The sequence below is a fragment of the Urocitellus parryii genome, chromosome 11 (assembly GCF_045843805.1).
Source record: "Urocitellus parryii isolate mUroPar1 chromosome 11, mUroPar1.hap1, whole genome shotgun sequence".
NCBI lineage: Eukaryota > Metazoa > Chordata > Mammalia > Rodentia > Sciuridae > Urocitellus > Urocitellus parryii.
In genome coordinates, this window is record NC_135541.1 from 66,281,280 (window position 1) to 66,342,227 (window position 60,948).

The window sequence follows — 60,948 nt, forward strand, 5'->3', positions numbered from 1 at the left end:
TCAATAGCAAACATATCAAGCTATGTATTTTAATATGAACAAAAGTATTTACTAGAATATACAAGATATATTCATTTCCTGTGCTAAAAAACCACAGAATCAAAAAGCTTTAAAACAAATATTTATTAATTCAATATTTTTAGAGTAAATCCTTTCAAACACTGTAATGAATCCATTTATTAGTTCTCTATTGCTACCTAATTAACCATTCCAAAATTCAGCAGCTTAAAATAATAAGACATTTATTATCCCACAGAAAGAGTCAGGAATCTGGGATAGGACCCTGCTGGGTGTCTTGGCTAAGGGTCTCTCTTGAGGTTGCAGCCATGTGAAGGGACCATAGAATCAGCTTCCAAGCTCATTCATGCTGCTGTTGGCTAGAGGATCCAGTTTCTCACCACGTGGGTCTCTCCATGAGAGGATGTTCATATAACATGGCAGCTGGCTTCCCCAGAATAAACCATGGTGGGGGGAAGACCCAGTCAGAAACTGTAGACTTTTATAACCTAATCTTGGAAGTGGCATACCCTCATTTCTGTCATATTCCACTGGTCACATAAACTGACCCTCGTAGAGGACTAGAGAGAAACAACATAGGGTGTGAAGGAAGTGGGGGTCATTTTGGGCCATTTTGGAGACTGGTCATCACAATTTGGAATATAAAAGACCACTGTAGTAACTATTGTCAAATTAATTTTTTTTCTTCACTCAGTAATATGTGTGGCTAAAGGTAATAAAAACCCCAGGAGATGGTGGTTTAAAGAAGGAAGAGATTTATGTACTTCCTTCCATAAGCAGCCTCAGAGTGGGCAGTGCTCAGCTGGTCAAGGACCTTCATGGTCCCAAGCTTCTGCTGCTCACTCCAGGCGATGAGAGCATCACTTCCAGATCATGGTGGAAAAAGACCATGAGGCACCAGCTGACTTCTTTTTACATCTCATTCATGCAACTTTAGTTTGTAAAGCAAACTGGGGAGTTGAATTCTTAGATAATCCAGCTTCTATAACAGATAAAGGCAAGGAAAAACAAGAGAATCAGGTATTGATTGCACTCACAGAATCTGTTACATGTCCTAAGTTCAGATCTTGGATATTACATTTTCCTAGAACGGGATCATGATGCAATCATTTAATGGAGATATGTTACAAAATAAGAGAAGTCCAGGGTCTTGCACACAGCAGGTTCTTAGTCACTGTTTTCTGAATGAATATGTTATATAGCATTAGGTGATTAGTACCTCATAAGCATTATTCCTATACAAACATGTCCTAAAATGACTTTGAATTCTACATGTTTTTATTGAGAAAAATAGATTTTTTTCTCCATTACTAAGAAGTAAAAAGAAAAAGACAACATAATAATTCTATGTGGTTTGCTTTTCTCTTAATTTCTGGATTTGGATTCCAGGTTTTGATTTGTGCATCAAACACTGAGCCTACTTACTCTTCAACACTCTGCTTCCCCTATCAACCCCTGCACCCCCAAACCCTTTTCCTCTGCCCGACAGCCCTGCCTGACACACAATTTCTCTATTATTGTACTTCTTGGTTCAGATTTGCTTTGTAAAAATAATATAAAAATAAAAATATATTTCCTTTCGGGGGGGAAAAAAGGATGTTTTAAGAAGTGTAAAAGAGACAACCCCCAAAACAAACTGCATTCTGAAAATACCATGAAATGCCAACATAGCATTTTTGTACTTCGAAAAAAGTCTTCAACTTTTCTGCCAAAATTGACTTCAAAATTGAAGCTGTTAAAAATACACGCTTTATTTAGTAGCTTTTAATTCACAGGGCTTTTTCATGGGTGGGGCTGCTAAGTGGTGAGTCGATTTTTGCCACAGAGGAGTGTACTGCCTCTGTAAAAGTCAGACTTTTTTCTAAGAATAGCCTTGTGGGCTACAGGATAATTAAAAAGTGCTTGGCATAATTGAAGTTCTGGTGAGGAAATGATTAAAGTCATGGCCTTGGATGCTGGGTGTATACAAGCTACTTTAAAACTTGCATTTTGGAATGTATGGCCTTAAAAGGATTTCATGAAAATGCCACTGATAAACCATACTTTTCATTTTTAAATAGAACTAGAATTGCTAAAATTATATATTGATTTAATATGAATAGCAAAACTTGCTATACCCATTAGAAATAAAGAAAGTCTTTATTTTCATCTTTTAAAAAGTACAATTGATGGTTTTCCTCAAAAGAGACAATGGAAATAAATTACAGGAAAGTGTGTGCTTGGTCATTTTAGCATCAGACATTCTGTTTCTAGAGTTAATAGTTTCAAACATTTTCAGTATTATTCAGTATCTCATGATTTGTGAGTTACTAAAAATATAAAGGTACTAAACTGAGTTCCTTGTGAGAGAACTAGATTCTGCCTCTTCTCTTGACTAAATGTTTTAAAGTTAAGGAACTGGGCTTTCTCTTAAAGGTTGGCAACTGTGAACAGTGGTTAATTTGGGGAATAGAATCTGGGATGAGAAGAAGCTGAAGAAATAACTTTCCACGTTGAATTCTTTGGTATTGCTTGAATTTATTTTTAATTAAAATAGTATTACTTTCATAATTAAATTGTTAGTGACAAAATGAAGTTGAAAGCCTTGTGAGATCTAAAATCACTGAAAAAATAAAAACTAGTCACAAAAATACGAATTGCCTGTATTGAAACTTGAAAAGTAGTTTCACATATGCTATGAATAAACACATTTCAAAACAATAAAATTCAACCCTAGGATCTTATTAAGTGAAAACAGGAAAACTTTTAAAAATTGCATATTATTTTATGTTGTAGTTATTTTAAAAAAACCTTAAAATCAAGAACCCCAAAACTGCTTCTCATTAAATACCAGTTGACTTGGCAATAACAGGAAAAACATCTTTAACTCTCATAATAAATTCTCATTAATGTGCTTTCATTATCAGACTCAGAGTTCCAAGGATAGCATAGGCCCTTCTACAGTTTACAGGGAATGTGTTCAGTTTGTCAGAGCAATTTATGACAAAGAACATAAATTTCAAATTTGACTAATACCTTTTACAACTTCTTAGATGATTTACAGTATTTTGGAATTTTTTGTGTGATTAACTTAGAGCCTCACCTAATTTCAAGGCTTTGTCTATTCTTTAATTAGATATCAGCTGGTGCAGTTGTTTAGAACTGTAAAAGCTGCTAATCTTCTCAGTCTGTTTTAAATATATAACTCCTATAAAAAATATAATGACTATGATGAAAAAGATAAGATTAATATATATTAATGTAAATATAAAAAACATAAAAGTCATATTATTATTCTGTAAATAATGTTATAAATAATATAAATTTAATACATAAGCAATAATATAATAACAAAGAATAAATTGGAGAAGTTCTCTGATTTTTTAAATTCACCTCCTTCCCAACAAATCCACTGGAAAATAAAATAATTTACTTGACAAATCCCATCAGTAAATATAGACAAAACAAAAACAGTATCCCAAAAGAGTTCAAAATTAAATTGGTCTCTTTCTCTCAATCCCAATTCTTCCTCCTGTACTTTACTTGATGGCACTGACAAGTACCTTATCAGCAATCATCCTTCCCCTTGACAAAAGCCAGTGAGTCACCAAATCATTGAATTTTACATTATAGTATTTCAGAGCTTCATTCCCTTTCCCTGTTCCTACCCCCTGCTCTAGCATCTACCAGGCTATGACAGAGTTTTTTACCAGGTGTCCCTGTGCCCAACATCCCTTCTTCCTCCTCACCCTTTCTTACCTTTCCCCACATTGTGGTCACCAGAATGATCTATAAAAACATAAAAACTGGACCACATTATATACCTACTTGAACAGAATCCTGGACAAAATAGTGCCAGGAGTGCAGGCATGATATTTCTTCCTTCTAAAATTCCACTCTAACAAGGAAAAAACCACTTACAGTGAAACATTAGGATCTCCATTCAAAGGCGAGCACCATCTAGTCAGATGATTTAATGCCAGTGATCTGGAGATGACACGGGGTTAAAGGGGAACCCCCCCACCATGGGGTCAGGGGAATCCATCAAAGATGCTTAGGTTACCCACAAAGTAAGACATCTCCTCTATGAGCTAAATGTTAGAAGACAGAAAGCAGAATCTATAGAACTTGGGAGAAAATAGTTGTGACCCTGAGATTTTAACCTCCACTCAAGTTTCTGCTAAGGTTCCCATTTACGGATGATGTCTGGATATCAGAATGCTAAATACATACCAAATAGATATAATTACTGAATAAAATGCTTAAAGCATAGCCTAGAAAAATTAATGATTAACCAAAAATGACAATTGGGTATTAATAATAGAAGAACAGGCATTAAGCATAACATTAACTACCAATAAAAATATAAATTTAGTTATTTTACATATAGCCACAAAACTAACTTTTACAAAAACAAATGATAATTTACAATATCAGACTGGGAAGAGAGGATAAGAAAAGCAACAATTTTTTTTTATCTCTAGAAAAGACAATGCAACAAAAAATGAAACAGGCAGAATTTACTGGGAAAATGAGAAAAATGTGGAAATGGCAAAATTTATACTATCAAGTTACAATTCAAGGTAGAAAAGCATAAAATAAGGTAATAAAGGCTATTTTGAATAAGGTATTTTATTATTTGTAATAACGACATATATCGTTAAATTTGTGGTTACCCACTGTTAGGGTGTAGATGTGAGGTGTATCCCAAAAGCTCATGTGTGGGACAATGCAAGAGGGTTTAAAAGTGAAAGGACTGGGTTATGAGAGCCTTAACCAAATCAGCATGTTAATTCACTGATCCGGATTAACTTGGTGGTAACTGTATATGGGTAGGGTGTGACTAGAGGAGAGGGGACCCTGAGGTATGTTTTGTCCTTGCTGAACAGAGCTCTCTTTCTGTTTCCTGGTACCATGTTCCCAGCTGCTTTCCTCTGCTACACACTTCCACCATGATGTTCTCTCTCATCTCAGGTTCTGAGGAATGGAGTAATCTCATTTTCATGTGGAATGAGACCTCTGAAACTGCATGCCCCCAAATGAAATTTTTCTCCTTTTAATTGTTCTTGTCAGGTCTTTTTGGTCACAGCACACACACAAAAAAAAATCCACTAAAATACCCACAAAGGATTAAAAATTGAATGGCCCCAGACATCTCTTTGACAAGGGTAGATAATAACCAAATAAGAGTACCAAGTTATGTGAAATAAAAATATTAACTATAGACAGAAAAGTAGAAACACTTTCAGTAGAAGACACCAATGCACATCAGAATTAATTTTATAATAGGCAAAGTAGACAAAATAAGAAAGATGTAAACATAATAGATAATTAAATATTCCCTAAAACAAAAATTAAGACCATATTTTTAGTACAGTATAAAAAGAAAAGTCCTTAAATATATACATATAAAGTAAGAAAACTACAAACCAAAACCTCAAAAAAATATGCGAACCACACATACACATATAGCATTACACATATACTCACTTTAGAAGATAGCCAAAGCTGTATTTCAGACATAAATGAATTTAGAGATATGAATTTTCAGATATAAAATAAATTTTAAAATTGCCATATTGAGTTAAAATAGGTGAGTAGTGTGTGTATACACTTATATATTTCCATGTTCTATAAAAATTCACAACAAAATGAAAACAAAATTCATGTCACATTAGAGGTTGCTAGACAGTCATTCATTATTCTGAAAATTAAGTCAAGCATTTATCCTACCTTTCCTTTACAGTTTGTATGTCAAAATAACTAATTGATAAGAAACATTCTAATAGAAGAATCAAAATAAATAAATGTATAACAAGAGAATTGAAAAAAATCAACATTTTAAGGAACCTTAAGGAAATAATGAATCTTGGCAATGATCATCAATGGCTGCTTAAAAATATTAGGTAAGAAAGTTTATCTAATTTTTTAACGAATGAATCAGTCTGACATCACCTGAATCCACAGATCCTTTTTATCTGTAGTGCAAGTGTGACAACCAGACATTACATTGCTCCTTATATGATATGATTGAAAGTGTATAGTTCCACTGAAGTATTTTTTGCCAAGGGGAAAAAACATTAAACCTGAATTCATTCAAGAGTTTGGATCTAACTACTAGTTTACAAGAAACAGAGATAAAGAAACATGTTAAATAATACCATGAGGATACAATCAACAAAATTCAGAGTGCGGGAAATTCTATAGGGCAAATGATCTAACAGATGACTTGAAAGTAAACTAGGGGAACTATTATAGAATACAAGGAACATGTCCACCAAATGCCATGTGTGGATTTTATTTGGAACCTTTTATGAACAAATCATTTGTAAAGACATTTTATCCATGACTGATACTTAACTACAGTACAATATTAACAATATTGCCAGTTATAACATTAAATTATTTATTTAGAAAAGGCAAGTGAATCAAATTGAAAACTGACAAATATAAATTAGTAATGTACCTAAATTCAAGATAAAATAGCTTTCATATATAATAATAACTACTAGTTAGAAGATAAAAATTTGTGTACAGTGGCACATGCCTTACACAAAGCCCCAAAATAATTAGAAATAATTTTACAAAAAAATGTGTTAGCATTTGGAGGAAAATTGTAGAAAGTGTATTGATAGGTACAAATACTTAACACTATTTTCACATTCTCTCCCCAATTGCCCTAAAAATTATTCAACATCATGATTTTACTCATTTTACAATACAATACACCTAGTTCAATTACTTTCTTACCAATCTATTAATCAATAACATGTTATAGGCAACTTCATTATTTGTTTGGGTAAAAATCTCTCTTTTTTACTTAGGAAGCTCAAACATACTATATTAAAGTATGTGGTCATAGGATTACTGCATTATAAGAAGTTGGAGAATCACAACTGGGTTCTTTTGTCTCTAATGATTTGGAGATTTGCTAATTTATTTCTGCCTATTTAGGTTGAGGAAGTTGTTGGAGCCTCATAAAGTTTTATCACAGCCTCTACCATTTCCTGTGGGCTTGCCCCATTAAATGCCATTCTGCTCAGCGGAATTCTGCTACTAACATGCTTACAGTGGCCCCTCATCCAGAAGGCCCCTGCCACCAGTAGCAATCTGATGACTGTAAACCAGACTAGGTGATCTTATTATCTTGGCCATTCCAATTACCCCAACTTGGGTATTTACATGATTATATTGGCCAGTGATATTTTAATCCTAGAAAGAATAAATTCTATAACCATAATCATGCTTATTTATCTTACCATAAAAGGATGTCATGTCAAAGCAAGTTCTCATAAGTGAGCGTATACTGATAATCTTCCTTAGCTAGGAAACACAGTAATCCTCCCCACTTATTATTGGTTGAACATTTTACAAATTAAACAAAACATTTGTAAGTTAATAAAATTTACATTTTTATAATCCTAGATTTTTTTTCTGAGAACTGGACAGAGAATTTACATTCATCAACTGTAAAGAACTAAAATGTAGCCTGGTACAGTGGCACATGCCTCATAAACCTGGCTACTTGGGAGGTCTAGGCAGGAGGAATGAAAGCATGAGACAGGTGTGGTCAACTTAGCAAGATGCTGTGTCAAAACAAAATGAAATGGGTAATCTATCCCAGTGGTAGGGCACTTTCTAGTATGTGTGAAGCCCTGGGTTCAAACTCTAGTATCACAAAGGAAAAAAACGAGTAAAACCTAAAAAGTTACCCAGACATAGTTAAAAAATTTTAATAGTTTTAAATTAGCATAAATTTGACTATCACATAGGACTTTATGAAATGCTTACATAACATTTTGTTACAGTCATTTTCCCATTGTAAATAACTGTATCTTACCTATTTCAAAGCCAAACTATTTTGCACTCCACATAATGGAAATCATGTGTTCCTCTGGATAAAGAAAATATGTAATGTGTAGAGAAAGAATAGAGAGAGAAAGAACAGAAAAAGCCTAACATGACACTAATTTCTGCTTGTATGCACATGTTGTAGTCTAGAAGCACCATCGAATAGGAACTCTTAATGAAAAAGGATTTAGGGAATTTGGCTCATGTATATACCTGGTGTATTGCAAAACACCTGGACTGGTATCAGTTTTCCTCTAGGGACATGAAAAGACATTCACAGAGTCTTTTGCAAAAGAAAGCCTAGAGCATAAGAGGAAAGCAATGGGTTTCTTAATGCACAAATGGATTACAAATATGGGGAGATCCTGATCTCAACACACGCAGTGAAATGCCCTGGAGAATACCTATGTTGGCTACAGTCTAAGCCAGAAATTTCTGGGTATAAGCAACCACCCCGCCTTTTTTTTAAACCATAGTTTTACCTAAACATGTTATTTATTAAAATTTGTGTCATGGTTTTTGGAGGGCTAGGAAGCACGATTGTAGGAGATGAAAAAAGGTCTTTGTGTTCGGTATCAAGCACAGTATTTGGTACATAATGCATCCTTATAAATGCATTGAATGAGTTTTCTTAAGTCCTTATTCACATTCAAATTAATGGTACAAAAAAGAAAGAAGTCACAAGTTCTGTGGTCTATAGTCCACAACTATAATTTAAAAATGTGATTTAAATAGCAACTTTTCCACATTACCTGCATTTGCCCTGTTTTTAAACCCAATCTACCATGTTGATTTCGATAGAATATATGAATACAGGCACAAAATATTTTATTTTGATTCATTATTCATTCTCACTAGAATGACTAAGATCTGAAGATTTTAACTAAGATTTAAAACTAGGCACAAATTGATAAGAATTAAAAACTGTCATTCCTTCCTATTGCCTGAGACTATATGCAGTAGGAACAATTCACAGTTTTGGGAAGATATTTGTTTCATGCTAACTAAACACTCAATTCTGAATAGGAATAAGAAGCTTTGCAGTAGTCCAGCTTTGCTGCAGATTTTTAGGCTTACTAATCATTCCTAATACTCCCATCCCCAAGTTGTCTCTTTCAGCACTGGAAATCCCATATCCCAGGAAGAAAACCCCTCAGTAGCAGGCAAACTTGATGTCTGGTTACTCCAAGAGCACAAAAAGCCCCGATAAAATATATATATAAAAAAAACTCTTAAAAAAGCATCCGAAACTATGGAGCAACAAAGATGAAAGGCACTGAATTTCAGAGGTGAGCTGAGGATTTTTAGCTACACTTTCCCAGAAGAGGTTAGAGGCTAAGAATCTTGGCTTGGCCCAAGCATAGGGATGCAGCTGGGGCTCAGTATATGGACAGAGGCCTTGGAGATCTCTTGTGGCTGGAGTGACAAATTTGGAGGCAGAGGAGAATCAAATACATGATTGGTTTATCCCTCAACATATTTGACAAATTCTGATGCTAATGCAGAGTGGGAGACTAAAGAGCTAAGCTGGAAACCTCTGAAAGCAAAGAATAATTTCATGCAGATTTAAAAAGCAATGAAAGACAAAGACCTTCAGGGGAGAAGCCCTTAAGCAAACAAGAGGCAAGAGCTGAAAACTCCGGAGGGAGTGGTGATGACCTGCAGCCGCTGCTTTGCTTTTTCGGAGGGAAAAATTCTGGACACAACTAGAAGCTGAGAATTCAGGCTTGGCCCATGTCAAGACCCTGGGGGAGTCAAGAGAAGCTGGCAGAGGTTTTTGTGGTTGGTGGGAAGTAGAGAAAACATGAGAGTCTCAAACAGAGTATGTTTCCTCATCAAGTAATTTCCTGCACTCTGAACAATGTCTGGGACAATTAGCTAAAACCTTAACCTGAAGACCCGAGAATTACTTGTGGTTTGTCGATGATAAAGAGGAAAAGATCCATCCGGCTTTCATCTTAAGTCCAAAGTAATAAACCATTGGGATAGAGCTGACCAGAGGTAGGCTGAGCTTTATTAAGACAATAATAACATGGCTTCAAATCAGCTGATTGAATATATTAGTTTGCTAGAGTAGTTTTAACAAAATATCACAGACTGGATGATTTAAATAACAGAAATTTATTTTCTCACAGTTCTGGAGGTCGAAAGTCCAAAATCAACATTATAGCAAGTTTGGTTTCTCCTGAGATCTCCCTCCTTATTTAAAGTCAGCCATTTTACTGATGGCTGCTTTTTCTGTGACTTTACATGACTGTTTGTTTTCTTTGGTATTTCCCAGTATCTCTCCCTTTTCTTATTCAGACACTGTTCTCTTTCTTTTTCCCCTCTTTTTATTTTTTTAAAATTTATATATAACAGCGAATGCATTAAAATTCATATTACACATATCTCTGGTTGTATACAAAGTAAATTCACACCAATTCGTGTTTTCATACATGTACTTTGGATAATAACGTCCATCAGACACTGTTTTCTTTCTCTGTTTCCCCTTTCCTTCTATGGATACTAGATTAGATTAGGGTCCATACCCTGATAGCTCTAAGAGGCTCATTTAAACTTAACTACCTCTTTAAATGCCCTATTTCCAAATACAGTCATATTCTGAGATTCCAGGTTTCAGGGCTTCAGCATATACATTTTGGGGGTGACACAATTTAGTCCATAACATTGAATTTAGGTGATGAGCCCACCTTCACACAACTGCTTAAATAGTACAAGATATTCTCTTCTCCAAAGACACATAATATCATCAGAAGTGTCTACAGCCTTTTTAAAGAAAAAATGAAATAGAAAACATTTGACTGATTTGGAAGTGGAATCAAAAGAGAAGAAAAGGAGTATAAAAAGATGGGCCAAATGGGAAAAATAGTAAGATAATAGATAAAAACCCAACTATATTAAAAGTTACATGAGATATAAATAGACTAACTGTTCTAATTTAAAAGTAAGGATTGTCAAACAAAAAAAAATAAACAAAGAAAAAACAAAAAAGCCCAGACCAACCAAAAACAAACAAAATAAAACCAATTATATATGGCATATAAGAGATATGCCTAAAACATACAGCCAATGGAAGGCTAAAATTAAAAGGATGGAAAAAACTACACCATGCAGACACCAAACCAATAAAAGATGATGTAAGTATATTAATATCAGATAACAGATTTTTGCAGCAAGAAGCATTATTAGAGATTCTTAAACCTTTAATTAATAAGGAACCAACAGGAAAACATCACAATTCTAGATCTATATGCACAAAATAACAGATCAAAACAGATATAGAACAACTGACAATTAAAATAAGAAAGAAAATAATACAACCATATGGGGGTTTTATACTTTTTTATTATTCAGAAATTTGCTATCACTTGAGGGAGATGCTAGAAATTGCTCTCCTACCTTAAGATTCTGCCCCTCTGTACAGATATACACAGAGACATGGCTGAATATGGTTGCTACAGGTATGGAAGAAGGTAGACAGTGAGAAACCTCTAACTATATAAGACACAAGCCAAAGGACTGCTGAAAACAGGCTGGACCAGCAAAACTGAGATAGCCCTTTGCCCCATCAAAAATCTAGCACTACCAGCAAATAGCAGTATACTGCTTGGGGAAGAATAAGAGTGAAGGAAGAGCCAGGCATGGTGGTATATTTTCTTAAGCCTAGCTACGAGGGAGGCTGAGGTAGGAGCATCACAAATTCCAGGCAAACATGAGCAATTTAGCAAGACCCTGTTTCAAAATAAAATTTTTAAAAAGTGGCTGAGAATGTAGCTCTTTGGTAGCGTGCTTGCCTATGATGGAGGTTTTCAGAGACCACTGAAAGCTGAGAGTAGAGTAGGAGTATTGAGAAAAACTGGTTGACATCCCCAAACCTCACAATAAACCAAGGTAACTACTGGAGATATCTGAAATTTGTAGATTCTGAAGGTAACTGTAGTGATAATAAACCTCAAAGCAAGCTCAGCTCTTGTTTAGATTGACTCTGCCATGCCAGTGGCTTGAAAGAAAATATGTGTATCCAATTTGGGGCACAAATATTGTATTATGTGTATATCCACAGTGTCCATCAAATAACCAAAAGCCATAAGATGCACAACAAAGAAAGATCCTAAATGCACCATCTTAAGAGAAAGCAACAGAACCAGACTTACATATATCACTCAGATGTTACATTACCACATATGGACAAAAAAATCTATGATTAATATGTTAAAATAGTAAAAATGTACACAATGTGCAGAGACATATTGTGGGAATATAAAAGCAATCAAATGACAAGTACAAAAAAGTAATCTGAAAGTGCTAAAATTAAAAGGCATCATTTCAGAGATAAAATCATCAATGGGATTATCGATACAGATACAGATGAGGAAAGAATCACTGAGCTTGAACATAAGTCAACAGAAATCATCAAGACTGAGTGAGGGAGAGGAAGAAAGGGAGGGAGGACAGGGAAGGGAGAGAGGGAGAAAAGAGAGAAAACAGATCATCCCCCAAAATGCGGGGCATATGAAAAGGTCTTTCATACATCAAATTAGAGTCCCAGAAAGAGGGGAAAAAAGAGAACAGGACAGTAGAAATATCTGAAGAGATAATGGTTGACAATATTCTGAAATTAGTGAAAGACTTAAAAGATCTACAAATCTAAACTCAGAAAAGCGTACACATTTATCTAGGAAAGATAAAACCTAGACATATTCAAACTGCTGAAAACCAAAACTAAAGGGAAAATATTTAAAGTAGTGAAGAGGTGAATGTGGGGAAAAAGAAACTACACATACAGAGGACAAAGGATTCACATCTTACATCCTGACAGAAGCTGTGCAATCCTGAAGAAAGTACAGAAAGAGAAAAAAAAAATCTATCAATCTAGAATCCTATGCTTGATGAAAACATTCAAAAAAGAAATATCAAGTAGTTTTTCAGAAAAAGAAAAGATGAATTTGTTTCCAAAAGACTTGTACCATGAAAATATTACAGGACTTTTTTTTAAGGTAAAAGGAGTATGAGACAAAATGGAAATCTGGGTCTCCAATAAGAAATAGAGTGCTGAAAATGGTAAGAATGAGGTAAATTTGAATTTTTTCTTATTTGTAATCACTGAAAAATAAATTATTGAATAAATAATAATAATGTTTTTGGAGGCTTATGGCATATATAGAAGTTAAATGTTATGACAACCGTAGGAAAAAGGATAAGAAGGCAATAAAATTATAGCATTCTAAAGTTTTTACACTATGTAAAATGGTATGAATCTGTCTGCAGTGAATGGCTTCATGAACAAATATACTTTTCTGCATCTAATTATTACTTAGGATAAGCGCCTAGATGTAAAATATTAGGTCAAATACCACCAAAAATGTTGAGGCTCATGAAACACAAAGTATTCATGTTATTTGCTACAATAATTTCCAACTTAGGTATTTTATCCTAAAGGAATAATTAGATTCTGGTGGACCCACTTCCATCAGGCCACTCCATTTCTTAGCCAATGCCTGTCACCTAGTAAGAAGAATCCAAACTTTTCATTAAACAATCAAATGAATTTTGATTTGGTCAAGTCATATCTCTCACTTTGAATTTTAACTGAAAGTGGGAATGTGAACATACTTTGAATGCTATAGAGTTCTGACCATGAATCTTTCATACTTGTTCCAATCAATATTTTTTATGACTTTAGAAGCAAAAGGGTGGATTTTCTTTATTTCACATTTAATTGAGAACATTTCAAGTAACACCTGAAAATAATGTTAATTCCTCTATACATCTACTTATTTGATCTATTTGTTACATCTACATATACACACATAAGGAGATACATAAATATACATATGCACACAAATATATATATATATATTCTACTCCTGTGGTTGCTTTTTCACCTTCTTAATTATAATTTTCACTTATTAATTATCAGAACTTATAAATTTGCATATAATTCCTTCATAGATCGCATCTTCTGTATCTTCTTTATCTACTCCATGCCATTGAAAATCATCTCCTATGTTTTTTTCTAAAAGATTTAGTTTTACTTTTCATATTATGTTCTGCAATCCATTTGAATAATTTTGTGTCTGATTTGAACTAGGAGTTAAGATTTTTTCATGTGGATATCTGACTAATGTAGTCCCATTATTGAAAATACAATTCATCCTCAACCTACTAGTTTCATCTTTGCCATGACTGAGATAAATCAGATGTCATAAAGCAGAAGGGTAGGTTTTCTTTTGAACTCTCTATTCTGTTCCACTGTTCCATTTGTCTACCTTTGCACCAATACTACTGTCTTCATTGCAGCTTTACGACAAATCTTGATGTCTAACAGTTTTAAGTTCTTTGATTTTGTTCTTCAAGACTGCTTCAGCCAGTGGTAGCATGCACAGGCCCTGGGTTCTACAGCACAGCAGGTGGAAGGGAGAGTAGTTTTTATTGTCACTATAATAATAAAATTTTTACTTTTTTCTTAAGATCATTTATATGTCTTACTGGTTTGGATTTAGATGCCCTTTCTGTTTAGATCTTTTTTTAAAAAAATGTGCTTTTTAATTTTTAATTATAGAAAATTTAACTTCATTACAAAGAAGTTGCAAAGTGTAAATTTTAAGGCTATAGAAAGTGGTCACCAGTGTATAATTACAATGTTTCTAATGAAATACAGTCACATGCCACATGACAAATCCATCAACAAGAAACCACATATGTGATGGTGATCTCATAAATTGTCACCCAGTGATGTCATAGCTGCCTTAATTTGTGTTAAGAATGCTATAACGTCTACAGAAGAACAAACTTCCCAATGGTACAATTCTCAGGACAGATCCCTATCATTAAGCAATGCATAACTATACTCATAGGTTTTAGTGTTAACAGTAATCTAACTGCTGTCATTATTACCTTCATCTAATAACAACAACTAGAAATAGAGTACTTCTTATAGTCCTGCATAAGCTCAACCCACACCCAAGGAATGCCAAAGTAAGGAGAAAACCAGCAAAATGCTTAAGGTTATTTTTAAAAATAAGTCTAAACTTTATAATTTTAAGAAAATCCTAAGTTATATTTTAAGGAAAAGTGTTAATTTTTTACTATTTATTTTTCTTCTGTAGCAGTGTTACCTGAAGGTACCACATTAGTTATGATGTCAAATAAACCAAAAACAGTGAGTTATACTTGTGATTTAAGTATCTTTCCAAAGCCAGTCATATAAGAAAATAAGGGAATTTTTATTCTTAGACAAAGAGCAAGTGGGAGAGGAAGTGTGTTCTGTTAGCCTATCTGAAGCAAGCAGCTAGAAGGGATCTCTACCTTTGCCTGAAAGGAAATCCCACTCCTCTTGAAGAAAACTTACAGCTTTGGGAAGAAAAGCTAATCATTCACCCAGATTCCACATAGTTCCCCATCTTTCTTTAGCAAACTCTCTGTAACTGTGCTAGGCAGCCAGGCACTGTGTTAGATAAAGGCCAAGAACAGTAAATCCTCCTAGAGGTCAAAATCTAATGAGATAAACATGAAACAAATAACCACAAAATAAATCTCTTCCAAAAGAATGGAAAGTTTATGAGGGAATGAGCAGGATCTAGTAAAGCCATGAGTGGGGGAAGGGCAGGCCACGAGGAGACCAGAAGAACAGACCTGGTTTTTGAAGAAACTAAGCACAACTGGATGTAGTGTGTGGGAAGCATGTGATATGGGGACGGAGGTCAGGCCTTGATGACCATGCTGAAGACTTCAAATTTTACTCTGAATGCAATTAGAAACCTGGGAAGGATTTTAAAGATTTCTTCCATATCAGTCATCTACTCATCTGCTCACATTTAACCATGATACTTATTCTTCTGCTTCACCCTAGAAGACATGGTTCATGCTAGACGACTTCACCATCCAAAGCTTCTCAGCTAATCAACATCCTCAGTTGATGTTGATGGATGAATGGATGGATGTTGAAAGAGAAAGAGAGAGTATTCATACTTCTGTTTTAGATATGAAAAGTGTAAGCATAGAAGGTTTAACTACCATGGCTGCAGTATAAAATTTAAAACTTTTAAAGTTGGTATTTGAACTCAAAGTCTTCTTATCCCCAAACTGAGGTTCTGAATACAGTGTTCTCTCCCTGTTGTAGGAACAGCAGCAGCCCAGCAACAGCATTGCTGTTCTTTTTAAGCACTTGCTATGTTCTGAAGTTCTAAGTGTAATATACATATTAACTCATTTATTTTTCAGGAAACAAAGACACTTAAAAGTTAAGTAACTTGCCCTGGCCACACAGCTTGAATGTGGTAGGCATTCAATTCCACATCCAGAGTCTCTGCTCTTAACTCTAACCATACTACCTTTGCATCCATTTCATAAATAAAGGTAGTGGGGTTTTTTAACAGTAATGCATTTGACATATTTATGAATGCTCTTTTTATATTTTTAATATTCTTAAAAATAATTTGTGTCTGTATGTCAACATCTGGTAATCCACCTAATAGGCTTGTCTTCACTTTTTTTTTTTTGTTCAAAACTATTCTACCTCTGAAAATCAAATTCCAATATTGCATTCTTGGACCATTATGTCTTACCAATCACACACTCACACTTATCGCAGATGCCCTGACCTTAATTTTTTTTATTTATCTGTTGAGAAAAAAAATGACTACAAAAGTAATCAAATCTCACTACAATAAGTGAAACAAAATAAAAGCACATCCAGGAAGTTATTACTGTTTTCCCCACCCCTACCAAGGCAAGCAGGATTCTATGCCTTCCTCCATGCACTTAACAACATATGTGAGCGTATATACAGAGATGCTTTTTTTTAATTACAAAAATGAATGATACTCAACAATTTTATGACTTTTTTAACCTAAATATAAAAACCACGAAGAAATCACGAGCCAGCAGAGAGATTAGACTTATTCTTTAAAGTACTGTGCACTTTTTCCAACTGCAGACCATCATTTTTTTCACCCCCAAAGAAAGACTCGCTATTTGGTGCACCAGACCGGCTGACCTGAGAAAACCTTGCAGTGGTCTGATTCTCCAGTGAAGTGTTTCCCACCTTTGTAGTTAGTTGGGAAAGAACTGCTGCTTGTTACTGAAGAAGTTTGGGAACAAAACAATTCCTTAATGAAACTCAGTAGATGGAATAGGTCCAGAGGCCCATGAGAACAGAGGCCATCACGTCTTTCACCACTTGGTTTGCTACTGCCCAACAGATGTGCATGACAGGCTACTGGCAGGTGTTGAGGAAACCCAGGGCCATGACTAGACAAGGAAAACTGAAGCTCACTTATGGTGCTTGGAAGGAAAGATGGCAAGCAGAACATTAAAAAAAAAGGGGGGCCTACTGAAGTAGAACCAATGGAGGAGACAGGAAGTCTTTTAATGAAAATATACTGGAATTATAGAACTTAAAAAAAAAAAAAGAAAACTTTCAGGAACTAAAAACAAAAACCAACAGTTTTTAATTAAAAGTTTAACATTTCAATGGAAAAAGAATGCTTGTCCTTGAAAACCACATTAGTGGTCAGAAAAAATCAAGTGACAGAAACCCAGTGACAGATCCCAAGTTGAGAAAGGCCAAGTTAAATGGAGATCAGATCCAAGAAATCAAGTGAGGAGGAAGAATGGGTCACGGGAAGAAGTAATAACACAATGGAAGAAACTGTTACATAACAAAGTCCTGAGGCCCTGAATACCACAGGAAAACCATGCAAAACTGTTAGAACTATTGGGAAACAGGATTCCTGGGATGGTAAAAAGCTGGAAGCAGGGGCTGAGGTTGTGGCTCAAGTGGTAGCGCGCTCGCCTAGCATGTGTGAGGCACTGGGTTCGATTCTAAGCATCACATAAAAACAAAGATATTGTGTCCACCTAGAACTAAAAAATAAATATTAAAAAAAAAAAGCTGGAAGCAGAACACTCCTCATGGACACTAGGGCACTAACTGGGGCACTGCTGATGCTGAAGCCTAAGGCTTCACAGAAGAGCATTAAGCACAGAGATTGGCAAAGTTCTTCCAGGATCTAGCAAACTTCTTTTGTTGTACCGCGTCAACAGTAACTAAGTACCAACCTTAGGGACTCTACGATAATCTCTTCCTCCTCAGTCTACTTAAAACACTGCAGATACTGATATTTAAATACCACAGACACAAATTATTTTTAAGAATATTAAAAATATAAAAAAGAACATTCATAAATATGTCAAATGCATTACTGTTAAAAAACCCCACTACCTTTATTTATGAAATGGATGCAAAGGTAATATGGTTATAGTTAAGAGCAGAGACTCTAGATGTGAAATGAATGCCTACCACATATAAGCTGTGTGGCCAGGGCAAGTTACTTAACTTTTAAGTGTGTTTCCTGAAAAATAAATGAGTTAATATGTATATTACACTTAGAACTTCAGAACATAGCAAGTGCTTAAAAAGAACAGCAATGCTGTTGCTGGGCTGCTGCTGCTGCTGCTGTTACTGCTGTTCCACTAATGTGGTCAGAAAAAGAGAGAACACTGTATTCAGAACCTCAAGAAGAGTTCAAATACCAACTTTAAAAGTTTTAAGTTTTATACTGTGGCCATGGTAGTTAAACCTTCTATGCTTACATTTTTCATATCTAAAAGAGAAGTATGAATACTCTTTCAACATCCATCCATTCATCCATCAACATCAACTGAGGACCTAACATATATCCAAGTATTACATCGGGCCTGAGATACAAATATAAATAAGATGCAGTTCTCCCTTGAACTGCAGATCACAGTCTAGTGAGCAATACTTAAGAGCCTTCCTTTTCTTTCATGTGGGCATTTCTTAAGGCTCCGTCTGCCTTAAGGAGCCTTGAAGAATAAAGGGTCAAGTATGTATTTTAGTATCACAGGTTCTATGATTAAACGGGTCCAGGAGCAATATTTAATCTTGCTAGAAATTGTTAGGCAAAAAAATATGACCAGCTTCTGACATTCTATATTTTGCTATTTTGAGAAAAATACTATGAAGCAGTGGAATCACTAGGAAATTGCCCCTGTGTATGAAATGGCAGTCATAGGAGTGAGGTGAGGAGTGGAAAACACATCTCTGTTTCTGATCAGAGAAGAAATACCAGACCTTGGAGAGATGGCTCTGCTCATAGGCTAGTACTCCCTTTTTATCCCTCACACCCGTTTTTGGGTGATCTTCAAGCCATTGCTTTGAACAAATAGCTCTGAAGTCATTGTCCAAGAGGAGTTTCTATCATTGGATCCCTTTTGAGCCACATCCATCAACTTTTAGAAGATCCTGCCTTGGCACAAAGGGTGTGAAATTAACCGGGAGCAAGTTCTTGATTGCTGTACTTCATCCCAATAATAAAGAGCTTCTCATAAAGCTATTTGGTATTAAAAGTGCTTATTCTGATCATCCCATGTGGCTTGGCCACTACAAGGGTGGGACTAGTGGTTCCCCTTTAATCTGACACTTAAAACTCAACTTTAGGATGGCTATAATAATATCTGATAATCACTAGCACAAAATGAATGAAGAAATTATGTAATCACAGGACAGACTGAACACCTATTCTTTATAAAGAAACAATGCATGCCAATTTGCTTTCATCTGTCATCATCAACTGGCATTTAATAACTATGACTTAAAATTTTATATTTAAAATCTAACAAATTATAATGGCAACTCAGCATATACATAAAGCAATATTAAGTTTATTGAAAATTTGGTATTTTAGGAAGTATATAATTATATCATCATTTTGAATTCTTTTATATGCCCTAGAGATTAGTGCTCTACCTGATGTGTGAGAGGTAAAAATTTTCTCCCAGGATGTGGGCTCTCTGTTCACCTCACAGATTGTTTCTTTTGCTGAGAAGAAACTTTTTAGTTCCATTCCATCCCATTTATTGATTCTTGGTTTTAATTCTTGCGCTGTAGGAGTTTATTAAGGAAGTTGGGACCAAATCCCACATGATGAAGATTAGGGCCTACTTTTTCTTCTATTAGACACAGAGTCTCTGGTTTTATTCCTTGATCCATTTTGAATTAAATTTTGTGCATGGTGAGAGATAGGGTTTTAATTAAATTTTGTTGTATATGGATTTCCAGTTTTCCCAGCACCATTTGTTGAAGAAGCTATCCTTTCTCCAGTGCATGTTTTTGGCACCTTTGTCTAAGATAAGATAATTGTAATTTTGTGGGTTAGTCTCTGTGTCCTCTATTCTGTACCATTGGTCTACCAGTCTGTTTTGGTGCCAATACCATGCTGTTTTTGTTACTACTGCTCTGTAGTATAGTTTAAGGTCTGGTACAGCAATGCCACCTGCTTTACTCTTCCTGCTAAGGATTGCTTTAGCTATTCTGGGTCTCTTATGTTTCCAGATGAATTTCATGATTGTTTTTTCTATTTCTATGAGGAATGCCATTAGGATTTTGATCAGAATTGCATTAAATCTGTATAGTGCTTTTGGTAGTATGGTCATTTTGACAATACTAATTCTGCCTATCCAAGAGCAAGGTAGATCTTTCCATCTTCTAAGGTCTTCTTTGATTTCTCTCTTTAGGATTCTGTAGTTTTCATTGTCTAGATCTTTCATAACCCAATCAACAAATGGTCCAACAACCTGAACAGACACTTCTCAGATGAGGATATACAATCAATCAACAAATATATGAAAAAATGCTCATCATCTCTAGCAATCAGAGAAATGCAAATCAAAACTACTCTAAGATATCATCTCACTCCAGTCAGAATGGCAGCTATTAAGAATGCAAACAACAATAAGTGGTGGCGAGGATGTGGGGAAAAAGGTACACTCATACATTGCTGATGGGACTGCAAATTGGTGCAGTCAATATGGAAAGCAGTATTGAGATTCCTTGGAAATCCAGGAATTGAACCACCATTTGACCCAGCTGTCCTCTCCTCGGACTATACCCAAAGGACTTAAAAAAAGCATACTATAGGGACACAGCCACATCAATGTTTATAGCAGCACAATTCACAATAGCTAAACTGTGGAGCTAACCTAGATCCTTCAGTGGATGAATGGATAAAAAAATGTGGCATATATACACAATGGAATTGTGTATATATGCCCAGCAATAAAAGAGAATAAAATCATGGCATTTGAGGGTAAATGGATGGTGTTGAAGAAGATAAGGCTAAGTGAAGTTAGCCAATCCCCAAAAAACAAATGCCAAATTTTTTCTCTGATATAAGGAGGCTGATTCATAGTGGGGTAGGGAGGGGGAGCATGGGAGGAATAGATGAATTCTAGATAGGGAAGAGAGGTGAGAGGGGAAGGGAGGGGACAGGGGATTAGCAAGGATGGTGGAATGTGATGGACATCATTATCCAAAGTACATGTATGAAGACATGAACTGGGTATCAACATACTCTATATACAAACAGAGATATGAAAAATTGTGGTATATACGTGTAATACGAATTGTAATGCAAAAAAAGATTACATAAAAATAATTATATCATCCTAAAAAATTAAAATTCAGAATATTTTATTATATTTATATAACATTACAATATAGAGCAACTATATACATTATTTGAAATCATGTATTTGGCTCATAATTGGCCAAGATTTATTACAAACTATAGCTACAGACATCACAAAAAATTATTCTCGTATCTGTGTGTGTCAGGAAAATGTTCTAAAAACTAATATATTAGTTAAGTGAGAATTATCTAGAAAAAAGGAAAACTAGTAGCTATCATGTCTTCAAGTTTCAATTAGATAATAAATTATATTTCAAATATCTATTTACAAATCATAACCATTAATATTTTTTTTACCTAATCACATTTTAGATTCATAGTGAAAACCTAATGCTGAAAATAAATTCAATGATTTACCCAAACATTGTTACATAAGAAGTTTTAAGAAACTGTAAATAATTCTTAATACTCTCATTCTGATTCTCTGACTTCTCAAGACTATGTTGCATTTCTTTCAAAGATACTTCTTGATGTTGTGCTTTCTAAATAAAAACAAGAGAGAAATACAAGTCACAATAAAAATACCTATATACAATAACTGAATATATTATTTTTAATTTTTTAAAAAAATTCTCATACCTGATGTGTCCATTATTAAATTATCTTAAAAATTAATGATATGGGTTTGTTGTAATGTTCCCAGGATTTGACTAAAGTTACTAACAAGTAGGTTTACGATCTGATAATTTTTATACCAGTAAAAAAGTATAAAATTCTAAGCCCAGATTTAGAAATAGCTGAAAAACGAGTTTTTTCCTGTGATTTTCACGGACAGTTGAGTGATCAGTCAAGTATATATCTTACATACATACTTTAGCCCCAGCTGGACTATCAACACCTCTCTCATTGGTAACTGTCCCTAGAGTCTTCTGCAGTGCCCTGTTCACCCTATAGGCCTTTCTTATTTTCTACCCAAATACTCTGGTGGGGGTGGTGGTGAACGCACAAGTTCCAGGATGGGCTCAGCTGCTTAACCCATTGTAACCCTCCTGAAGCCAGAAATGCCTCTCAAGTCTTATGTATGTCCTAAATCCATTGATAATTTTACATTCTACCCTACAAATACAAGTGTGTTATGTTGCTGTTTTTCTCTCCAAATTGTTGAGTCAAGTTGATGCTTCAAAAAGATTTGCTGCATTTTTTGTGTAGCTCAGCCTATCAGGTTGCACTGTTGTGAAGGACACAGAAGGTCTCTTTAGAGAAATCTTGGAAACTAGATAGTATCTGTAACCTGTTTTATCTAAAGCATTTTTGGTAAACTGATCTAATTAAAGAATTTTTTTAAAATAACAGAGTTCATTCTGATGGGATAAAATATGAATTTTTAGGCAGAAAAATGGCAAAAATTAATATGAAAATATGTTCAATGTAATGGAAATGTGTTTTGATGGTTTTAAATAAAACTCATTTTTTGGGGGGGGTTGGGGGGTGGATACTGGGTATTGAACTCAGGGACACTTGACTACTGAGCCACATTCCTAGCACTATTTTGTATTTTATTTAGAGACAGAATCTCACTGAGTTGTTTGGCGCCTAGCTGTTGCTGAGGCTAGATCTGAACTTTCCATCCTCCTGCCTCAGCCTCCTAATCTGCTGGGATTATAGGTGTGTACCACCATACCAGGCAAAACCTATTTATTAATCTGTTAAACATGGGGCTAAGTGAATGTGCATTACAACAACTAAATCACAGTAGAAATCAACCATATGTGCTTTAATTATTTTAATTTTTCATTTTATACCCCGCCACCCACCAGAGTACTTGGGTAGAAAATAAGAAAAGGCACTGCAGAAGACTCTGGGGACACAGTTACCAATGAGAGAGGCTTTCTGGGTGTCTATAGTCCAGCTGGGGCTAAAGTATGTATATAAGATAAATACTTAACTGATCACTCAACTGTTTCTGAAAATCACGGAACAAAACTCATTTTTCAGCTTTCTAAATCTGTGCTTAGAATTTTATATTTTTTTACTGGTATAAAATTATCAGATAGTAAACCTACTTATTAGTAGCTTTAGTTAAATACTGGAATATTACAACAAAACCTATCTCACCTTAGCTTTATTTTTTCAGAGGCTTTAATTACATAAAGAATATAAACATATTTTATAATATCAGAAACTTCTATGGTGAGTTTAAAAAAAAAATGGAAATAAAGGGAAGGCCTGTGCTAAATTAAAAGTGATAAACATTTTATTCTGATTAAATTGTCATAAAACTTGTGAAAGCAATGAAATTAAACAGTGTATGCCATAATCATTTAATTTTTTAACTTTTTAGGTTTTCTACTTTTTAGACACTTTTTAGACACTTGGAATAAAAAAACAGTTTTCGTGAAGTCTCCTGCTTCTGGAAAAATAAAGTTGCATTATTCTCTACGTCATTATCAAGTAGTCAGTTAAGTAATTTAAACATGACTAATGCTGGCTTCAAGAGTATCTTATGCCAACTGAGTATTTCATAAATATTCAAGGAAAAACATCAGAAGACTAATTAAACATAGGCAACTGGTATTCTCATTTCATGGGTAAGTGGATCAAAGCATTCGTTCATATGCAGATTTAACAATACTGAATATTTACTTAACACCAAATTATACATTTCTAAAATATAACATTCATAGACATAATTATTCAAGACAGATATAAAAATCTAACGTACACTCTAAATTGTGTTTATCTTTAAAAAATGAAAAATTCATACCATGAAGAAAATAAGTAAATGAAAACTCATTAAGTTTTCATTAAGAGCACATGCAGGAGGAGGGCCTGATGAGACCTGGGGCAATGCAATACATGCTGCCAGGAAGGCAGGACAAATTCTTTGGCATAATGCTGACATTTACATTTTATGTTTTATATTATTTATTTTTAATACTATCAGTAAACAGCCTTGATACCCCTCAATTTGTACTTCAACAATTTAACTAAACTGCATGGTATGAATGTGCTAATTTAGCTTTTACAATATATTAAATCATAATAATACTTACAGTGTTTATTTTGCAAACAAGTTGGTTTTGTTCTTCATTTTTCTTTCTAAGCTCAGTTTCCAGATCTAATATTTTAGTTTGTAAAGCCCTCTCTCTAGATGACATTTTCTCTACTTCTTCAGAAACCTGTAATTTTTATTGAGAGTAAAACGACTAAATGTGCTTTCTTTAAAATGAGATTTAAAGCTGTGACAAGGTTATACTGTACTTTTTTATTCCCAAATAGGTACTGGACAATTAGAAAGTGCTTAAAAACAGTCTATCTTGAAGAAGCACATATAAGTATCTATACTTTTTTCGTAAGTATTTGAAAAGTTAGCTTGAGATACAAAAGATTTTTTTGTGTATATTTTTACTGCTTTGTAACTAAGGTAGGTGTTTTCTCCAACCACATATTTTTAACAATATAAGAGCAATTTCTATTTTTAATAGTATTTATATGCACCATGGTGTCTACAGCAGCAGTGGAATACATACAGTTCTCATGAAATGCTGATTATATTTTTGGATGGATAGAATGGAGGGGAATGACACACACACACAGAAACATGAATGTTACACGACTGGCTTTTCATTCATTCACTTAAGTGGCCTGAATTTGAGTTTTCATATTTCTCTCATTGCTTATTTTATCAGAAAGTCTAGCTTAGCTCATCAAAAATTCAGATATATGAAAGGCTTTCTGTAGGAATGTTGAGTCGGAGCCACAAAAATGAGAATGAAAGTCAGGTCCAGTCCAGGAACAAGAAGCTAGTAGGAAGAAGTATCCTCTAACATAAGGCTGTAGACATGGTTCTAAGTTTTGATGAAAGAATTTACAAACATTTCTTCTGCACAAATGCTAAGGAATATTTTGACTGAGGGATGCTAACAGGATCTGAAGCTGTGGAAGTAAAGGCCCTCAGAACAAATATTCATGCCCTTGGCACTATCTCCTTGGAGTGGGCTATGGAGATAGGGCAGTGATGGCACTTCACAAGTATACAGAAACTACAGATAGCCCCACATCCACTGCAGTGGGAGAGAAAGGAGAGGGCAGACACGTCTCTAAGGACTTTAAACACTTTTGGGAAGGAATTTGAGAGTACCTATAATTTTCAAGGTTCACTAATGCCGAATCCAAAATAAAGCCACCTCTTATTTTCATAACAAAAGTTGGTGGGGCTGAGAAATTTGTATTACACTTCTGCCATTGAGAGTACATTTTGATATCTAGCTTTTATTCAACAATTCAAAATCAATTTAAATTGGTTTCTCAGAGTTTAAAAAAATAGACTATATATGTGATACTTGGAAGAGTCACATTTCAAGAATATTAGATTTTTTCTGACTTTTATGAAATGAAAATTAATGGAATTGAGGAAGACCATGGGTAGAAGTAAGTTTGGAGGAAATGATTCAGAATTTGGGTGTAGACCTACTAAGCCTGAGATGTCTACATTCACTGGGATGCCAAGTAAGTAGTAGAATATGTGAGTCTAGATTTCAGTGGGTGGACAGTGCTAGCTGGAGATACACATCTAAGAATCATCAGGATACATATAATCACTTTTTAGCCTTACTTATGAAGAAATGCATAACCCCATTTTACTGGTTAAGAAAACTAAAGTTCAGAGAAGTAAACAATGTCAGTGTACAATGTGTCAGAACCAGCATTTAAACCTAGTTCCTCTTGGAATCCAAAAATTACCATTGTTCTTTCAGGATTCAAACTATTGTTTAAGTGTGAAAAACTCACTTCTCCTTTTGAGACTTCTGAATCATTCCCTCTCCTTCCAGACTGAGGTAAGCACACCTTCCAGTGTTCCCTGAACCTGCCCTGTTACAGTACCTACACATAAGATGGCATCTGAGAGTCAAGTGTTAGTCTCTACAAGTCCTGAGGCTGAAGTGTGCTGAAGCAGAGTATGCTGAGAGCTGAGGTGGGGTTTTTCCACCTTTATCTCTCAAGGACCAGCAGACTGCCTGACACACAGGAAAGCATTAGTTTAGGCGGAATGCTAATCTAACTATAATTTAATTCTTGCATGTATTTATTTATTTATACAACAAATATTTGTCAAAAAGGACTTGAGCTTTACAGCTCACCAGATCCTGACTGGAACAAAATTTTTAATTATTTGCCCATTTAACTTGATTTTATATTTTTAAAATATAAAAATATTTTACACCTTCGAAGTACTTCCTATCTCAGCCTGTTACCCCGACACACAGCCATTTACCTGGTGGAGTAACTCTGGACCAATAATATATGTTTTTCTTCAAAGGAAAAATGGATAAAGAACAAAAATGCAATTGTTCCCTTTACCCTGTCATCAGGATAAAGACAAGTCTGGCAACAGGAAATACTAACTATTTAAAAAGAGGACTCTTTGGCAAACTAATTAAAATGATTATAAATAAAGGACATCTGTACCTTATGTCTTCCTTCTTCTAAAACAGCTTCCAGTTGCCTGGCCAGTGCTGTGTATTCTGCAGATTTCTCTTTAAACATCAGATTGCTGTGCTTAAGGCACTCTTCTTTGTTTGCCAGCTTCTTTTCAAGCTCTTTATTCTCTGCATCCATCTGTTCTAATTTTCTTTGTACAGAAAATATATATTTTTAAATTATAGAGTTCAGGAAAAAAAATGCAACACCAATTTTAAGTCAATTTAATACCTACTGTTTAAGGTTTTCACACTTCAATTGAATTAGATAATTTTCCTCCTCCAGAGAAAGCTTTAGAAGACTGTGATTTTCATCAATCTAGAAGAAAAAAAAAATATGCTTTCTTTATAATCAACTACCAAAGAAATCTAAATATTTTATTGTTAAAACAAAAAAACAAGATATATAAAATTATTATTACTTCTATACAGAAAGATACCAAGAAATGTTACATTATGAAAATACAAATTCTTAAATTCCTGATTAGGTTTTTTTTTTTTTTTTTTTTTTTTTTTTAAGAGAGAGAAGGAAAGAGAGAGAGAATTTTAATATTTATTTTTTTAGTTATTGGCAGACACAACATCTTTGTTTGTATGTGGTGCTGAGGATTGAACCCAGGCCGCACGCATGCCAGGCAAGCGAGTTACCGCTTGAGCCACATTCCCAGCCCCCTGATTAGGTTTAAAATAAACAAAAACAATATGTACATAATAGGGAAAAAAAATCAACTGAAAATTTTCTGGTTGATAGCAATTAAAATATGGGAAAATTACACAGTATTAATTTACTTAATTAATTGTTACTTAGTTTCTCTTATGTTTTATATTTCATTTAACGATGCTGATAATTTATTACCTGTAAATTTGTAACTGTAAGTGAAAACCATACTCTTCTGAGAAGCAAAATAAATCAAATATACACATGCCCATGCCAAGATAGAATATCTTCCAAGCTGTGGCTAAGTGGTATACAAGCTTGCCTAGCCATGGGTGAGGCCCTGAGTTCCATGCCCAACACCATAAAAATAAATAAATATTAAAAAATTAAAAAAAATTCTTCCCATTGTTTCAAAGGCTGATTTAAGTAGCTTAAAAAGCCTTGAAAATTTTAAATTTTTTTTTCTCATAATTTCAACTAGTAGTTTAGGTTAAATAAATATAATTTAACATTTTCCTAGAAAAATCTCTTCTCAGGAATTTAAGTTCACAAAATATTGTCTGCATGTTTTAATAAACAGGATGCATTTCATTTCAAAATGAAAATATACAGTTGGAAGACACAGAATGAATTCTTCCTATAACTATATTGCAAGGGGGAAAAAAAAGACTTGCTACCATCCTTGGATGTGCTTCCTTGAAAAAAAATTAATCCATTTAAAAATACTTGAGTGCTTTCATGTGCGAGGCACTGAGCTAGGAAATGGCTGTGTGATTATAAAAAGGACACACTTGATCCCTGTTCTGATTGGTTAAAAAGTATGGAAAAATAAAAGAATTGAAAATAATGCCAATAAATGTGATGCACAATTCTACTCAAAAGCATGATAATTTAAAGGTAAATTACAATCATTTAAAGGTAAATTACAATAATTCACCTTATCCTGATACCAGAAACATTTACATTAGCACAGCTTTGCTCTTGCCCTCATGTAATTACCATATCCACCAATATCTAAATATAGATTTGCACTAATAGCCTAAGTTACTGATTTTTAATTACGAATTTGTTACCATAAAGCACTAAAAGTACAGCATATAACATAATATTATGGTATTTCATGAAAATATTTTATCATCAGAGGCAGATGGAAATGAAAAATCAACCCCTGACATGAGTGCCCTCAACTGGTGAATTCACTCCAAGTGTTCCTTTAACACATCTTGCAAAACTCAGAACAAACGCTGGACACCTGGCCCTGAAGCTCCCTAAGGATGTGTGCCTGGTCTGCACATTTCGCCTTGCAGTGCTGCAGGCTCTCCTGAGACTCCTGAAGCCTCCGTTCAGCCGCCATCAAGGAATCACGGATATGCTCTACCTCCTTCAGATGAGACTCCATCTGGCCTCTCATCTGAGTGTGGCATTAGGAGAAATAAGTGCAAGATCACACATTTAGCATTAATATTCTTATTATTTTAAATGCTAGATAAATGTTATATAATAAGTATTTTAGGTATAATGGTTTTAAACAACAATATTTAAACAAAATAAGTATTAACAAATATTAATTTAGATTCTGCTACATAAGAACATAAAATTAAAGTGGATTGGCCCTTTATTAATTTCCAAAAGGTTTGTTAAGAAAATAAATATATTAGCTTGAGAAGAGGGTGTTTAAACTACTTAGGAAAGCATCTGTCATTTTGTGAATGAAAGCAAAATGACATCTGTCATTTTGTGAATAGATGTTAATATTAGTAAAATTGGTATACTACTTTTCTATTTTCTACCATCAGCCTATCAAGTAATTGTCATTTTCAGTTATTCAATCTTATAACTCAGATATTTAACTAAAAGAGAGCAACCCTGGTTCACTCATCGTGGCTCAAATTGGTGGGTTTACTGTATGTTACTTCAAGACAATATGAGCTTCCACTTGATTTATTTGATCATGGTTACAATGAACATATTTCTCTGATTTCATCTGTATTATATTAACCCCAATCTATATTAAAACCTGCATCCTATAGTTCTTCTCTGAAGCACTTTTGTGGACAGGTGACTCAAAACAATTTTTAAAATGCTCATACTGTTAATTATTTAAAAAAATTAGCCAGATTTGGCATTTAGGGTGCTCATAAGGAGGAGGAAAACCACGAGTACGACTCTTTCCCTGAGAAAGGGAACACCTGTATCCTCTATGTAGCATCTGGCAGCCTTGATTACAAAAGATGAAAACAGAAAGAAAGCACACTCTGTAAAACACCTAAGATCCAAGAGAAAACCAGGAAATTTAGTTGAAAAGGAAAAAGAAGATTTAATTTAAAACCAAAATTACTTTTGTGGTTGTAGATCAGTAACTAAAAAAAAGAAAAAAAAAAAAAAACAGTAGCTGAAAAACACAAGCTTCTGCCCTCTGTGCCCTTGAACACAGATTTTTAAAATAGACTTCTTACAATGCTGCCTAGCTGAAGAGGAAACATTTTCATTGGAAATATCTCCTGAGAAGGAAACCAAAAGACATAAATGCTGTCTGCTAAAAATAGATGAAAAATAATTTTAAGAAACTGGTAAGTTGAGCATTGGATAGGTTACTATCCATTACCTCTGTTTAACGCAGTGTGCCTGCTCTGGCTTATTTCTTCTTTCCAGTGGTGTCTCATTTGATTGAGAAACCCAAATTTGGGAGCAACCCAGAGAGAAAAACCTTATTACACCCAGCTGGAATTGACCACTAACTTCACAACCTCTCCAACCAGGAGTTACCATCTGACAACTTTCACAGCTTCCTTACCAAAACAACATGAAACTTCAAAAAGGGATGCAGTTTCATTTAAAACTTAGAAATATTCACAAAAACATGTTCACTTGCCAACATTGGCCTTCCCCTATTCTGTTGCAATAGGGCAAATAAAAGGAAATGACAATTTTTTAAAAAAGGTATCATTTTTCTTCAAAAAATGCATTTAGCAGAGAGTATTTACTTTGTAATTTTTTAGACACCAAAAAAAAAATTAAAACCAGAAAAAAAAGTGAGATTAGTTTGCATTTTATGGGCTGATAAATCTCAATGGTAATCAGATTTTTAAGTTTAAGTCTGATTCTGTATCAGAAAATAAAAAACATCTATGCTATTTCTTAAATCATAAGAAAAAAAGTGATAAAACATTCACATAAACAAACAACATTTCAAGTCTGGAAGAAACATTACTTCCTCAGGAAAAAAAAACTCCTACAGAGACTGAGAACAGACCATTCCTAGGTAAAAACCACAGAAAATGACCAAAATGAAAGAATTTGTATAACATTCACAGAGAAAAAACTATATAAATATTATCTTACAATTCAAATTTTCAAATTACCTCATCTAATTTTTTATTTTTGTTTTTTGTCATTAGATTATTTTCTTGTAGCAAACTTTCACACTTGCTTTTCACCATTTCAGCTGCTTCTTGCAACTTTTGTACCTAAAAATAAAATGCATTATTAGAGTACCATGTGTTATTTAATTATTTGGACTATAGCATGAATAAAAACTAAAAATCTGAATTTTCAAATTAAATAAATCATAATTTCCTTACCAATACCCTCAGTATGTTTATCTATCTAATGTTATTCCTTCTTTAAATATGAAATTGTTCAGTGCTCTACTCTAATCCACAATTCTTTTATGGATTTACCTGTCTTCTTCCCTCAATACGTCTAGTCTCTTCATTTGAACTCTGAAAACTACAGAGATTTGCAGGTAAAAGTTACTTTAAGGTATTAGTCTCCAGTCCAAACCAGCTTTCAATCCAATAATTTCTCCTACCAAATGAAAATCTGCTCAAAAAATAGGTGAGCACTTCAGTAATTAAATTCTATGGTAACTCAGTTATAGTATTCTTGCTGAGGGATTAAATCTGAACAACCAAGTGGAAGACCCAGATGACATTCTCAATAACAGATCCACTGTCTTCATAGACTCCATTCTTTCCTCCTGCCTACAATATTCTAACTGGATGTCTCAACTCTGTTTTACCATCTAATCCATCCAGATGCATGGAACTCCTTTCTACTTGCATATACTTTGTCCTACCTTAACCTTTTCCCCTTTGATTCATTGTCTTCTTTCTGTTCTTTTTATTATTATTTTTTAAGGTGGTACTGAGGACCAAACCTAGGATCTTTTATATGCTAGGCAAGTGCTCTACCACTGACCTACACCCTCAGTCTGTCATTATTCTTTAACTCAAACTCTTTTTTCCAATAAATTCAAGATCTTTATTGAGCCATGAACAGTGGTACAAACCTGTAATCCCAGCAGCTGAGGAGGCTTAGGCTGGAGTATTGCAATTTCAAAGCTCTACTTGGGAACTTAGTGAGGCCCTACGTAATTTAGCAAGACTCTTGTCTCAAAATAAAAATAAAAAGGATAGGGATGTGGCTCAGTGCTTAAGTGCCCCTGGATTTAATCTCTAATACCAAAAGAAAAAAAAAAAAGAGAGAGAGAGAGAGAACGATCTTTATTGGACCAGTTTGTTATTCATCTTGGAAAAATCTACAAAAGTTTCATTTTTTCCATGAAGCAGAATACTATATTTCCAAAACAAAGCTTTTCTACAAATTACTATTAAATATGTGCTTTATTTCACATACATTGTCATAAGCTCTTTTCAAGGTCTTTCACATGAATAAATCTGAATTATACTTTTATTAGGAAAGATGAAATGTTGGACATTAATGACCCTGAAAGGGCATCGTTATTGTAAGTTGATAACATTAAATATATAAGATGAGAAATCAAATATAATCAAGATTAATAAGATTATACATTAAAATTCACATTATTGGGCTGGGTTGTGGCTCAGAGGTGCTTGCCTAGCATGCATGAGGTACTGGGTTCGATCCTCAGCACCACATAAAGTAAAATAAAGACACTGTGTTCACTCATAACTAAAAAATAAAAAAAAATTCACATTCTGCCTATGAATTAATTTTATATTTACTTTTAGGAATATCCAATATACCCACAGGCAGTGTTTGAATTAGGTATTAGCAAATCATCTACCTATAAAAGTATTTGGGACCTTAAGAAACATTTGGGTTATATAATATGTCACAAAATAATAGCCCCACCTCTTCATTTGTTTATTTATATCACAAATAAAATATAGTGTTCTAAATAGTCTACCAATTTTAAGAAATTTGAAACTAGATGCAGTGGTCACCTGAGTTTTATACACTTCAATAAGGGTTTTCTGTTGGTTTTCTAGTTCTTGTAATTCTAAGAGTTCCTCTTCAACAGAAACAACCTTGTCCTCCAAAGCAGCAAGTGTACCCTAGAAGGAATATATAATAGACTTTATAAGCTATTAGAATACATTTATACTCCAGTGTTACAGAATTATTAAAAAATACTTCATTTATCAACAAAATTAATACAATAATTAGTTTTACTATATAGATTACCATCTAAAATTTAGGAATTTTGAAAAGTTAGTGACTAATATTTATGAAAAAATTTAATAAGACTTGCATAGGTCACATATTTTTTTAAAACTTCTTAAAAATTTATTGACAAAAAGACAGGAATAATTTTGACAAGATAGTTCTTTTTAAATTAATGTAACACTTTATAATTTCAAAAGTATAACAGTTGGGGAGGATATGACAAAATTAATTAAAATTTACATGGAAGATAAATGGGAAATAACAGAACAATTTTTTAAAAGTTGTTCATAGACCTTTATTTCATTTATTTACTTATATGTGGTGCTGAGAATTGAACCCAGTGCCTTACACATGCTAAGCAAGTGCTGTATCACTGAGCCACAACTCCAGCCCACCAGCACAATTTCGACAGGAATACTAAGTGGATAATGTCAATGCTTATTAAATATTAAAATGTGTAAAGAACTAAAATTATTGTTATTAATATAAGAATACAGAGGACAGTGTAAAAGAAAAATATACAAAAACTACACTAAGTATATGATAAATAAAGTTGAATTTTTAAATCAATATGATAACATAGGTCAGTAAATAAATGAGATAAACGATTATTAGGAACAAAACATGTTAACTACTTGCCTCAGCCCAACACTAAAGAAGCATCAAGTGATTTGAAGATTAAGCATATTTTTAAAAACCCAAATTTAAACATTTTGCCCAAGATTCAGGCAAAAATGTATTTGATTTTTAGAATGGTAACAACCCTACTGAGCATAAAATCAAAATAAGTTATGAAGAATTGTAAAGATCTGAGATTTTATTCTCCTTGAAAGCTTACCTACAGTTAGCCTATCACAGTTTCATGGATGCTAGCAGAAGACACAAGACTCCTAATCACAGAGAGAGGACTTTATTATTCACAGCAATAAAAGTGGCAAGACTGTCAGCATTTTTATCAGTTTATTGAGCCCCGGATCCCACAGGGCAAAACAAAGATGGCCAGATAACAACTGCATATGCTGTGGAATGTATTACTGGACAACAAACCTGAGTTTGAAAAACCCAAATATCATAGTAGGCAGTAAGTATGCCTGCCCTTTGTTCCAAAGAGAAGCACTGTGATCTTTTAAGGATGTGAATTACACAATTATCTTTGAAAACATGAGAGTGGAAGGAGATGGGATTAGAGAGCCAGATGGTGATATCTTGTAGTTACTTGCTCTATAAACCGAGATACCATTAGGGGGAGTGTCTGAGCACAACAGTGGCATGGTTGACAACTGCTACATTGAATGCTGCCTGCAGAGCCCAGGGCAGAAGCAGGGAGAATGGTCAGGATGTTATGGTAGTGGCTTGACTCAAGGTAAAGACACTGGTGCTAGTGAGAAGTGACCAAATACTGGATATATCTGAAGATTTGCTGATAGACTGGAAGTATGGTATGAGAGAAAATATGAGATAAAGAAAGAAAGGATTGAGATAAGGAAAACCACAGAATGAATGATATGGGGAAATAGCAAAGATTTTCATTTTGGACATGATAACTTTGAGACATCTATTAAATATCCAAATGGAAATGACAAATAGGCAACAGAATTTATGTGTGGAATTCCAAGGCAAGTTCTAGGCTAGAGGTATAAATTGGAGAAGCCCCAGCATTTGGATGGTATTTAAGGTTACAAGACTGACATTACCTAATACTACTAAATGAGAATAACAAATTTGGAGAGATTCATTTTAAAATTAGAACTTTTAATTGCCTACAACTGGAAAAAGTATAGGGATTCTTTTGCCAATTGTAGATATATTTATGATGCAATTTGGAAATATATAACCAGAGTGGTCTTCTATATTGACCATATAATTTCATTTCTCAAAATTTATTCTAAGAAAACAGGTCTGCAAAAAAGCCAAAGAAACTACATTTTTATTTATAATAGTGAAAAATTGTATTACCAAAAGTAATATATATATAAACAATATAAAAAATGATATACACCAAAATATTAACTTCAGTTGTTTTTCACTTGTGAAATCACAAGTGTTTTTAATTTTTTTCCTTTTGTGCCATTCTATTTTTCCAACTATATATAATGAACAAATAAAACTTTATAACCCCTGCAAATAAACTTTGGTTGTTTTTAACAGAGGAGATTGGTAGACCATCGCAGAAATATCAGTAAGCTTCTTGTTTAAAATTTTAAAATCTAAAACTATTCTCAAGTAATTAAGAATAACAATTAAACATCTTATAGATTAACATCTTATAGATTAATTAAGAATAACAATTAAACAATTAATTAAGAATAACAATTAAACAAATAAAATTAAACATCTAGGCAATTTTCTATTATATGTCAAACATTCCTAGACATTCTCTCTAAACAAAAATCTCAAGAATAATGCAAAATTATAAATACATGTTTCTGAATTATTAACAGAATATGCCTAAATAAACTTGAACTCAATAACTACTAATTTAAAATTAATTTCATTATCATGTGATTAAAACAGATTTATAATTAACAAATTTCCTCCTAGTCCTTTCCCTTGGAAGGATATAATAAACAATAATAAGGATAAAGCAACTTAAGTACATTCAACAAATATTGATTGAGCACTGAGGCTATGCTACACCTTCCTTGAGCACCTGTGCACACAAAAATGGTAGTTTATAAGGACAGATTCATCCTCACTAGGAAGACTTCAGAAGGAAGTGGCATTTGATCTAAGCTTTAAAGGAAAGGGTCATGTATCTAAATAAGTTAAAAGTCAAGTCATATAAGACTTTCAGAGGTAATTCTTTTTTTTTTTTCCTGTCCATCCTGCTGTTTGAAACTTGTCTACAAGTTGGAGTTGGTTGGAGTTCTAGAAACCATTTGAATTATGAAGATAAAAGTCACAGTCTAAGGATGGCACCACAGAGTTAAAAAGAAGTTAAGATCTCCAATGACATATCAACTCTGAACTGTCAAGTATGGACTTCTTTACTTAACAAACATATACTCCTACTTTATTTAAACCACTTTATTTGGTTTTCTGTTAGAGACAGTGAAGTTGAATCTTAGCAAATATAAGACTTGCTGAAATACAAAAGATTCTTTCCTAGAGGTGTTCATGTATTTTGTTTACTGAAGTTTCCATTATATTCTAGCAAAGTTCATGTAATTTAGAAGATGAGAGAAATCAAGTTTGTAATTATAAAATATCAGCAAGGTTGTGTGCAGTATTTTCTTCCTTCCTTCATCCAAATTCTAATCCCTACTATTCCACTAAACTAGCTGTGTGATCTTACTGGGTAAAGATTATTAATGTGCTTTATCAGAGAGTACACCCTAGATTAAATAGAATTAAAGAGTCTTCTTTTAGAGACCACATTTGTTTATTTCCCTTCCTTCCCAAGAAAAAGCTAATATAGAAATAATCCACTTAAAAAGAATGGACCATGAGCCATGAAATAAAAAAAATATTTTTGACGCTTCTGGAAAGCTGTTGACAGATTAATGAAGCAGGAAAGAATACAGCTAAGGAGGAAGCTCATGTACCTGTATAATCTAGAGAGGCACAGTGCTGAGGGCAAGAGTAGAATGTGTGTTAAAAGGATTAATTCAAAGTCTGGGAAGAGAATGATAACCACTACTACCACTAATACCCCTCTGCCATACTCAAGGAGGAATGCCTACAACCAGGCCTTTACCTCCGAAAAAATAAAAACAATGAAGGTTCTTCTCTAAAGAAACTGAGTTACCTTTCTGGGGAGAACCAGAACAGAAGAATGGTGTTGGTGACCCAGAGTAAAGATGCCTACGGTTATAGCATTATTTTAGGGCTACCAGGGAGAAAGTAAAGTAATATCTGTCAACAAAGACTAACCACATATTCAGATTGGCTTTTAATTGTCTATTTTCTCATTAGTTTTTTTATCATCTCATTTATAAATTCTTAAGTGCCACCAGATATTTGAATAAAGAGAGCAATATGAAAAAAACCCAATTAAAAAAGTTTCATTTCTTTTTTTTAAAGTTTCATTTCTTATCTCAATAATTTTTTAGTTAAAAAGAAAAATACATGATCCAGAAGAAAAAATAAATTGGGAAAATGAAAAAACTATTCTCATAAGTATTTTAAGATATTTGATGATAGGAACACTCAAAGAACACTAAAAATTTAGACATTCTTGAGCGATGGTACTCACCTACAGTCCTAAATACTAGAAGCTGAGGCACAAAGCATGTTGCCAAAGCCTGGGCAACATGAAAAGACTACCCCATTTGGAAAAAAAAGAAAACTTGAAAATTCAAATTTTGTAAGAAAGATAAAATCAAGGAAATCTCCTAAAATATTAAACAAAAACCAGAGATTATAGAAACAGTACTGATCCAGTAGGAACAACAAATCATCAGTACTATCAGCAGTACATCTAGTAATAGAGACTCAAAAAGATGGAAAGGGGCAAGGGTATTACCAATCAAATAATACAAGAATTTTCCAAAGCAAAAGGATGTTAATCTTTGTATGTACAAGATCAATAAAGTACTTGGCAATGTGGACAAGAAGATAACATACCTAGAAAATGTGTTTGAAATTCCAAAACATTAAGGATAAAGGGAATTTTTTTAAAAACTTCAATTAAAAATGTCACTACCAAGGAAAGAATCAGACTATCAACAGATTTTCTCCACCAGCAACTCTAGAAGATAAAAAAGCAAAGCCATCAAAGCTTTGAGTAAAAATTCATCTCCCTTTAGGATTCTATAGCTGAAATTATTGACCAAAATGAGGACAGAATAAAGGCATTTTTTAGACATGTAAAAACTTTATGTTTACTTCCCTTTTTTTTTTTTTTATTGGTCGTTCATAACATTACATAGTTCTTAATACATCATATTACACGGTTTGATTCACGTGGATTATGAACTCCCCCTTTTACCCCGTATACAAATTGCTGTAATGTCATACAAGAGGAAAGGAGGGGTAAGACAAGATAATACAAATGGAAGAAATGTTTTACAGTAGAAGGGGTAGAGAGAGAAAAGGGGAGGGGAGGGGAGGGGAGGGGAGGGGAGGGGAGGGGGGATAGTAGAGAATAGGACATACTTCCCTTTTCTTAAAGGAAAGTTTTAAAAAGATATATTTCTGAAAAAAATGAGGAATAACAAGAAAGACAACATCAGATCCAGGAAACAGCAGAACCATAATAGCAGCCAAAGTCCAGCACAGCTTCTGGGAAGCAGGCCTGGAGACCAACCCATGAGCATCAAAACAGGAAGACAGAGGGTCTCAAGTAGAAGAGTCCAGGGAAAACAGGTTCTTCAGAGAACAGAAACATGATGAGAGTTTCAGGAAAAAACAAGGCTATGATAAGGGCAAAGAGCACAACAAGCAGACATTTGGAAATTCCAGGAAAAATTAAAAAGCTGGAAAAGAAAAAAACTGTAAAGATTATTTGACAGTGTAATTAAAGAACAAATACGTATTCATTGTTGTCTGTGTTTAGAATTAATCCATAAAAAGAGAACTTAAGAATACAGGACAAATTGTCAAGATTAACAGTACTAGCAACATAAAAAGAAACTGGGAGGTGAAAAGAGAAAAAAAGATGAAGGGAAAAGTAGACATCAGTACCCTTACTAAACAGGAAGTCAATGCATATAATCTGTTTTGTGTTTCACATCTGTCCAATGAAGCCCCCCCCCCGGCCCCCCTGGAAAGCAGAGGAATGATGCCAGTGTGACAAAAGAAGTCACTTTTGTTCTACTGCATTTTTTTTCAGCTTATAATAGTCTGCAACATCTGAAAAACATGAGCTGAATATAAAATGCACAAACGCAATTAAACATGCACACACACCTATGCACTGTACATAAAGCCAATATGCCCCAGGTTCTTCCTCTTCCTTCTGTGGTTATAAACCCTGTCCTGGAAGTGTTTATTGCATTTTGCCCTTATGTTAAGAATTTTGTGTCCCTAACAATCTTTTTTTTAAAGAATCTTTTTAAAAACTTCTTCTATCAACCCACCTTTATTAAAAAAAAAAAATAATAATAATAAAGTAAAATAAGTCAATCCCCCCAAACTAAAGGTCAAATGTTCTCTCTGGTACATGGATGCTAACACACAAAAAAGGGGTAGGAGAACAGAAGTTCTGTGGATTAGATAAAGGGGAATGACAGTAAGGGAGTGGGGATAGGAATAGGAAAGACAGTGGAATGAATCTAACCTGACTTTCCTAAGTAAGTATTTATTAAGTGTTTTTAAATGAGGAATTTAACATGTCTTTTTAAGTTGTCTGAGTATTTAGTCATTTTTGTTAGTGCCCTACTAATAATATAAGTGACTAAATTTGATAAAACAAAATACTTATGGTGTATGGTTTAGAGATATACAGATAACCACCAGAAGAGCCCAAAATTGTAACTGTTTAGAGATTTAAAACTAGCTTCTCGAAGAACTGCATATTAAAACCACTGATATCATTTTTATCTCTCAAATTAGTGAAAGTTATGAACAACAGATTTTATTTCTAGTGCTGATAAAGTATAGAGAATTAATAACATTGTTAGTGACCTAATTTTTTGAGAAAAAAATGTGGCAAAGCTATCTTTACAAATGTTTATATCCCTTGACCCAGTAATCCCACGTGGGAATCTAAGCTAAAGAAAACACAACAACAACAAAACCTTTATATACAAAAAAAAAAAAAAAAAAAAAAAAAAAATCAGAGCATTGTTTGTAAAAGTTAAAAAATTGAGAATAATGAAATGTGATTTAGGGGAATACATATCACAAAGGGAATATATATCACAAAGCAATTACAAAGGATGCTTAGTGTTAAGTTTATACTTATTACTCTTCTGTAATATATTTTCCATTTTAAATTGAAAAAAGCAAGACATATTTAGTGACAACTATGGAATAAAAACAAATTTTACAAAATGTGATTATCTCCAGGATATATGGAATCAATAGTTATTGTGTTCTTTTCCTTCTGTATTTCAATAGTTTCTAAGTTTGCTATAATGAATCTGCATTCTTCCCTCAGAAGATAATACTAAATAATGAAGAGTAGAGCTATGCACTAAATAACTGAATTTCTTTTATAAAGAAAATAAGAAATCCATATTACCTAAAACCTATGAACTTACAGAATTTTCTGAGAGAAAAATTCTGTTTAGAGAATTTACTAATTCTGAATGTCACTGCTATTAAAAAAAAGTTAAGTACTTATGTGAGTTATAACTCTGATTTTAAAAAATCTTTCTTTACCAAATGTAGCCAAAATAATGATATTACTAAATAAGCTAAAGGTGAAAAAAAGCAGAAACTTGCTACTTCCTGTCACATGTATCAGTTAGATTCCTAACACTTCCTCCATTCATTCCCAAAGGACCACAGGCAAAAGCACTGTCCAGTTCAAGCCCTCCTTCAAATAAATTAAATCTCTCTACTTGGAACAAAATGGGCTTGAGCTTTATGAGCCTGACCTTGACCACTGACTTAAAGGAGACTGAAAATCAAGGTGAGGAAAGATCAATATTATAAACCAACATAGGGAAAGGATCTTTCTGGCTTGGGTACAGCGACCTTTCTGTCATACACAGAAGTAACCTTTAATTACTGTATACTACAGTACCTAAAAAATAGATTGGCCCTAGGAAAATATGCCAAAATCTACAATGGATTAAATTCTCTCTCCAGTACATGATGTTTTAGAGATATGAAAAAAGAAAATTTAGAAAGAATAAAAGATATTTGATTTGTATCCAAATCTCTTCTGAGAAATAATCTTTTTAAATAACAATTATGAAACTTAAAGCATGAAATACCATCATTTTATTAAAGCAATTTTCTTTGGTGATAATTTTTAAATTTTCTATATATTTTCTCATAAAAATTCATAAAATCAGTCAATTGCATTTTTTATGTAATGTTTACATAATTCTAAACAGCCAATCATATATTTTTTTCCAAGAAAAAGAAATGAATACATTTATAATGAAAAAAATCACTTAGCTCTTTAAAAATGTAATTTTGGCAGGCACTGTGGCACAAACCTGTAATTCCAGTGACTTGAGAGGCTGAGGCAGGAGGAACAAGTTCCAGCAAGACCTGCTCTCAAAATAAAAATAAAAAGAGCTGGTGGTAGAGTGCCCCTGGTTTCAATCCCTAGTACCACACACAAAAAAAATGGTCTTAGTACTACTTCTCTTTTAACATTAAAAATCTTTTCCTCTCCAAGTACCACATAAATTATAATATACATCTTAATACACAAAATAAATCTATATTGCTATATCTATTAGGTAATCTTAAATGCTATAATAAAATTACACTGTTATAAACACAGAAAAACAAGTCTCTCTAGAATGTACTTGTGTTGGATATTATGCTAATATACTGTTATTTATCCTATACACACAAACTTTATTTCATTGTTCAAAATGATTATTTTCTGTCCTCCAAAAGTAGTATTATGAAATTGAAATTCATAGTGCCAGCATCTGGTTACATGTATCTCTTGGTGACTGAGAACTCAACTTCTTATTTCTCAGGAAAGTATAAAAATTTCTTCCCCTTCTCTTCTCTGGTACAAATACAAACCAATCACCCCTTGGATTTGACTCAGTTGGAAAATTCTTTCTGATTATAAAGCAGCCAAGAACATACTTTCTGGTTTCAAACAGACCAGGCTTGAGATTATATTCTAATGTAACCATGACACTTAGCAATAGTCTTACACATTAACGTAATTTTGGATGATTCACTTCATTGCTAAAACTAGAGAGTAAATAAATTTTCCTAAAGCTGAGGCAAAGAGATAGTTATTCAACTTCATAAGCTTTATTTAACACTGCTGAATACAATTTAAACATGTATCTGTGTATGTAACTATAAACAATTATATATAGATACATAAACAAATGTGTGTGGATATATGCATACACACACACACACACACACACACACACGACAGATTTAGCAGTTGTCTACTGTAATACAGAAAAACAAACATGCAGAGCCAGAAAAACAAACATGCAGAATCTTCAATTTACTTCTACTAAGTGAAGTTGTCATTACATAATACACAATAGACAGACACACAATTAGTACCTTCAATTCCTTGTTTTCAGAACTCAGAGTTTCACTTTCATGTTCCATTGAATGAAGTTTTCTAAGAATATCTTCACATGAATTTTTTCCATGGACTTCCATCTTCTTCAGGTCTTCCAAAAGATTAGTGATTTGCCTTTATAAAATCAATAATATATTTTATAAAAGTTATAAAAGTTTTCATTCAAGTAACATAGCTTAAGTGTGTTTCTGAAATATATATGAGTATACGTCCATATATATTTATATACACATGTATATGCACACACACCGACACACAGGATGCACTGTTTCAAACAGGAAATACACAAAAAAGTTAACAGAACTCAGCAGGGGAGGAAATCTGGAAGGTTACTAGGTTACCAGAGTTACTTTGAATAGAATCAACTATCCATTGATAATGCCAATAAAAAATTATACAACAATCTCTCTGCTAGTCAATAAAATGTGTAAACTATCATTCACAGTTATACATGTTTCTCTCATTCATATATATGTACATAAGCACATACTCTTTTAGGGATAAGTTGAAAGAAAGGATCAAGAAAGACAATGACAACCCATCTTCAGAAGCAAATTATATGTGTTAGTTTTCAATGATAAAAATGAACAGAACACATAGAAAACAAAAATAGTAAAAAAAAAATTTAAGGGTTTGTTATTGTTAGTTTATCAGTAGTAAATTTCAAAGCATAAAATGTATGACTGTTTAGTCATTGATTTTCTGTTATGCATTTAAGTCACTTTAATTAAGGAATAATTTTAGGATTTTCAGAGTATTTGTGTGTTATAAAGTTTGTTATATATTTTTACACATTCTTATTTGAAAAATACTTCCACTTAAGAAAAAATAGCACTAATATTTACTAAAAATAACATCACATACTCAAATATGAAGTACTAATTAATATGAAGTTAATAAATATGAAGTTCAAAATTATAAAACTGGGACACCAATGCACTTTTTATAATGAGTGATCATTTTTTTATTATACAGTAAGAAAACTACAGAATTATAACAAAAATAAATCATGTTGCTAACACCTTTACTAAATGAAATACAGAAACATCAAAGAATCAACAATTCAAAAAGAAAGTAATTAAAAATGCTTCATACTAAACAGTAAAAAGATTCTAAATTCTTTTCTTACTTTTTCATTGTTTCGATCTGAACTTCCAATTCAGTTTTTTCTATTACAATTTTCTCATAATGATTTTTCCAGGCATTAGAAGCTGAAACCGTTTCAGACAACTTGGCTTCCTAAAAAATACATAAAATACTCATCTCGTATTTTAAAAGTATTTTGTTAAGAGTCCTATACATATCTTCCAATAAAAGTGTGAAACTTTTATTGTAGAAAATTTTAGTGTATAATTTTGAATACAGGAAAATTTTAAACTTTAAAAAAGTACCTATATTACTATCTTTTATTATCATTTTAAAGGATGTTAATGCAACTATTTTTAAACAATAATTTGTAATTACAAAGGTAATTTCCTTTCTACTTATTACACTTTTCATTTTGCATTCCATATGCATAAGATGCAAACAACTAAATAAGCATCTAGATGGTGTACATAGAAACTATTCTCAATTCTACAACTCCATAGCATTTAGTAATACAGCTTATTTATCTTTGTTATAATAATGTCACACTGTTTTTAGACATCATCCCTGTTGGTCATGTTTTAAACCAGTGTTCTGCTACTGTCAGCAAAGAGATGCAAGTGGCAGTAGTGGCTAATCCATTTTGAATATGAGCTTCATGAGGTAGGGATTTTTGTCTGTTTTGTTCATTGTGGTAGGCCTATGATTTTGAGAGTGCCTGGAACAAAGCAAACACTAAATAAATAACTGTTGAACAGCTCTCTACTAATTCACCCAAAGAGCTGTAGCCACTCTACTCTTGTCTACATTCTACAGAAAAACAAACTCACTAGAGTACAAGTGTCAGTAATTATAAAACAATGATGCCAACAGTTAAAATGTATGGATGTTTCCTTCTATTCTTTCCTCATTCATCCATTCACTGAAAAAGCATTCTGAACATCTATTATGTGCAAGGTATTGTTTGTCCATATTTTTCATGGTAATATTTCTGGTATGTGGAAAAAACAGTATTCTATATTCATATTTTGTGTAAAATGAAATTGAACATAAGTATAAGTTAGGTATAATATACATTATAAAGCGTGATTCTATGTAATATTATAAATTAGATATTTAAAATTTTAATTATAAAAAAGAAATTTATATATTACATATATAATTGGGACCTATAACTTGTGTGTGGTATGATACTTAATTAGTGTGACATTCCTAGAATGCAGAAACCAGTTAATGATGAAGTTATCTTTTTAGAGAACTTTTTGAGGTGGCCTGTTGAGAGCCACAGCCAAAGGGGCCCCAGCAAACTTCCAGCTGCCAGCAAACCTTCAGACTGCCAGCTGATGATTGGCTCACAGCGGCCCCAGCAACATCTAGCTGATTGGCTCCTCTGCAGTGATGTTCATTGGGCTGTTTCCCTGCCCTTCAGACTGCCAGCTGATGATTGGCTCACAGCGGCCCCAGCAACATCTAGCTGATTGGCTCCTCCACGGAGCTGCTCATTGGGCTGTTTCCCTGCCCATTCAGACCACGGAGCTGCTCATTGGGGGACTTCTTTGGCTCCGCCCACACGACCCAGCCAATCGGCCTCAAGAGCAGGAGGATTGGGGGAGGTGGAGAGGTTGGTGTGGGTGAGAGGCTTGTGGAAGCCAGTGGTGGCAGTTGGGCTCTGAGGGTTTTTCCTGAGGAGCTGTTTTGCTTGGTGTTTATAGTTCTAAAAATAAAGTTAGTTTCTTTTGACAAGTGGCTCCTGAATTGTGCCCAGCCAGACTGCGGCAGTGGCCTACCTTTTTTCTTTGCTTTAAAGAAATGGCACATATCTCAACAACTAGAAACAAGTTAAGTCCTGTGTAATTTTCAAAAAAGGAAATGGGTAATTCTTTTGTATGCAGAATTACAAGACTTTTAATATTCTAGTCTCTAAGTAGTAAAAGTAGGATCAGTTCTTCCCAGCACTTTCAAAATCCTCCTTTCTTCTTTCATCTGCTCTTATAAACATGCAGACACACAGCAAAAGCCCTTCCACTCCTCCTTCTACTGCATTGAAATTGCTTCTGAACTGGGTAACTAGTGACTTTCTATCAACCATAGACCACAAGCCCTTCCAAATCGTCACTCTCCTTGATTTCTCTGTGCTACCTGGTAAATTTTAGGCACTGTATGAATGTGTGATGACATCTTATTAAATGATTATTTAGTTCCTGTTGCTAAACTCTTCATGTTTTGGACTTAAATGGATACATTTTAAATAACGGTATTCTCAGGTCACTGTGATAAACAAGCTCATACTCTCTTTGACTTATATTCTAGTAGAGGAAAATAGAAAAAAGAAAGATGAGGTGGGAGTAGAGGAGACAACCACAAAAAAATGAGATGGCAATAAATGCAATGAAAAAAAAACATAAAGTAATATGAGTAATTATTGTAGGATAACTTATAATAGTCAGGAAAGGTATCTCTGAAGATATAGTAACCTGAATGATTAAAACAATAACCAAATATAATGAGCTGGCAAAGAACATTAAAGCCTGAGGAAGCAGCAAACAAACAAACTCCACCAACTCCGTGCATTAGAGGAAAAGAAAGGAGGACAGTAAGCCAAAATGTATTCTGGACGTACACTGTATGCTGACCTGTTTTCTCATGTATCCCTCCCTATCATGTAAGATAAACGGTATCATTATACAGATAGAGGAAATTGAAACTTGGAGAAGTTAATTTCCTTATCTAATGTTACATAGTTCACAAGTGGAGGAGCATTTCTACACTAAGACATGAGGCTATTTCAATAGGAAAACCTCAAGAATGTTAACGACTCAATTAGTTTTTGCCACTTAAGAATACCTTCAAGCAATCAACTAGATCTACAGTCTTCTAGACTTTAAACCTTGTTTCTAATCCTTCTATCTAGATAAATTCTAATGAATATAGTTTAAACATTAGACTTTAAAATGTTAACAAGAACTTATAAAATATTGTTAATGTGTATAAGTTTTATATAGGTCTGTTTTCATTTCTAAAAGCCTCTAATAATTCTAACATAAGTTCTTCAGAGGTGGGATACTAGTGGTGCATTAATAAGAAAAAAATATTTAATTAGTTGATAATTGAATAAATGTAACAATTTGTCAAAAACAACAAAGTGTTAAGGCCACTTTTCTACTCTGTACTATACACAAAGATATCTTTCACATGGTGTGTTTACGTCAGCATATGGTTTTAAATGCATTACAGAGATGAAATGAAGTAAATTACTGAATAAAATCATATGGTCTAATAACATAAATCAGCACTTCCCCAAACTGATATTTCTCAGAACCAGTTCCAAGAGTTTCTTTGTGGCAAAAGAAGAGTTCTGTGGTTATATAAGTTTGGGAAACTCTTAGTTCAATAACCACAGTACACTGTGTTTCTGAACGCCTTCTCAAGGCCTTTAATACAGTAATGTTCCAAAGGGAAACATGTGTGAAGCCTTACCCTTAGTGGGCCACAGAAGCTTTATGTGCATGTGTGTATGATACACTTAACAATTCCTGTAAGTAAAGTCGCAAAAGAAATGCTGATATTATCCAATAGGCAAATTTGGATATTTTATGTAATCTTTCAGAAGAAAAGATTAAAGCAAATAGGATAAGTAAAAATTTTCCTATTCATCAGTAGTGTCAAAAGAAGAATAAAACAATTACATATCATGGCATTAACAACATAAATTAAGTACATAAATCTATGTAAAAAAATGTATGCTTACCTGATCTCTAATCTGAGAAGTAAGGTGTTCAATATCTCCTGTAAAATGTTCAAGCCTTTGTTTGTAAATTTTAGAAGCCTTTTTTAGAGCTATAGTTTTTTGCCTACTTGCTTCTTTCACTGCTGTAGTCTCATCCTTATTTGTCTTGAGTTGCAAGTTCCATTTAGCTATCTTGATTTCTAAGTCCTAAAAAAGTATTAGCAACAATTAAATTATTTCAGAACTCTAATGTTCATATGAACACTATAAAAACACTTATATTATCTTCCACATATATTTTATCAAAACAACTAATCATAAGATTTACAAAACAGGAAAACAGTGAAGAAAGGAGACTGTACCAATGCTTCTTTATAACCAGTTAAGTAATGCAAATTTTAACTATTTAAGCCTATGGAAAATTAATAACATTATTAAAGAGACTAAACTGTGATTAACTAGGACACTTTTTTAGTTCACATCTAGAACATGACACAAAGTACCAGTTTTAGAAACTAGTTTTAGAAAGCATAATTGAGCTGGAAATGATTTAAATAATAGGTATGCAAAACTCAAAGGAAAGTGGTAGCTTCCCAAATATATTGATATTCTTTAGTTTGTAAGATAAAAGTGTAAAGGAGATATGATGGAAATCTATGAAGGGTGAGATAAACATAGACTTATTTACAAAATTTCAATTTGCTGGAATAAGGAGGCATGCCACTAGAAAGAGCTACATTAAGGACAATAAAATTACTGTTTTACTCAAAAAAGTTGTAAATTTATTAAAGTAATGACTGATTTTAAGACCAGACTTGTTTAGATAAATTACTGACTATCAGATCCATAATGTCAGTAAAGGTAAAAAGGTATTGGAAGGCTGGCTTCTATCCACTGAGTGTTAACAGGCTTGATCATCTCTTTGACATCTCTTGGTAAAATGAGACAGAATAATAGCCTAGGTGGAAGAAAGATCTTATCCAGAGTAACAACTTTCGTTTTTTTATTTCAAAAGTTTTAAGATATTGTATTTAAAGTTTTTGAGCGTTAAGTATATGAGAATGTAAACACTTAGGATTTTAATGCTTTTACATTTTGAAAGCTAGGTAACATCAAAAACAATGTGGATTTATTAGATAACTTGGATTTTAGTCTCTCCCATTTCTCAGACAATTATTCTAATTAAAAAAAAATTCAGAGGAGTCACAGTAAAAGATGGGGCTTTTCAACTTAACTTTATGATCAATAAAAACTATGCTTCTTAACTTTCACTTAAAATAGAGATTAAGAAGTACATCTTTAGATTTGACCCCTGTGGAGAGAGATTGGGGGAACTAAAAGATTCGGCAACATGTGGTTGAATTGTTTTCAAAAACATAACTAAAACAACAACAACAACAACAACAACAAATCCCGTGAAACATTGTAATAGTTGGGTAAAAACAAGGAAGAGCAGAACAGCAAGGAACATCCACAGAAAATACAATTGCCATTCCTCTAAAAAGCCACAGGGTGTCAGTCACACACCATGAAGAGTTGCTACACAAGGGAAAAAAATGTTTACACATAAAAAGTGAAATTGAAGTGGCTGCAAGCATATTTTCTCACTAGTTTTGCCAAATCTCACACTTAAGCACTATAAAGGAGTATAATAAAACTATTATTTTTACAATTTCAAAATAACAACCCACTCATTTGCCAAATAGACAAATAGTTAAGGTAGATTAGATTGTCTTTCCCTATTACCAAAAGCTATATACTGATGCCTATTATATAATTATTCTCTATATCTTCTAAAAATATAAAAATATCTCAATGGTAGTTGCCAAATTACAAAGATTTAGATGGAAAAAGTGGTTCAAAGTATTTTTGGGAGAGTTCTTGGAGAAATATAACATATACTTAAAGGATCCAATTCAACAAACAGACTCAAAAAGAGTAAAAAACTAGGATTATTCCAACCTAAATTCATTGTATTCTCTTAAAAAGTAAACAGAACAAAATGTTAAGTCTAAAATCAAAGAACTAAATTCTGGTCACTGATTACTTAATGCTTTAAATTCCAAAGAATAAGTATGATAAGCAAGTAGAAAAATCAATATCCTAAGGAAACAATTATAATCATTTCTTAACAGTAGTGTTAAGAATGTTACAGCAAAATCTATGGATTTTAGCCTTATGTTCTTTCTCCAAATTATGGATATAAAAAATGTTTGTTAAGCTTAACTTTAAAAATAATTTAATATTTTATTTTAAAATAAAATATTTTTAAAAAAACTTTCCAACCACCATTTGAGCATATAATTAAAAATTGTGTAACATAAATTGGCACAGATAACTACCTGACATACTAACTCACAATTATTCTCGTGTTTACCAAACAGAGCACTGCAATACCAAATCCACCTCATCTGCAGTGTCCTAGGATACCAATGCAAAGGACACAAGGATCTCTAGGGAGAAGGTACTTAAAAAAGCAAGCAAGGGGAAACAAGCAACAAAATTTACATCTTCCATAAACATTCTCAATGTCCTCTTGAAGGGCAAAAGCTTTTTGTCATTAAAGAAAAAACTTTTAAAGGCCAGAGCACAGTTTTGAAATATGTGCTGCACAGTTGCAGACATCTGGTATGAGTCAGGGGTCTAAATGCAATCAGACTTCTAACTAGAAGTACTCATGTTCAGTGGAGTTTGGGTCTGTATACTTCTGCAGAGATGGGACCACTATTCCTTTGCCTTTGTCAAAAACAATGACAATAGATCGAGTTAGGTTGTGATACATGATGACAACTTGAAATAATGATCTCAAAGTGATAGTGATTCAAAGAGAATAATTGAAACAAAAATTCTCTTTAACTTTATGGTTACAAGGTTATATAACAAGAAAATTACTCAATTATCTGAATATTAAAGCTAGATTAACTAATTTTAAAATTATTATAATTAATAACAAAAAATGTAATGACTGCTTATTAATTATGTGTGAGAATATGTATGCACACATGTAGAGATATAAAAAAAGAATGGAGTAATATATACCAAAAAATTAACATTGGTTTTGGTGGTTTAAAGTTGTTTATATTTTTTTTCTCTATCTTTTCCACACTTTACATAATTTCTACAATAAACATAAGTTAACTGTATCTTGAGAAAGATTTTGAAAGTAATTCAATTTCTACAAATCCTTCCTAGACAGGTATTAAAAAGAAATGGTATTTTCATATTGACATTTGGATCCAAGTCAGAAGGTCTAGGAATCTTATGATCAGGATTTACCTTCAATATGGATTTCCCATGGCAACACTGAAATTGAATTCTTTTATAATCATTATATTTCAAAACTAAGGAATAGATTTTATAGTTTTTATTAATTTTATCTCTTAAATTTTAAAAATAGTTAAGTAATTTATAACCTTCATGTATTCTTTTAACTTATCATTCTCTGCTTCCCTTTTATGAATCTGGAGCTGTAGTCGTTCATGTACTAGTTTCACTGCCTGAGATAAGCGGTTTGCTTTCAAAGTATTTTCCTATAACAGAGAAAAAAGAACAAACAAAAACATTATTTGCTATAATCCCCAATACCTTTAATTTTACCACAAATGAAGACACTCTAAAAAGCTGATAAAAAGCAAAGTCCTGCTTTACATAAACTGCTGCCTCATTATATTTCATGTAAAATCAGGAGTTTTCTTCCCACATTTAATTTGATGTCTCCTAATAATTATCTTTTTAAATATTTCCATCTGTCCTTATAAGTAAAATTATAGGTATATCTAAAATGCTACTATTTACACCAAAATTCCTTAATTTGAATTCCAAAATTCTAAATCATGAGTCCCTAATTTGTAGTGATTTATGCCAAGTAACCTTACTGAAACACAATAAAACCCTAACAAACAAACAAACAAAAACTTAAAATGGTGTACTTATACATAAATCTTGTAAATTATATTAAATAATCTAATAATCTGGACTGTCAAAAAGCACTTCTTGCATAATTTCTGAGAATATGGAATCAGGATGGGAAGAAATAAAAAAATGCGACAATATTAAGAAAATATGATGAATTAAGATAAAAAGCTCAAAATTTGTTTACCTTTTCATTCTGAAACAAACAAGAAAGTTCTTGGATATAGGCCTCCTTTTCAAGTACCTTCTTCTTAAGATTCTTCAGCAAAAATAATGTAAGAGTTAGAAATTTCACAATTTACTATTGCTAATTTTATAAAGTCAAGTAGCAAACAAGCAAAACAAAAATACAAAATGAAAAAAAAACTTACAATATTTTCACTTTCATTATCAGTCAGATTCTGTAATAACATGCTTGGTAAATTGTCTCCTGTCTGTAAAGAAAGCATTTTATCATAAATGCTCACAAAGTATAATTCTCGACATAAAAAAGTAGAAAGAATAAGCATAATTCAAAAAATCATATGAGCAAATACTATGCAACTGTGCAGATTTCTAAAAGTTAGCCATGGGAAAGATTGTGTAAGTTTTCCAAATAATTTTTGTCCATAATTTATTAATTTACTAAAATTAATCCCCAAAGAATATCTCAGGAAGTATAGGTCAATGACATATAAAAAAAACCCATACAGAAAAGCAGCTTAACATAATGCTATCTGTAAACAGGAATAAATTACACTTTAAATTCTAGCAATAAGAAATTTCTTAAGAAATGACAATAAATTAGTAATGGAATTGTACGTAGCCATTTAAAATGAGACTAGAGAAAAATACTTAGAGTCCCTAATTTGTAGTGATTTATACCAAGTAGCCTTACTGAAATACCATAAAACCCTAAAAAACAAATAAAACATATCACTCTTGAGGATAGGGCTCCTGCTTGAGAATGTGAAAAAGCTATGAATTTCTTTCATCCCCAAACACATAAACATGTATATATATATATAATGCAAATTGTGCACACAATTTCAGAGGGTTCAGTGTTCATGAAATCTGACCTTAGACTCTGTAAGAGTCCATGGAATTCAACTTTAGATTTCTTTTTATTCAACCAATATTTAATAAATACTGTTGAGAAAATAGTGGTTGTTATGATTTAGAAATGAAGTGCCCAGCAGAAGCGCATGTGTGAGACAATGCAAGTGGATATAGAGGTGAAGTGATTCGGTTTTGAGAACCTTAACCTAATCAGTGCATTAATCCCCTGATAGGGATTAAGTAGGTGGTAAAAGTAGACAGGTAGGATGACTGGGGAGCTGGGCCACGGGGGTATGCTTTTGGGGTTTATATTCTGTACGTGGTGAAGGGAAGTCTCTTTCTGCTTCTTGGTGTGATGTCCTGAGAAGCATTCTTCTGCCATACCTTTCCACCAAGATGTTCTGCCACATCTTAGACCCAGAACAACAGAGCCAGCCGTCTGTGGTCTGAGACATCTTAATCTTTGAGCCCTAAAATAAACTTTTCCTCCTCTAAAATTGTTAAACAGATCTTTTGATCACAGAAGTGAAAAAGCTAACTAAAACACTGATGATACAGTGTCAAGTGTAAAAATCAGGTTATAAAACAATGAAATAGTAGGTTCTCAGTTATCTAAAACACAAAAATAACACGTACATAGTAAAATAACAAAAAACTACACATATAAAATTTATTATAAAATAGTTTTAGTAATGACTTCTAAACAAAATAAAGGTATTGTGTCCATCCACAAATTAAAAACAATATATTAAAAAAGTAGTGACTTTTTACTGAGGAAATTATTAGTATTTCTTTGAGTATCTAAATTTTCTATAATGAAGCATGTAGCTTTTTTAGTTTCGAAAACTGTTACCTAATATTAGGTAACAATATTCAATATATTTTACAATTCTGAGAAAATGTCACCACAGTAAAGGACAAAAGAAAGTCAAGAATTATTTGTTCTATTCATAATGGACAGGAAATAAAAACCACCTCAGTATCCATCAACCAGTGTGAATGGATAAAGAAAGTGGGTACACATACACAATGTAAGACTATTCAAACATAAAAAAGAATGAAAGCCTATCATTCATAATAGCATTGATGACATGTGAGATCAGAATGTTAAAATGAAAGAAGCCAGGCACAGAAAGACATATACCACGTGACCTCACTCATATGTGAAAGGTAAGGGTTGATTTCATAGTAGTTGAGAGTAGAATGGTGGTTAACAAGACATGGTAGAGAGCAGCCAGGATGTAAGGATGCGGGAAAGTTGATCAATGGGTACTAAGTTACAGTTAGATAGGAGTAATAAGCTCTGGTATGCTACTGCACAGTAGGGTGGCTATAGATAACAATATTGAACTGTACAATTCAAAAAGCTAAAAGAAAGGATTTTGAAAGTTTTTACCATAAAGAAATGGCAAATATTTAAGGAAATGTACAGGTTTAAATGTTATGCAAAGTATAAATATAACAAAACATTACACTGTCCCCCATTAATACATAAACTTTGTTTTATGTATCTATATTTAAAATTTTTTTATAATTTAAAAGAAAATACATATATAAATATAATGTATATGAGATTAAACTCCAAGAATGTATATTTTATTGTAATCAAATTATAAGATTTTGAATATAGAAAAAATATATTTTATAGAACATGCTGTTTTCATGCTTATAAAACATTAAAATAGGAGTTAGTTTAATTATTGCTATTTCAAACAAAAATTCAAAGAATTACTTTCACTTCAAATATATCAATATTTTAGCTTTTAGATAAATAACATTCACGTGAGGAATATCATTACTAAGTGGGTGTTTAGTGTTGATGCCTTACTTGTTTGTAGTTGGTCTTTCTAAGAAGATGCTCTAAGGCTAGTTTTACCCGTTTAAACGTATCTAATTCTTTTGTTAATATTTCCCTCTGTTTAGAAATCTTCAAACTGGAGACAGAAAGATTAGCCTGATAAAATATAAGAACCAGACATAATATAAGTACCAGGTACACATTTTAAGATATGGCATTAAAGTAAAATACTCTAAAATATTAAGATTATTATCAAAGAACATTTTTCCTAGTAACAAGATCATTCTAATGCACATAATAATAGTAAAATTTGCCAAGTTTGTTAACAGTAGGTAGGATCTGTTACAAAGTACATTACATTAAAATAAAAAGTAAAGGCTTAAACTCTAGAAGTATTTCAATACTTATTCTAACAAAATGTATAGGATACACTATTTTTCTCCCTAACTCAAACTTCAGCATGGTGAAATTTTAAAATAGTTTTCTATTCCAAATAGCACTATAGAAATACAGATACATTTCATCTCTCTGAAGATTTTGGTTTTAAATTCAGTCTTTTTAGTTTTTTTTTAAAGGTAACAAGGATTAAATCTAAGGCTTTGCCCATGTTAGGCAAACACTCCAGTGCTGAGCTACATCTCAGCTCTATAAACCAACTTTTGAGAAAAAGCTGAATCTCTAGTTCAAGGCAAGGTAAGTCGAATACCAAGATATACAGTTCACAGCCTGGCCTCTTATCTAGCGCATTCCAGAGAGAGAGAGAGAGAGAGAGAGAGAGAGAGAGAGAGAGAGAGAGAGAGAGAGAGAGATTGATTTTCTTTTTTAAAGAAAAGTACTTAATGACACCAGCATAAAGAACACTGATAAATCCCATTTTGGGTATCAAATACCCACAAATGACCATACCTATTCAAGATATGAGAAATCAGTTAATGCATTGAATACTGCACTAGTTTTTCACTTTGTTAAATGTTCATAAATACTCACATTTTCAAAACTCATCTCTTCAATGGCATTTTTAAATAATGGCAAAAGTAATTCTATAGAACAGGTTGCCAACTCAGCTTCTTTAAGTGTTGCCCCCAAATCAATCTTTTCATCATTTTGGATGTCCTGGTCCAGGCTAATTACAAATGCATAAATAAAATTTAAGTTAAATCTATCACATAAACTGGTTATGCTTTTTATATAAACATAGCATGGACTAAATATTACAGTCCTATAAATTTTTCTACAATATGCAATATTAAATTGTCATTTAAAAACGGGTGCATTTTTTCTAAATATTTCTATACTTTTTCTACACAATGTATACACAGAAAGATAATTTTTAGAATATTTAGACATGTAAAACACAAAGACCACTAATAGCAGCATTTAACTGTGCTGTTTGATAATTATTCAAAATCCCCTTTCATTTTACAAAATGAAAAGTGTAAATATCTTTTTTTTTTCTCCAACTTCTTCCTCACTCCAAATCAAGAGACTTGTCTTTCTAGACCTTATTGCCAAATATTTCCATGAAATTCATTGTCCTTCATAAAACTGTCCTTCATCAATGAATGAAAAAGCTAAACAAATGAAACACAAACTAAAGTTCTGCAGGTCTCCAAAAATCCTCCACATTTGGCTTTAGTATACATTTATTACCACTTGAAAGTGAAATATCTGATTGATTTTGTAAGAATTTTTTTTTTTTCTTTTGGCCATGCTGAATTCAGGATGCTTCTCACAACCTTCATCAGCCACAAGATAGCCTTGACCTGTCTTTATCTGTACACACTCAAAATTTATAAAATGGGTATATACAACTTTGAAGAATAGCCCAGAGTTAAAGGATATAACACTTTTAGAACTCCTAGAAATGAAAGGTCATAAAGAGAGGTTAAGAGAATTGGTTAAGTACAAAAGTTCCAAAACCATTCTATGAAATTTCGGCGTGTACAGATAAAGACAAATCAAGACTGTCTCCTGGCTACCAAGGATTTTATTTAAAGATGCTCCTAAGAAATGCTATATCACCATTACTCTTTAACAGGATGGAAAATTTTGAGTCAAAAAGTCTAAAAGTTAAGACTTTCAGCATAAAGAAATGCCAATAAAATTTTAAAAGTGCTTTCATATCACCTGATTCAAATATATGATGTGTCAAGATCATTGTATTGTCATGTGTAACTAATTAAAACAAATTAAAAAAAATTTTTTAAATAAAAAAAAGAAACTTTGAGAAACTATTTCACTTACATTTTACTTTTATGTAACAGAATTTATTTGGATTAAAAAAAATCTGTGTAAACACGTTTAAGGGAGTTTTTTCAACATTTATATATAAAATTCCAGGTGATAGGAAAGCACTTTTTAAATTTTATTGATAACATTTTCTTTTCTTCACAGAACATAATATAGTGACTTGTTAAAAACTTATGGCAGCTTACAGGCTATGTCACAAGGTAGATTTTCTTCTTAAGGTTTCAAGGACCTAAGAAAATCATGGCTATAAAAGATATCTGTCCCATATTAAAATGACAGAAAGTCAAGAATTATTATATATAACAAAACAATGTTATTTTCAAACAAGTTAAATTAGAAACTCAACTATCCTATCCATAATGAGAATAATGGTTATTTTAAGACTGCTGTTTTGGGGAATAATGATTCCTATAAATAACAAGTGCATTTCCCATTCTAAATCAGTAAAATATGATAAATATTTGCAATATATTAAATGATAATGAATCAGTACTTATGAACTACATTTCCAGTCCCATCTTATTTACATTTATATTTTCATTTGCTTTAGTTAAGATTTACTTTACAAATTTCTAATAGGTTAGATTTTAATTTTTAATTGTATTGTAATTTTAAAAATCATAGCTAAGTCCTGCTAAATGAATACATCTATATTCAGATTAAATCTATTTTAAACAATAATAAATTTGAAGATAAATATTTTTGAAATAATATTGCATTTGGCTTAAATGATTTACATTGTGGACAAAAGATGAAACCCTGAAATCAGAATATTAGAGTTCCTCTCATAATGATGAGAATACCAGCTGAGACGACTTTCACTAGTATGTCGTGATAAATGTTCTTTCTCTGATGGACTTCTGAGATGGGAAAAGAATTCTTCTGAATGACTTCCATCATTTCTAGGCTTCTCCATAAATTCAGTAAGCAGATTTATAGATGGCTTCAATAACAACTTCACATAAGCTGAAAGCTAGGAAACATTTTAGTTATTAAACTTATTATTTAGTAGAGACTTTGTTATTACTCTATAAGATAAAGATCCTAATGATATATAAAAGAACATTTCTAAAGACAAATATCAAAATTATAACTGCTACTCGAGGTTATATCAGTCCAAAATTGCATTACCTAACACTGTGGGCAGCATAGGTTTAGGTCCTCAAATACAAGTTAGGGTAACCAGATCATAGGACACTTTTGAAATGAAAGCATCTGACAAGAGCTAAATTATTCAAAAGAAGATGGGACCAAAGATGTTCCGTACATTGTCTAATCACAAATAAAGTCAGCATCCCATACCAGATAATCATTAAGCATTTTTCTTTCCTTCAAAGCAATTATAATTGCTGCCATTTACAGCACAGTGACTGACCTCATAAACGTAATCTCTCAAAAAGCCTCACAAAGTTGCTATTAACATCCAAAGTCTACAGATTAAAAAAAAAAAAAAAGTCTTAGAATGGTGAGCTTGTTCCCCAAGACTACTAGCAAGAAATTGCTAGAATTATGTTTTGAATGAAAAGCCTCAAAATGCTAACGTATGAATAAACATAAAAATCAACACAGCAAAAATATATAAACTTGCCTTAATTCCGTCAGATTTTAATTCAATTTATATCCAAAAGATGAAAAGTGTTCTGTACAGGGAAGTAAGGGATAAGAATGAGCTACTTGAAGGTACACACTACAAATCTAAAGAGCAAGCAGCAGTAACTAGACTACTAAAATCCAGTGTGCGAGAAGTTGTGAAACGGATTCATGGTGTGCCACAAAAAGCCAAAGGACAGTGAATGTCAACTGGCAGGAATCTGGGAGACTTTCCAAAGGAGGTGCAACCTCAGCTGAGTCCTACAAAACAAGTGTGAATTGGCCAAACAGGAGCAGAAAAAGGCATTCTCCATGAGGGGTCCAACACTGGAAAAAGCAAGAAAATACCACAAGTTCTCATTCATTTGTGGAAACTAAAAAGTCAATCTCAGAAAAATGAAATGTTATAGTAGTTGCTAGAGACTAGGGAGGATAAGGAGGATTGGGCACAGAAAGGTTAGATAAGGGACACCAAAACACAGGAAGAACTGGTTGTTTTCTCATAGCACAGTAGGATAACTGTTATTTATAATGATTTATGATATATTTCATAATAAGAATATAAAAGTTATAACATATAGAAATGGTTGATGTTTGAGGAAATCAAAGTGCTTATTACCCAAATTTGGTCATTATACACTGTATAACATGTATCAGATTATAATACTATATCCCACAGAAATGTACCGATATAATGTCTGTTATGGTTTGCATATGAGGTATCTCCCAAAAGCTCATGTGTGAGGTAATGCAAGGTTTAGAGGAGAAATGATTGGGTTATGAGAGCCTTAACCCAATCAGTAAATTAATAACCTGGTGGGATTAACTCAGTGGTAGTTAAAGGCAGGAGGGTTGTGGCTGGAGGTAAGACATTGGGGCATGGCTTTGTGGTACATATTTGTACTTGGCCAGTGGAGTCTCGGAGTCAGAGTGTGTGTCTGTCTCTCTCTCTCTCTCTCTCTCTCTCTCTCTCTCTCTCTCTCTCTCTCTCTTCCTGATAATCATGGGAGCTGCTTCCCTCCACCACACTCTTCTGCTGGAGCCCCAAGGAATGGAGCCTGCTGTCTGTGGATTGAGACCTCTGAAACTGTGAGTCCCCAAATAAACTTTTCCTCCTCTGAAATTGTTCTGGTCAGGTCTTTTAGTCACAGCAGCAGAAAAGCTAAAACAATGTCTAATAAAAATAGTAATAAAAAGAGCTAGAAACACGAGGGACCATGACTTGCAAGAGGGAAAGGGAGAAGACACGAGGCTGGATACATTAAATGGGGCGACTGCTAGCCAAGCTCAAGAGCTCAGATTTTTTTTTCTTTTCTTTCTTAAAAGGTAACAGACTATGGGCTGGGATTGTGGCTCAGCAGCAGAGCACTTGCCTGGCACATATGAGGCACTGGCTTCTATCCTCAGCACCACATAAAAATAAATAAAAGTATTGTGTCCATTTACAACTTTAAGAAAAAGGTAACACAAATTAAATACATTTAAGACACCTGTAACATTATGCATCAGATGAGAGATAAACTGCTTTGAAATGGCCTTTCCCCAACATTCAGTCACAGTCTGATAACTGTTATTTTCAGTAAATAACAGGCATCATTCACCAGCCACCTAAATTCAGAGCTACCCATGGAAAACCACGTTTAATTATAGCCACCCCCAAAATGATCATTATTGGCCCCACTTTACAGATAAGGAAAACTGAAGCCAAGAAGGTTCAGTGACCCACCCAAGATCACTAGGCGGTTAAATGGTAGAGCTGGAACTGAATGCAAGTCAGCCTCTAGCACTTTCCATAAGCGAAAAATCCACCAAGGGATGGGACCTAGAGGATCCTGAAGGAATTATTTCCTGAGGCTACCAGAAATATGTCTCACTTTTGGAGCTTCAGAGCTTTCCACGATCTCGCATAAAATTTGAAGGGCACTTAAAATACAGCCAAATGATTTATGAAACAAACAGGGCCATTCCCGGGGACCCATTCTGCACCAGCCCGCCTCGCACTAAGATCTGCTACCCTTTCTAGGAGTAAAGTCTCGCCGCCCTTTCCCTGAGGAAAGTGGAGGGTAAATGCAAAAAGCAGACTAAAATCCAGCCAGGGTGAGGGCGAGAATTTTCTCTTACAGGACCCCACTGGGCCCCTCAGACAGCCAGAGACCAGTCAAGTTTCCCAGACAGAGCCCAAGGGCGCGCCTCAGCCGCTGCTGCTGCGTTAGCACGTCGCGGTGACGTCATCCCGCCGCGGCGGCGAGAGGGTCAACGGGGGCTGATGCAAGTGTAAAGCTCGGCCTACGTACCTGTGCTCCCCGGCTCCGGATCAGCGAGGAGGGAGCAGGAGGCAGGGAATAGTGGAGTAGGTGGAAGGCTAAGGAGGGGGCGAATACCTAAAACTGCTTGCAGCGGAAGAGTGCCGCCGGGTGCTAAGGCACCAAAGAGACGCTAGTAACCGGCAAGCGGCTTCTCTGGCAACGGCTACACCGCCCCTTCCGTCGGGCCCGCAGCCGATTGGCCCGAGTTCGCGAGCGCCTTGCCCGCTGCTATTGGCGGGAATGAGGGGGCGGGGCCGGGGATGGGCTTTGTTCTGCCTTTGTTTCTCTGGGGAGCTTTTTATAGCAAAAGCTTTTGTTTTCTGGAAAGGACAGGGCTTGTGTGTTTAATCACCAAAAATCTTAACAGCTCATCTGGGAAAGGAAATAAAGCCAATTTCGAACTTTCAGACACTAGGATGAAAGTGCCCAGCTTTTGCTTAAAAGCTGAGATTTCAAAAAGCTAAGGCAACTGCTTTTGAAAGAAACCTCTTCTAAAATATATAGTATTGTTTGGCCAAAAACCTTACCTGGGCCTCAGGTTTTTCCTTTGTTAAATGAAGGAGCTGCATTGTGTACTTCAAAATGCCTTCCAGCTCTCATTTTTTTTTTTTTTTTTTTTGTATCAGCGCAATAGCCATTTGGTATGATTTATAAACTCCTGAACAAACTGAACAAGGTTTTATTGAGAATAAAAATTTCACTCAGTGCCTCTATTTCATGTTCCAGTTATGAGATTTAGGCCTACATATTCATAAATAGAGCAAACTATCAATTGAACCGTTTAACCATTCTAATTATTGATTTTACTAAATAGTTCCTTTTGATGATACCAACAATGCCTTCTTTTCCTCCAGCATTGTGATTGTCCAGCAAAAAGTTCATGAGAGTTAAAATTTAATAATGTGTAATTTTTATATGTCTGCAAATGCTGAAAAGTTTCTGGGGATTGTGGTTTAAACATCTACTCTTAGCAATAATGTACTGTGACCTCTGGCAAACCAACTAATTTCTCTGGGCCAATTTTCTCAGTAAAAGAGGGGAGGGGTCCAATGGACTTGGGATAAAGAAGGTGAACAATTCTACTTGGCTTTTCAGTGCTAACCTAGGATTCTAGCTAACCTTGCTATCTTGAAAAAAAAAAACTGTAAACAAACTCCACTTGTGAAAAATGCTTAATTAAATGGCATTGATTTTAGATGTAACTAACTTTAAAAGACTTCTGTGAGGAAATAGTCACAAAATCTAAAGTTAGA

General features: G+C 33.5%; 1 protein-coding gene across 1 annotated transcript; it reads right to left on the reverse strand.

Annotated features, from left to right (window-relative positions):
- Positions 1-21,455: 21,455 nt before the first annotated feature.
- Positions 21,456-59,844, reverse strand: Odf2l (outer dense fiber of sperm tails 2 like). Its single transcript, XM_026406153.1, has 17 exons — positions 59,684-59,844; positions 56,603-56,772; positions 54,537-54,672; positions 53,580-53,705; positions 51,085-51,147; positions 50,901-50,972; positions 50,215-50,331; positions 46,823-47,008; positions 43,118-43,227; positions 41,967-42,102; positions 32,633-32,743; positions 30,785-30,889; positions 28,675-28,833; positions 27,001-27,083; positions 26,754-26,916; positions 24,338-24,463; positions 21,456-21,826 (listed from the first exon to the last, which is right to left on the reverse strand). The coding sequence occupies exons 2-17, from the start codon at positions 56,713-56,715 to the stop codon at positions 21,698-21,700; spliced, it is 1,935 nt and encodes a 644-aa protein (XP_026261938.1). The 5' UTR covers positions 56,716-56,772; positions 59,684-59,844; the 3' UTR covers positions 21,456-21,697.
- Positions 59,845-60,948: the final 1,104 nt, after the last annotated feature.

Coding starts and splice junctions, on each gene's coding strand:
- Odf2l (XM_026406153.1), bottom strand. CDS start 56,715: ATGGAGAAGCCTAGAAATGATGGAAGTCATTCAGAAGAATTCTTTTCC. Junction 51,148..53,579: donor GAAAGACCAACTACAAACAA/GTAAGGCATCAA, acceptor CTTTCTTTACAG/ACAGGAGACAATTTACCAAG. Junction 21,827..24,337: donor TTGTTTGCAAAATAAACACT/GTAAGTATTATT, acceptor GTTTTTATTTAG/AAAGCACAACATCAAGAAGT.